The 63,350-nt window shown below is 32.5% G+C and overlaps 1 protein-coding gene across 1 annotated transcript; it reads right to left on the bottom strand.

The window, feature by feature from the left end:
* Nucleotides 1-7,466: 7,466 nt before the first annotated feature.
* Nucleotides 7,467-36,797, bottom strand: LOC114324258 (angiopoietin-related protein 7-like). Its single transcript, XM_050657180.1, has 7 exons — nucleotides 36,640-36,797; nucleotides 24,914-25,037; nucleotides 18,612-19,274; nucleotides 14,036-14,055; nucleotides 11,773-11,974; nucleotides 8,684-8,917; nucleotides 7,467-8,630 (listed from the first exon to the last, which is right to left on the bottom strand). Exons 1-7 carry the CDS (start codon nucleotides 36,703-36,705, stop codon nucleotides 8,458-8,460), a joined length of 1,482 nt encoding a protein of 493 aa, XP_050513137.1. The 5' UTR covers nucleotides 36,706-36,797; the 3' UTR covers nucleotides 7,467-8,457.
* Nucleotides 36,798-63,350: the final 26,553 nt, after the last annotated feature.

The following is a 63,350-nucleotide window of genomic DNA, read 5'->3' as shown; positions in this document are numbered from 1 at the left end:
CAGAATCAACGATACTGATCTGGCTGCTATGAAGAGGTAGGGGTTGAAGAGCTCCTTTATAGGATAATGCTACTAACTTATCTACGTTAAAAGAGAGTAAATTAGAATCGGACCAGGATTTTATTGTGACTAGATCAGAAGTTATACTAGCATGAAGACTTGCGATATTTGAGTTGGTCCAAGTGATACTGATATCATCAGCAAGAAAGAAAAACTTTTCCATCGATTTTTAAACTAGTGATGTCATTAGTAAAAATAAGTAAAAGTAGAGGAGCCAACACTGGACCTTGTGGTACCCCACTTACGACATTTTTGAGAAAAAATCCTGCCTAAACGATGAGTTTTCGAGGAGGGCTTGCTGAAGACGTTAAACTTCAAGCGCAGACATCACGGGGTGAGAAATTTGAGACAATATAATCAATTATGATAGATGAAGTTTTTGTAATCCTTGTAGGAGAATCAATGTGCATTGTTAGACCATACGATTCAAATATGTTGACCACGGATATATTGGAAGCTACACCTTCCAATATAGTTAGTAAAGATTTAAATTAATGTGGATGGTTTACCAATGACGAAATTATCTCTTCTGACTACTACGATGGATGTACGGCAATGGAACTGCTGCAGAAATATTTTTGTTCGTGCAAGGAAAAAATCATGTGTGAGAACCTGATATCTGTCCCTGCGTAGAATGTAAGTTAGAATGATGTGATATCTGTAATTGTAATACTTCGTGCCATAACAAACTTTAAACACAAGAGAGAAGTGACAAACGATGTAGAAGTAGAAGTTGAAAAATAAAACGTTTGTATGTATAATTTTTTGTTATACATATACCATTTAATTCAATATTTATAGTTTATATACAGAGTGTCCCGAAAAGATTGGTCATAAATTATACCACAGATTCTGGGGTCAAAAATATGTTGATTGAACCTAACTTACCTTAGTACAAATGTGCACATAAAAAAAGTTATAGCCCTTTGAAGTTACAAAATGAAAATCAATTTTATCCAATATTTCGAAAACTATTAGAGATTTTTTATTGAAAATAGACATGTGGCATTCTTATGGCAGGAACATCTTAACAAAGAATTATAGTGAAATTTGTGCACCCCGTAAAAATTTTATGGGGGTTTTGTTCTCTTAATAAACCTCCTTAAACTGTTGTGTATGTTCCTATTAAATTATTGTTATAGTAACTATCACTTAACCTTCGGAGTACGAAGACTGGGTCAAGCGTGACCCGAAATTCACTTATTTCTTAATATTTTATGAAATAATTTTTTTACAAATCCGATTGATCGTAAGTTCTCCTTATTTGTTTCAGTCTATTTTTTCGTATATAATTCGTGAACATGCAAATTACAGTTTTTCCTCTACGTAACATCTATGATGCCGAGTCAGTCCTGACCCGGTCTTCGGATTTCGAAAAATATTTTTAATATGTTTGTAGGTACACGTAAATCGCAGCCGTCTCTGTTTACGGGTATACGTATTCAAATATATGGCCGGAGCGAATGTACCTATGCCCGTTTTCTGTTAGGTATTAAAATCTGGCCGCCGGAGCGAACTAGTGTATACCCATGGGAAACCATCATAAAAAATTTAAATACAATAATTTAGGATTATAATGGTTATGTTTGTTTGTTTTTTGTTGAATTAAAGATACTGTTTATTAATACTGACTATTTAAAACATCCTTATAAATAAAATGAGAATGGGTCACGCTTGACCCATCTTCGTAATCTAAGTAAGTCAAATAATCTCCGTACTCCGAAGGTTAAACACAGTATTTTTAAAACTTTTTTTTGCCTCTTAGTACTTTCTCGAAAAGCCAGTTTTTATCGAGATATTTTGAATATTTGTCAAATCCACCACATATTTGTATATGGTTAAGTACGGTTATAGAGACCTGGTAATAATATGAAAAATTTATAATTGGCATTTTTATAATAATATGAAAAAATACTAAGAGGAAAAACGTTTTAAAAACACTGTGTTTAGCTAATGGTACCCAATAGAAGTTTAATTGAAACGTATACAAACATTTGTGAGTTTAAAGGAACGAAACCCCCATAAAATTTTTATGTAAACATATTAAAAAGAAACCGCATCTCGATAAAAACTGGCTTATCGAAAAAATATTGAGAGGCGAAAAAGTTTTAAAAATATTGTGTCTAAATATTGGTACCACAATCATAATTTAATTGGAACGTACACAAAAGTTTGGGGAGGTTTAAGGGAACAAAATCCCATAAAACTTTTATGGGGTGCATAAATTTCACTATAATTTTTTATTAAGATGCTCGTGCCGTAATAATGCCACATGTCTATTTTTAATAAAAGATCTCTAATAGTTTTCGAAATATTGGAAAAAAAAGGATTTTCATTTTGTAACTTCAAAGGGCTATACCTTTTTTATGTGGACATTTGTACTAAGGTAAGTTAGGTTCGGTTCAATAAACATATTTTTGACCCCAGAAGCTGTGGTTGAATGTATGACCAATCTTTTCGGGACACGCTGTTTATTCATTAATACACCGACATTTCTGATATTTTTCAATAAATATATTTTTTATAAGTGCGTATATTTTTTAAAAAGTATAAAAAAAGTTTTAAAAATAGCATAATATTCGTATCTGCTATTATATAGAATATAGAATAATACATAGGTAGCTCTATTATGAGTTTTGATTTGCCGCCTTACCGTGTGTGTTTTGCACGCCATGTGGGCGGGCGAGGCCGATTTTGAAAGTTATATAACATTTTTACTATTGCATTGATACAGTAAAATTTTCAAAGGGAAATATTTACAGCAACCAAAAATACAACGGATTATATTTTAAAAATCATTTAAATTTATTTTTTGCATTTTTGCATAAAACTTGATTTTTGAACATGTTCCACCAATTCTAGAAAAAAAAAGGTTCATATTCGGATTCCGCGACCTGTAAAACACAAAGAATTACCAAAATTGGCCAGTCATCTAAAAGTTGATTTTCGTGGTCGGTATAACGTGATTTTAGGGGTTGCTGCCGCTCGCCTATCTATATATATAAAATTCTTATTCGCATGCTTTGTTACCGTACTCCTCCGAAACCACTTCACCGATTTTCATGAAATTTGGCAGGTGGGCTCGACCGAACATGGAGTAGGTTGTTATCTATATTCCATGTCCATACGTCATAAGGGGGCTTTGCCCCCCCTAATATTTTTTTTTTTATTTTTCGACAAACCGATTTTTCTTAATTCTATATGATTCAGAAGCAAAAGATACATACAATCCTAAATTTTCACTTTTCTATCTTTAACCGTTATTTTTTTAAAAAATTTCGTAGTTTAACATCTATATATATAAAATTCTTTTTCGCAGGCTTTGTTGCCAAACTCCTCTGAAACCACTTGACCGATTTTCATGAAAGGCTATAGCGGGATAAGATGGTCAAAAATGCCCCCGCACCGATCAGCCCCGCTGCTTATTTTTTCGATAAAGGATATAAAATTATGCCCTCATGCAAATTTTTAGCTTCCCAAATGTCCTAGAACCTCTTAAATCGAGAAAAGAAGAATTTTTAGGTTTTATTTTTTTGTGAGCGCAATTTTAACTGAAAAAATTTGGAAAAATTCATGATGATGTATATTTTGAATATAAAACAGCCTCATTTTTTTCAGATTTTTGTAATAAAAAATGAGCTCAGGAAAAATTTTTGAAATTTTCAAAAAAATTTTAGGTTATGTAAATATCATTTGGCCAACTTTTAAATAGTACCTTATTATGTGTTTTTTGTCTTTCTTTCGAATGGCAGAGGCAGAATTTTTAATATATGAGCGGAAAGAATGAAAAAATTGAAAAAACCGTTTTTGCTGTCTCGAGATGCATCTCGGGACAGCCAATTTTAGGGTTTGGGATCCTGACTACAACAACTTAAAAAAACACTAAAAGTGTGAATTGTGTCATAAGATTTGGTATGTGGGCTTATAATAATATTTAGAACAGCTTTTCCAAATAATTTTTTTTGATATCTCTAACGCGAAGGAAACCCAATCGCATATCGAAAATTCACTCAGTTTGTGGATTCGCAGTAGACCGCGTTTAAAATTTAAATTTCAGTTGACTATTTTAAAAATTGTGAACCATCAACCTGTATGACTGTGTCAAATTTCAAATCTGAATATATTTTGATAGCCGAAATATTAGGGGTGTCTTTATTTTAAATGCGATACACTGTATATTATTAATTTGATAATTTTTTGCAACTGATATAGTCGTATTTTTTATACCTAGATTCAAAATATACATTCAAAATACTGACTAATTCACTAATTTTATCATAAAACGTTCAAATTGATTGCATTGAAGTATTGAACCAATTAATGTGTAATAATATAATATACAGAGTGAGGTTTATGTACGGAAACCCTCAAATATCTCGGAAACGGTTAGCACAATTTTTATAAATTTTGGTGGGTAGGGGTTTTCTAATGCGACCGATATTATAGTGATAATTATATTGTTGTCAGATCTCCCGTTTTTTCTAAAAATCTAATTTTTTTACTTCAATTGGAATACACTTTCTATTTTTTGCTTTTTTAAGTCCTTAAGAAATATTAATTATTTTTCATGGTATATTCCCTATACCTAAAGATCATAGGTTCGGAGTTATTGCTACATTTATTTAAAAAAAAATTAAACAAATTATAAAAATCAATTTTTTCGGCCCGGGTAGACATTATTTTACGTTCTTTGGACTATTGGGAACAAAAAAAGTTCTTTTGTAATTTTTCTTTAAAGCTAAACGACTTCGAGTTATAAACAATTTAAAACTGAAAAAAATCAAATAATGACGATTTTCAACGTTCAAAAACACAAATCAAAAATATTATCTTTGAAACTGTCCAACACACAAATTCAAGTTCAATCCTTATTTTATTAGTTACCAATAAGTAATTTAAGCTTGTTTCATTTTAAAATATTGTTTTTTGATTGTTAATGCAGCCCAATCGCCCGTCCTCTCATATGCGCTTCACTAACAATTTTATTAAAAACCAATGTTTTAGAATAAAACGGGCCAAAAAATTTTATAGCTAGCCCCTAGAAGAAGGGCTTAGCTTGAATTTGACTACTCAGCAGATTCAAAAATAATATTTTTTATTTGTGTTTTTGAACCTTGAAAATCGTCATTATTCAATTTTTTCAGTTTTAAATTGTTTGGAGCTCGAAAACCATTAACTTTAGAGAAAAATTACAAAAGACCTTTTTTTTTCCAATGATCCAAAAATGTAACTACACGGGCCGAAAAAATTGATTTTTATAATTTGTTTAATTTTTTTTTTTAATACATGTAGCAATAACTCCGAAACTATGGCATTTAGGTATAGAGAATATAACATGAAAAATAATCAGTATTTCTTAAGGACTTCAAAACGCAAAAAAAATAATAAAGTTCATTAGATTTCCAGAAAAACGGAAGATCTGACAACAATGTAATTATCACTATAATATCGGCTGCATTAAAAAAACCCTACCCACCAAAACCTATAAAAATTATGCAAGATGTTTCCGAGATAATTGAGGGTTTCTAACTCACTCTGTATATTATAATTATTATTATAATAATATTTATATTAATACGCATTAATTGGTAATACTTCAATGCAATCAATTTGACTTTTTATGATAAAATTAGTAAATTAGTCAGTATTTTGAATTTATATTTTGAATCTAGGAATAAAAATACGACTATATTAGTTGCAATGAATTATCAAATTGATAATATACAGTGTGTCGCATTTAAGATGAAGAAACCACTACATTTCGGCAAACAAAATATATACAGATTTGAAATTTGGCACAGTCATACAGGTTAATGGTTCACAATTTTTAAAATGGTCAACTGAAATTTAAATTTTAAACGCGGTCTACTGCGAATCCACGAACCGGGTGAATTTTCGATATGCGATTCGATTTGCTTCGCGTTAGAGATATCGAAAAAAGTTATATGGAAAAGCTGTTCCAAATATTATTATAAGCCCACATACCAAATTTTATGACAAAATTCACACTTTTAGTGCTTTTTTTAGTTGTTGTAGTCAGGATCCTAAATCCTAAAATTGGCTGTCCCGAGATGCATCTCGAGACAGCCAAAAACGGTTTTTTCAATTTTTTCGTTCTTTCCACTCAGATATTAAAAATTTTGCCTCTGCCATTCAAAATAACGATAAAAGATACATAAAAAAATACTATTTAAAACTTGGCCAAGTTATATTTACATAACCTAAAATTTTTTTAAAAATTTCGAAAAATTTTTCTGGCCTCATTTTTTATTACAAAAATCTGAAAAAAAATCAGGCTGTTTTGTATACAAAATATACATCATCTCGAATTTTTTCAGATTTTTCAAGATAAAATTGCGCTCACAAAAAAATAAAACCTAAAAATTCTTCTTTTTTCGATTTAAGAGGTTCTAGGACCTTTGGGAAGCTAAAAATTTGCATTAGGACATAACTTTATATCCTTTATCGAAAAAATAGGTAGCGGGGCTGATCGGTGCGGGGGCATTTTTGACCATCTTATCCCACTATAGCCTTTGGCAGGTGGGCTCCCTCCTGAATTCCGAACAAAACGGTGCTATTTTTACTTCTCTAGCGGAGTCCATTTCCGAACTGCGTTATGCCGTCCGTTAGCGCGAACCGTAAGTCATAGAAAAATTCTGAGCACAGAAGAAGAAAGAACGGGAAATTTCATAAAAGAAAAGTGCAGCAGATTAACTTTTGGACTTAAATCGGATAAAATATGAATTTTTTAATTTTACGAAATTTTCAAAAAAACTTGCTTTCGCCTGAGCAAACCATCCAGTTTATTTATGTTAACTAGATGAACAAACGAAAAATATCGTGTGCGCTATTGCATGTATTAAATGATCGATAATATTTTTTGTTATTGTCATAATTAATTAATATTAATAATGTTGATATATGAATTTAAAAAATTAAGTTTATTTTACACTTAATGTTTGATAGTGGCGAGTTAAAAGTGCACTGAATCTTATTTTAATTGATTAAGCACGTTTTTGAAAGTTACATTTTCCACCATCTCACAGTGGTGGTAAATACTGAAAACATGATCATGAGGTAAAAAGTCCATATCTAGAGATTTTTATGTTTTACAGTTGTTTTGAAATATTATCGAATGGTCGTATTACGCAGGTTTAAAAATCATGCCGGATGTAAAATGATGAGTAACCGGTGAATTGCTCGAACGCAATTATTCGAAGTCAATTGCTCGAAAACGAATTGCTCGAATAAAAAGAAAATTGTATAAATATCTAAAATATTTATTCACAATAATACAAAATATAGACATAAAGATATTTTAAATTGGACAAATTATATGATATTCCACGTATATAATCGTATATTAATTTATGCTGAAAAAATATTTATTACAAATCTAAAATATGTTTAAACTTTGGAATGAATAAGAAAATTAACGGCAGAAATTTATTTCCGCTCTAAAACAAGAACAAAGTTTAAATTAACTAAAAATTGAACAGTACATAGGTGGCAAACAACCTAAAAATGGTCATAGACGATATAGAGATAATATTGATAGATTATTGCGTTTAATAAATAATAATTATGAACCACAAATTAATATCTGTGATTATACAGCACGTAAATCGTTCAACTGGACATAGGGAATATACATACATTGAGAGAATTGTGGCAACTGCGCCACAGTTGGCGCAGTTATAATGACCATTATATAGCCCAGAACAGATTTAAATCCGATTATAGCATTTATATGGCACGTAAAAAAATCAAATTCGGAAAAGAAATCCTATTCCTGTGATACTGCAACACCATAAATTTCATTTCACATGCATATGCAATATTTTTGTCCGTGAGTAAATCATTTGTCATATCAAGGGTCGGTACTTTATGTCCCGATTAAAAAAGACAGAAAATTACCTCTTAGGGTCTCTTGCGTTGTAATAAATGCTATTATAATTTATTATATAATTACTCATGATGATAATAATAAGTATAATTGCGTTTATGTCTATGTTATGCATATATTTCTGTCCCGATTAAACCCCGGTGAGCTAACCGAGGTTTAACCGGGACATTAAGTACCGGCCCTTAATGTACATTTCTTATATACCTACAGATTTAGCACTATTGTGAATAAATATTTGGACATATAATTTTTTTTATTAGAGCAATTCGTATTTTGATCAATTTTAATGTCGATCAATTCATTTTCGAGCAGTTGATTTCGAAAAGTTGATCTCTAGCAATTGCGTTCAAGCAACTGATCTAGAATCAAAATTATGACACATTATCTAATTATGACACACTATCTAAGGTGCAACGAAGTTCACCGGGTCATCTAGTAATATAATACAATTTTACCAAAAATTTAATTTATTGCTTTTTCCGGATTTTTTTTTATTCTCCGACTGGTCGGATTTTCATCCTTGACCCTGCGAAATTAGCACGCGATTTGGAATCCCAGTTTAGTCCATGATCTAAATATGCGTCAGGAAGCTCTAGAGTCATAAATTTTCCATTTAGATTGCTCCAATGACAATCGTCGGTGGCTTTGTACCACCAAGCTCCCTCTGAAATATATAAAAAATTAGTTTTGGCAATAATTATTAAAATTATTTTTTACCCGACAGTTGAGCACACTTTTTATCATTTCCATCCAGATCCACATCCAGAGTTGAAAATTTTGAATTGAGATGATATTGTAGTAGAGAATCCCCCGCGTTACCTGAATACTGTCCAATATTATCTAATACGTAGCCATCTTTTTCGTTGCCTATTGAGAACGATGTATATTGGGCATAATAGTTATTTTTGTCTGTATCAGTTAATTCTACGAGGAGTTCGCTTGTTTCAAAAGCTAAAATGAAATAGAACCTTGTAAGTTGATGAACGATTACTTTACATGCACTAATAAAATAAGTATAAATATCATAACAACCATATTATTATCTGGGATGAAATTTGGACATGCTTGCTATCCGGCACATTTATACAAAATAAAAATAATTGATAACAATCTTTGTGATATTTGCAATGAAACGGCGAACTTGGATCATATATTTTTTAATTGTAAATTGTAAGAAGTACACACATCAGTCGGACATTCTTACAAAAAATTTAAGAAGTTTAAACGTTTAATGTATCTTTTGGCACTGAGTGATAAACGTATTTTTGATTTTATTTTGGCTTTCCTATATGACTGTAAAATTAAGTTATAGAATGACTAGATTAGGCTTGTAACCTTAAATATCTTTCCTTTTGATTGCCTACATGCCTGCCTTACCGTGTCGGGTGGGTATACAGGTAATCAATAATTATTAAGAAAAAAGAAAAACCTTGAATGAGAAAAGTGTGACCCTTGTCCTTATCCCAAAATTTTTATTAAGAATAATTTAGCAAAAATTCACTTTGAAAATAAAATTTTTATTATATCTATTCTTAACAAAAAGGTCGGTCAGACTAGAGTTGCACAAGTTTGACTTGAATGTTTGAACTTGACTTGAGTTTGACTTAATTTCAAGTCAAACTCAAGTCAATCCTTCTGACAAATATTTCAAGTCAAGTCAAACTGGTCAATCGTACAGGTTTGAAAATTCAAACTGTTTGTCAAACTAGTTTGAAAGAGTTTGAATAATAATTTATTTAGTAGATATACTTTTTTGTCGAGATAGACATGTTAGTTGCCAATTAAGATAAGAAAATTAATAACACAATGAGAGTCACATAAAAGTCAAAATTTTCAATGTGTTTTAAATTAAAACTTTTATATGTAGATATTTATTTTTTTCGAATCCTGAGAAAATAAAGTATTTTTGAAAAATTTAAACGCAGAATGAAAGATTGCGTTATTACCGAGGGCCGAAAGTCTCTTAGAATAAATAAAAAGTTTGTTTTGAATGAAATATTTGCAATTAATAACAACACTAAATTTTCCTTTTTATGTTCACCCCCTCTAACTTAATAAAATAAACAGTATAGAAATTTTCAGGGATGTTCGTCTCTCAGAAATAATGTAATCTTTCATGCTGCGTTTATTTTTTTTTAAATTCTTATTAGTTTTCTTAGGATTTGAAAAAAATTAATACATTTAAAACACATTGAACATTTTGATAAGCGACATGTTACGCCTATGACCTCAAGGGTTACAATAAAATAAGACTATTTGGTTTTTCAATGGACAGCTCAAAATAAACTTACATATTTGGAATTTTTATGACTTTCTTTTATTAAAAAAGGTATTTAAGGGCCAGTTCGAAAAAACATGTGGTACCAAGCTGCTAGTTCACTCGAAAATATGTACCACAATACAAAAGTTAGTATTGCCAGAGAACAGTGGTCGTTGTTCTCTGGTATTGCTGTATATTTGTTGGTATTTCTTTAAAATTCAAAACTAACCACAGGATTATTAGACCTGGATCCCGCGTACCAAAAAAAGTTGATTAATAGCAAGCTGAAAATTTGTTAACAGCTTAACGGTGTCTAGTCGGACAAACTTTGATGTACGGGAACACTGGAACAGAGAAGTTTTAATTGTGGAACAGTTTAAAAATTTGCGATTAGGTACGAAAATGTCCCATGTATTTTGTCGGTCAGAACATCCAATTGATTTGTTACCCTTTCATTAAACTCTCATGCAAAAATCAGACTGCTATTACTAACCAACATGATTCCCGTCATTTGAAATGTTCTTCATGTTCCACTCATTAAAATGTCCAGTTGGTGATAAACACCAGTCTGATTTTTGAATGAGAGTTTAATGAAATGGTAATAAATCAATTGGAAGTTCTGTCCAACAAAATACATGGGACGTTTACGTAGTCTGACGTTCCAAATTTTTAACCTGTTTCACAATTAAAACTTCTTCTGTTCCAGTGTTCCCATACATCAAAGTTTGTCTAACTAGACACCGTTAAGCTATTAACGAATTTTCAGCTTGCTATTAATCAACTTTTTTTTGGTACGCGGGATCCAGGTCTATATGGTTTTATATCTACAATTTAAATTTTTTTCGGATACAGGCTACAAATGTTGGGTTTATATTAAAAAAAATTAATGTATAAATATGCATTAAACTTTCTTAATAATTATCCTAACTGGCGCGTTTATTGGGTTTTATTTGTCTGTCTGCGGTTTAAATATCGTATCAGCCAATACATTTCTATGTTTATAGAAATTTGTCAAAAAAATTTTTGGACCTTGATGGGAGGGGGGAATTTCCCCTACCCCTCCCCCGTTCATCCGCCAGTAAACAAATAAAGGCGTAGGCGGTCTCATTTAAAATTGAAAATAAACACGTTGCGTAATATTAAAACTTTTCAAACTGTTTGAAGATGTTTGAATTCATAAAGATATCGAAATCAAGTAAAGTCAAACCTTTTTTATACAAAAAGTTTGATTTTCAAGTCAAGTCAAGTTTGTTGAGTAAAATCAAACTAGTTTGACTTGATGCATCTCTAGGTCAGACTTAGATAACCTTAACTTAGATTACTAATTAGATAGTTTAGATAAGATATTATGTTTATGTATGTACTATTTACTTTGTTTCTGGCCGCATGGTCTAACCCTAAAGCCAATAAAAAAAAATTATAAATATATGTAGTTTTATTTCCAGATTCTGCGAGGCGTCAGACAAGGATGTATACTTTCACCTATATTATTTAACTTATAATTATTACTATATTTTAACAATTACTTAATTTAGTATTGTATTACCTGTCATGTGGTGAATATTTTCCAATCCAATCCAAAATTCACCCCTAAGATCACCAAAACCGAATTTATAGTCTCTCCAAGGTAGGTAGAAATCTTGAGATCCATCAAATCTCTTCTGAATATGAGTCCAGCCACCTCCTTTAGTTTCCATATCGCACAAAACAGCAAACGGCTTGGTACTTGTTTTAGGTTTGATTATATATAGTCTAAGAGCTGGGAGCGGATTTTGTGCGTGATAAGTAATATGGAAAAACTATACGGAGATCTGTTGAATTAGTTGTGGACATGACTTTCACCAACGGCCGGAAACCAGAGTTGGGGCCGAGGGTAGTTATAAGGGGTCAAAGTCGCGGATTTTATTATTTTTTTTATGACGCTCATGATCGAGATAGTGCACCAAAATTTGGGAATAAGTAGGTCATGACGTACCTAAGTAAAATCTCTAGGGGCTCAACGCTGCGTGGCCGACAAAGGGGTGGGGGTAGGGGTGAATATAAAAAATATAACGGGTTTTTCGCGACGTTCATGATTGAGATAGTGCACCAAAATTTGGGTATAAGTAGATCATGACATAAATAATTAAAATTCCCAGAGCCGGAAACTAGAGTGGGGAAGGAAGGTAGTTATAAGGGGTCAAAGTTCCGTTTTTTATTATTTTTTTTGTGACGCTCATGATCGAGATAGCGCGCCAAAATTTGGGAATAAGTAGGTCATGACGTAACTAAGTAAAATCTCCAGGAGTGGAACGCTGCGGGGTCGACAAAGGGGTGTGGCAGGGGTGAATATAAAAAAATGTAAGGGATTTTTTGCGACGTTCGTGATTGAGATAGTGCACCAAAATTTGGAAATAAGTAGACCATTACATAACTAAGTAATATCTCCAAAGGCGGAAACCAGGGTGGCGGACGAGGGTAGTTATAAGGGGTAAAAGTCGCGCTTTTTATTATTTTTTTTGTGGCGCTCATGATGAAGATATTGCACCAAAATTTGGGAGTGTGTAGGTTATGACGTAACTAAGTAAAATCTTCAGGGACGGAACGCTGCTTGGGGTACAAAGGGGCGGTAGGCAGGGGTGAGTATAAAAATATATGGGGTTTTTTTTGCCGTTCGTGATCGAGATAGTGCACCAAAATTTGGGAATAAGTAGATCATTACATTACTAAGTAAAATCTCCAGGGGCGGAACGCTGCGTGGGGGACAAATGTTGTGCCGGGTCACAAAAAAATAATACACACTGAGAATTTGACCCCTTAAAACTACCCTCATCCCCAACTCTGGTTTCCGGCTCTTGGGATTTTACTTAGCTAAGTCATGGTCTACTTATTCCCAAATTTTGGTGCACTATCTCAATCTAGCACGTCGCAAAAAACTTCTTATATTTTTTATATTCACACCTACCCCTACCCCTTTATCGGCAACGCAGCGTTCCACCCCTAAAGATTGTACTTAGTTATCTCATGACCTACTTATTCCCAAATTTTTGTGCACTATCTCGATCATGAGCGTCACAAAAAAAATAATAAAAACGGCGAATTTGACCCCTTATAACTACCCTCATGCCCAACTCTGGTTTCCGGCTCTGAGGATTTTACTTATTTATGTCATGGTCTACTCATATCCAAATTTTGGTGCACTCTGTCAATCACGAACGTAGCAAAAAACCCCTTATATTTTTTGTATTCACCCCTGCCCCACCCCTTTGTCGGCCACGCAGAGTGCTACCCCTGGAGATTTTACTTAGTTACGTCATGACCTACTTATTCCCAAATTTTGGTGCACTCTCTCGATCATGAGCGTCACAAAAAAAATAATGAAAACGGCGACTTTGACCCCTTATAACTACCCTCATCCCCAACTCTGGTTTCCGGCTCTGGGGATTTTACTTAGTAATGTCATGATCTACTTATTCCCAAATTTTGGTCCACTATCTCAATCACGAACGTCGCAAAAAACCCTTTATATTTTTTATATTCACCCCTACCCCCACCCCTTTGTCGGCCACGCAGCGTTCCGCCCTTAGAGATTTTACTTAGTTACGTCATGACCTACTTATTCCCAAATTTTGGTGAACTGTCTCGATCATGAGCGTCATAAAAAAAATAATAAAATCCGCGACTTTGACCCCTTATAACTACCCTCGGCCCCAACTCTGGTTTCCGGCCGTTGGTGAAAGTCATGTACACAACTAATTCAACATATCCCCGTATAGTTTTTTCATATTACTTATCACGCACAAAATCCGCTTCTATCTCTCCGACTAATACACATCTGACTTATTTTTGCCTGAAATAGTAATAATAAAATGAACGTTTAAATTTGTTATCACTTCCTTTAGTCAGCTATTACTAATACTAATAACTAATAGGTATAACTAAAAAATATAACACTCGTTTAGGTAAAATTTTATCTAATTTACCAACATAATTTCTATTGTCACTCACTTCCATAGAAAAGTGATAAGTACTTTTGGTAGCATCATCTTCGTTTGCCATAAAAAATATTTTACAAATAAATATTGAAACCCATATAATAGACTTATGGTAACCCATTTTGGGAGTGGACTAAAATTGAGCTAAACCTAAAAGAAATATAGCAATATAGAAATATAGCATTCCAAAACAAAGTACTCAGAAACATTATAGATGCTACTTGACGCGTGACAAACAGGGACCTCCATAAGAACCTAATAATGGCAACTGCGACTACAATAATCAATAAGATGGCAGGAAGCTACGAGCAACGATTTCATAGGAACTATCATATTAAGGCAATCCAGATTCTTGACAGTACTGGTAGGGGAGTGCATTTAGATTTTCACTTCGGAAAAAATCAAACAAGATAAAACTTTTTGTAATTTCATTAAGAAATTTTTAATAAACAACATATCAAAAAGTTCTACTCGAGAAGTGGGTGCTTCATTTTTTATTAAACAAATGAACAGCGAAGTTAGATGTTTTTTTAAATAACTCCGAAAATATAATTTTTAGAAAAAAAACTGACTTGACCATTGAAAAATTCAGAAAATTTTACAAAAAAAATTTATATAAAGATTTTTCTAAAATTAAATCTCTAGTTTCTGTAATTTTTTATTTATAACGCTAAAGTCACCCTTCTCACACACATTGGCGCAATGTAAACTAGCGTTGGAAGAAGTGCACGGTTGAGATTTTTTAATGTAATTCTTTAACTAATGGATCAAAAGAAATTTTACAAATTGGACATGAAAGAAGATAAAATAAGCCATCTTATGGTTCTAATAAAAAGAAATAAAATTTATGGACATAAGTACGGTGTGGGCGGAAAGTGAGACTTACATGAATTTTGTTTAAAAATGATTTAAAAATGTGTAACTAATACAATTTTACTTACAAAGCTCTCAAATTTGCACAACTTACCTCTCAATCATCTTACTAAACGATGTTTCATTCAAAAAAAATCTCAAAAATTTAATTCAAATAATGTAATGTAATGTCTCAAAAAATGTAATTTTTGAAAACTTCGTAGTTCTACAGAATTCCCACCACTTTAAGACGGTATTACTCAAGTTTGAATAAATCTAATACAAGTTTTTTAATATTTTTTTAAAGCCTAGGATGTAATCTTTAAAAAACACTGAATTATTTTAGATTAAAAATGAAATAAACAATTTCTTTTTGAGAAAACTAAGAAAGATAACAAAAATGTAATACAAAAACCGAAAATTACCAGCTGAAAAAATGTATATACAGAGTGATCAAAACTTTTTTCTGTAAAACTTACCTAAAATTAATTTAATAATAAGCTTCAAAAATAATAAATGTTCAACAAAAAAATTTTTTTTTAGCTCTTATACAGTATGTCTGCGTAACTTGGAACCTATTGATAACTTTTTTAATATCAGTTTTACGAAAAAAAGTTATTCTTTATAAAATACTCTGCATCGTATATAACATAAGATGCAACCATCAAATATCAAATTTTGTTAATTCTGTACGAGGTATGTCAAAAAATATGAATTTCACTCAAGAGTAAAGTACCTTTATATTTCACAATATCGAAAATTTTTATAAAGAAAAGTTGTTTGGAATTAAAAACTATGTTCCAATATGTAATTATATACTTCTAATCCAAAATTTGTTTTTTTTTAATATTGTTTCAAATTAATTATACCAAACATCATTAAATTTTCACTTATTATTTATGATAACTGATTTATTATTAATTTTATGAAGAAAGTTATTCGTCATAAATAGTTGTGCAGGGTCTAACACTTAATATGCAAATACAAAATATTATATTTTATCAATATTATACGAGGTATTATGTAAAAAAATTGCATAAAAGTGTAATTGCATATTGACACATCGTTTTTAATTCTGAACAACTTTCCATAATAACAATTTTCAGCTAACTGAAATTTTTATTTATTGACATATCTTGTACAAAATTGATAAAAATTGATATTTTATGATTGCATTTAAAGTTTTAGAATATGCAGAGCTTTTTACTAAGAATAACTTTTTATTTATGATTCCATTGCAATAATTTTTTGAATATTGAAGAGATAGATTTTGAATAATTGGTTCTTTCTTTCTAATACATTTTAATTTTTAATATTTTTGTGAAAATTATTTGTTTATCTTTTTTTTTTAAGAATGAAATTCCATATTTGTTTGATCGGATTCTACTTGTTTTTCATTTAAATATCCGCCATTTTGGATCCGCCATTTTGAAATTTAAATTTTTAATCTTTAATTCAGATTCAACAACCTGTTAAAAATAAGACAATAAATGTTTTAGAAAAATGTTCTTTTTTATGTTCTTTTTAGAAAATCCGCATTTTGGATCCGCCATTTTATAGTTTATAATGTTAACATTTAAGTTAGGTTTATCAAAGCTCTCAAAAATAAATATATGTAGAAATAAATACATTTTGTAAAGAAATTATGATTTTACAACTATTTTTTAAGTTATCCGCCATTTTGGATCTGCCATTTTAAAATTTAAATTATCAAAATTTGATTCAGGTTCAGAACCTCTCAAAAATATCCACAAATATGTAAACAAACACGTTTTATAAAAAAAATTCGGATTTTACAACTGCTTTTTAAGGAATTTTAGGAAAAAATCCGCCATTTTGAATCCGCCATTTTGAATTTGCAAATTGTAATATCAGATTCGGGTTCACCATAATCAAAACTAAAATAAAAACATTTTTTATCAAAATAAAATGTTGAATTCACCCATATTCTTAACATTATTTATACAAAATAATTGTTATTGTTTAAACAATTAATAAACAATTAGCGGCGAAATTTGTGAGTAGAACTTTTTACTTTAACATATTTATAAACTAACAAAAAAAGTTTTAGAAAAATATAATCTTGTTTGATTTTTTCCGAAACATTGTATCTTCTCGTTCTAATTGCACTCCCCTATGGGCTGACTAGATGATTGAAGCCCGTTGAATTAATTTAAGTGATGGTGAAAATGTGAATACAAGAATATTAAATTATCTCGTTAGTTTACAGAAGGTATCGCTATTTCGATATAACTCTTATAGGTTTTAATTTAAAAGAACAATGATACGTTTGATTATATTAAAATTATATCATAAGATCTACAGACATATTTAAAAATAAAGAATGTCCGAAAGACATACAAATACAAAGAAATAAACATCGCAAATGTCAAAAAGCTAGACGGCAAGCTCAAAAAGTAAGTGTTCGTTGCAGGTATTTGTATTGTTTCTAAATGGCAAGTTAGTTAGTTTGAGTCAACTGCAAACTTTATCACCAGAAAATGAAGCTATAGTAAGAAGATTTAAAAAAATAATGCTAGAAAATATGGTGATAGATCCTTCTCAGAGGAAGGAGTATCAATGTGCATTACTGCAGAAAGAACAACGAAGATAACGAAAATAGAGTACTCAAAGGACGTAACGAAATCAATGTATATGGAGAAACAAGAAAAAAAAAAGCAATTGAAGATAAACTTGAATTACCGAAAACTGAAGACAGAAAGAAATAGTGTGGGGGCCGGTAGCATACTTAATAGTAACAGTACTCTAGATTACTCTAAAAGCAAAGAAACTAGAAAAAATAAAGTACGACACACACTGTCAGAGGCTAACGGAATAAAAAACCAAGCTAGGCTTAAAATGCTGATAAACGGTACGGAAGCAGCCAAAGAGGAATATATTGCAAGTAGACGACAATTAACAAAAAAATCTAACATTAAAAAGAGGAAACAAAGTAAAGTAAAGCTTGAAAAGCTAGAATAACATGGACAGAAATGATATAAAGCAATAATTCTAGAAGGAAATAAATTTTGAGAAAAAAGATTTCCAACCAAGAACAAAATTATGCAACGACAAACATGGTGAGGTAATAATAGACAAAATGGGAAAGAAAAACAAAGGCACGAAAAACATAGTCAACTATGATCAAGGAAACAAGACATACAAGACGCCGAAATGATCTCAAAAAAGACAAAATACGAAGTAATTCTTTTAGATATACAGTTAGAATTTTCAAGGTGTTATGAGTGTGGTTGGTCTTAAACACCATGTAAAACTTTGTAGGCAAAACCATGTAGAAATCCCAAAGTGCAACCATAGACCTCGATGGGCTGCCGGCGTCACGGATGATGATGGATACATGAACATGGAGTCCACTTGGAGTACAATATTGAAAATTATATAATAGAAAAAAGTGATGTAAATCTAGGCTATAAAAATTGCCAGTAAATGAAAATTGCATCTCAGTAGAGTTTGTTATAGATAACCGAAAAATGATATTTTATGGTAAAGCAGTAAACCTATATAATATGTTAAACTATAAATAATTTTATTTTCTCACCGCTTTTCAAAATTTCTTTGCAACTAGTTGGGTAAGCGTGTTCAGCTTCGGAAAATATTTGTACTGGATTTAACCGACATAATGGTATTTGACTTTTACCAACCAGATATTTGCATTGATTCAATAAATTTTTTAAAGTGTTTTCATGTTCCTGTAAACTATTTAATTTATCGAAGACTGGTTTTAAAGTGTTTTCGTATTCCTGTAAACTGTTTACTAACGTATTTTTTAAAGTGTTTTCGTATTCCTTTAAACTGTTTACTAACGTATTTTTTAAAGTGTTTTCATATTCCTGTAAACTATTTAACTTATCAGACACATTTTTTAAAGTGTTCTCGTAGTCCTTTAAACTGTTTACTAACGTATTTTTTAAAGTGTTTTCATATTCCTGTAAACTATTTAACTTATCGGACACATTTTTAAAAGAGTTTTCATATTCCTGTAAATTATTTAACTTATCGGACACATTTTTTAAAGTGTTTTCATATTCCTGTAAACTATTTAACTTATCGGACACATTTTTTAAAGAGTTTTCATATTCCTGTAAGCTATTTAACTTATCGGACACATTTTTTAAAGTGTTTTCATATTCCTGTAAACTATTTAATTTATCGACTACAGATGAAGACATCGTAGAAACCTTTTCGTTGTATTTTGGGGTACCTAAAAAAATGAGATAAAATTAAATTACTTTAACACTAACACATTAAATGTGTCACACACTATAAATTTTATATTGTCACGATACACTAACACCGGTATGCTCGATAACCCATCAAAAACTGGTCTGTTTACATATAGTCTAAGAGCTAGTGAACCCTCCAACTAACGGTCTTCCTGTAAAGCTAGAAATTTGTCTAGTGATAATTCATAGCACACCAAGGCTAAAAACCATGACCTGTCAGGCATCAGCCGTGCACGTGTATCTACCGGGTGAATCGAAAAGTGCAAATTTAGGGGGTAAAATAAACTTTCTCCTGTAAATTTAAGTATGTGTTTAAGTAAGTCATTTAGAAGAAATGTGTACAATGACAGGCGATTCTGAAGAGCATAAGACCTTGCCAGGCGACGGGAAAGATTAGGGGATTTTCCTAAAATTATCTTTTTTGCATTGAACAAAGTTTTTTTTAGGCTTTTTGAATCATTAAAAACAGAAAAAGTCTTTAGTAGAGACCGACCGATTAATCGGCTTCGGCATCGGCTTCGGCCACCTTCGGCCAATATTTAAACCTTCGGCCAAAATTCGGCTTCGGCCAAAACGAAGCCGAAGGTTTCGCCGAAGGTGGAATAATAAAATGCTCTGTCAGTATACTATACTATACCTATGTATAAATAATGTCTAAACAATATGCTTCGGCGAGTCTTTGATAATTTGAATAATATTTACACTTACACTAGGGTGACCAAATCAAAAACTTGAAAAAAACGGGACACATCCAAGGAGCAGTGGCGCACCTAGAATTTTTCTCTGGGGGGAGAGGGTTGGTTGGCGTCGAATTTTTTTTGTATTGTTTGTGAAAGACATGTTGTATTTTCCTACGATTTTTTGTATATTTTTAATATGCCCTGGAGGATTTAACCCCCAAAACCCCGCTGGGTGCGCCACTGCCAAGGAGTGTTTGGAGCGATACCCAAACAGGTAGGGGAAATTAAAACATGGTCTTTTAGCTAATTTGGGACCTATAAATACTTTTCAATTTACTTTTGAATGTGTAATTTACGTACGATCAAGACTGCGAAACAGAAAACTATAAAACTCCGCCAGAATCGCATGGATCAACAACCCGTCAGAACAAAACAGGGAAGAATACAAAATATCGAAGAAACAAGGCCAACTCAACAAATAAAAAGAAGAAAAATGACTGGTTTCGCTGGAGGATATTGAAAAAGACAGAGAAAACTATCAAATACAACAATAATTTTACAAAAAAGTCAAAGCAGCAAAAATATACGCCCAGCATTAAAACAAGAGGACTAAAAAAGCAAAAAAAAGAAAAACCTTGTTTGAGGATAGACAGTTCAGCAAAATATGGGAAGAATATTACGAAAAAATGGTATTCACTGTGAAGGAAATACACTGCGATAAAGAAGTAAGGCCGTACAAGATAACGACGAAGAAAACATTTTCACAAAAGATGAAATAACTGTGGAATAAAATACGGAGGAAGAGAATTAAATAAAGGAATAAACCAGCTAATACAACAAATATGAACAAAACAGACTACCAGCCGATTGGAACGCAGGTATTATAGTAGGTACCTATATACAAAAAAGTAGATCTAGACGAGTGCGAGAATTACAGAGCAATAACTTTATTAAACAACACATATTATAACATTCTAGAAAATATACTAAACATAAGACTTAAATCATGCACTGAACGAATATTAGGAAAATACCAGAACAGGTTCAGACCGGGGGAGGTCGATGATTATTTCCATACATACAGTGGAGCAAATAATTCAAAAATCGAGAGAATACAACAAAGAAATGCATATTCATGGATTTCAAAAGCGCTTTTGATACAACTAATCGGACAAAAATAATGGAGCAGCTAGAGAATGTTGGAATCTCAGAAAAATTAAGACGTATGCTAACAGTGAGCCTAAAGAACACCAGAGCAAGGATCAGTTTCAACGGAACGACTTCTAAGGAGATTAATGTACACAAAGGTGTGAAACAAGGTGACTCTATCTCTCCGACAGTATTTAATCTGATATTGACAATATCAGATATTCACATAATCTTTAATCATGAGAATGACAAACTTGCAAACAAAAACATTATTACAGATCAACTTCAAATAGTAACATATGCAGATGATTCAGTCATCACAGCGAAGACGAAGATAACACTTGCAGTTGGAAAATTACATAAGGAAGCGAAGAGAATAATAGGACTAGAGATAAACTAGCTCACAGCAAAATACATGGCGATAGGGAAAGATGACCCCTCTCAGAAATATCTAATAACACAGAACCATAAATTTGAAACTGTATCCACCTTTAGCTACTTAGGAGTAAAAATAGGGTAAACCGGAAAAGAGAGAACAGGGGAAAGAATTCTGAAGGACAGAAAAACATCTACGCGGTAGAAATATGCTGAGAAGCAAGACTCTAAGTATAATATGAACCTATATAAGACCTTAATAAGACTTGGTGTTACATATGGGATGGAAACAACGGCGATTAACAAGAAAGAGGAAGATAGCCTTCTGAAATTTAAAAGAAAAATAATGAGAACAATACTGGGGCACAATGTAACAAAAGAGGGAGAAATAAGAATGAAAACAAATGCAGAAATTGAAGAAAAATTAAAGAGAGAAAATATAGTCAGATAAAAAAACTCAACCCAACGCAAATACGGGACATTTAGGCGTCCCGAGATACTTTTTCGGGACTCCGGGACAAATCGTTAAAAAACGGGACAATCCCCCGTTTTTACGGGACGTTTGGTCACCCTAACTTACACCCTATTTTATACCATAAACTAAAATGTTTTACAAACTTTCAGGTAGTAGGTAGGATATAAATTTTAACAATAGGCCAAGATGTCTCAAAGATCTTCATTTGAATATTTCTCACGTAGTAAGATTCTCAGAAACTGTAATAATTTTATTGTACATATTTGTTAAAACTCCAGATTACTGGTATTTTGACTACCTAAATGTTAATGGTAAAACATCCACTGTCCCTACTATGAATGCAAATTTTGTATACCAGTTTAGAAGACCTAATTTGTTAGGAGAAAACGCTGACAAGCTTCTTTTTCTTACGTTTAGCGTTTAGTATGTTTGATTTCGAATATTAACAGATCCAGTAATCAGAAATACTTACTTTAATGTTTTTTAATGTTATTTATTTTTATTATCGCTTGTATTACCAAATAATATATAAATGTTTGATTTTTTTATCTTATAATTTCATATTTTTTTTTATCACTCATCAGTTAATAAAAATATAATGCACATTATTTAAATTATTAACATTTAATATAATTTTAGTCACCTTCGGCTTCGGCGTCGGCTTCGGCCGAAGGTATCCTACAGGCCGAACTTCGGCATCGGCTTCGGCTTCGGTCGGTCTCTAGTCTTTAGTGACTTTTCTCTTGGGTTAGTAGTTTTTGTTCTAATATAAGAATATAAGCGATTAAAAATTTTGAAAATTGCGAAATCGGCCATTTTTAACCCTAAATCGGACATTTAACTAAAAATTGCAATGTTGCCAAGGTAGGTAGATATTCTTTAAACATTGATTGATGAAATCCCGAAGAGTTTTTTGCAATACAGTATCGAAAACCCATTGGTTTTTTAATTGCTAATCAAGCGGGCGCGACACTGTAGTATAAATGAGGACGTTTGAGTTTGCATAAATTCATTATCTCGAGAATGGGCACATTTGAAGAGAAATCCTCAGACAGGTTGATTTTCATTTTTAAATTAGGACTTTTTGGCGTATATATAATACTAGTGACGTCATCCATCTGGGCGTGATGACGTAATCGATGATTTTTTTAAATGAGAGTAGGGGTTGTGTGATTGCTCATTTGAAAGGTTATTTAATTCTCTATTCAGTAATATAAACCTTAACATAATTATTTATACAGGGTGTACAAACATTTTTTTCTTCTTTTTGTCTAAGTTAATTTAATAAAACATTTTTTTGTACGCTGTATAAATAATTATTTTAATGTCTATATTACTGAATAGAAAATTAAATAACCTTTCAAATGAGCTATCACACAACCCCTACTCTCATTTAAAAAAATCATCGATTACTTCATCACGCCCGGACGGATGACGTCACTAGTATTATGTATATACCAAAAAGTCCTAATTTAAGAATAAAAATCGACCTGTCTGAGGATTTCTCTTTAAATTTGCCCTTTATCGAGATAATGAATTTATGCAAACTCAAACGTCCTCACTTATACTACAGTGTCGCGCCCGCTTGATTAGCAATTAAAAAACAAAGGGGTTTTCGATAATGTATTGCAAAAAACTCTTCGGGATTTCATCAATCAATGTTTAAAGAATATCTACCTACCTTGGCAACATTGCAATTTTTAGTTAAATGTCCGATTTAGGGTTAAAAATGGCCGATTTCGCAATTTTCAAAATTTTTAATCGCTTATATAACAAAAACTATTAATTTAAGAGAAAAATCACCAAAGACCTTTTCTGTTTGGAATGATTCAAAAAACCTGAAAAAAAACTTTGTTCGATGCAAAAAAATAATTTTAGGAAAAACCCATAATATTTCCCCTCGCCTGACAAGGTCTTATGCTCTTCAGAATCGCCTGTCATTGTACACATTTCTTCTAAATGACTTACTCAAACACATACTTAAATTTAAACCTTACAGGAGAAAGTTTATTTTACCCCCTAAATTTGCACTTTTCAATTCACCTGGTAGATACACGTGCACCACTGAGGCCTGCCAGGTCATGGTTTTTAGTCTTGGTGTGCTATGAATTATCACTAGACAAAGTTCTGGCCTTACAGGACGACCGTTAGTCGGAGGGTTCACTAGCACTTAGACTAATAGATTGTGATGTGATATTTGTGTTAATTCGTTAATATTTTTATTTACTGTGACATTGACAGCTTTAGGTGTATTATGCATTATATTTATGTTTTTCTTGGAAACTCATAACATACAGGAAATATTTAACACATTCATTACTTTCGGTAAATACAAATGCAATTTTTACAGATTTCACATGAGTTTAAACCAGTATTATTAATTTGTATTTACAATAATTAACATCTACGTTACAGTCCGTTTCAAATTCTTCTTCGCAATTGACGTCACACTTGGTATGCGCCTGCACATACCGGTGTTTAGTGTATCGTGGTGTCTGTTAAACAACGTTTTCCGTTGACTAATAAATATACAAGTTTATTTATCATGATGTCAGATATGTCAAATCAAAGAGCATACCTAAATGCATAAAATAACCAATTTTCAAAACTCTCGGGAAACTTTCCAGGTAACCCCCTTTTTTCGACCAAATGACTAAACTTTTCTAAAAATTTTTGATTTTGCGATATATAAAGGAACTATAAACTTGACCGACATTCATATTTTTTGATACACCTCGTATAAAATTTATAAAATTTGGTAAGTGATGTTTGCAGGTTTCAGAGGCCATCCAGTGGTTTTTACGAGGTATAACTTTTTTTCGTAAAATTAATAATAAAAAAGTTTCCCGTTGGTTCCAACTTACGCGGACACACTGTGTACGTACGCGATCAAAAATAATAGATTTCGGTTAAAATTAACTTTGAATAATAGTTTTACCTAGAACAAATGCCTCATTTTCCGGATAAAGAAATTTTGCCACATCATTTTTCCAGGAGTTGGCCCCACCCTCTGCCGTAAAATCTACGGTAAATTTTACGTTAACGGGATTTGCAGCTGGTACCTGAAAATAACACATATCTCTAAATTCAGAACGATTCTTATCTAATAAGGGATTAAATAAGCCAAAAACAGATTAGACAAAACAACAAGTTATTCAATAGTGCTTTTTATGAAAAACTATTGTAATAACTAACGTTATAATATTCTGTTCATTTGTTAAGTGAGCATTATCCTATGATACGTATCTTATATTAGTTTAGTATGTGTATTTTATATTAACTTCTTACGATGCACATTCGTTCCGTGTGTTCCGTACATAGTACATACAGTTGAGTCCCTGAATCTTTACCCGTGCGTCATCATTTAAAGCATACGAAATAAGTCGATGATAAGTCGGAAATTGAAATTTACTAAACGCAACAGCAAGTCACTTGCTCTTGCGTTTAATAAATTTCAATTTCCGACTTATCATCGACTTATTTCGTATGCTTTAAATGATGACGCACGGGTAAAGATTCAGGGACTTAACTATACTTGAAGATGGAACATTGATTAAATTATTTTTTGATGCAATGGCACTTGTCGTCACATTTTTTCAGAAGAGAGAAACTCTACTTGTACTCATCAAATAAAATTATATTTATAGGTTATTAGTATAAACTGTATTATATAAAATTGTAAATACAAGGCCTGTAGAGCATAATAAATAAGGTGAGATAACTGTTTATTATCTTTATTTTTATGGAGTCAATAATTTTATTTTTATTAAAGTCAATCCTTCTGACAAATAACCCAAGTCAAGTCAAACTGATCAATGGTTACAGATTTGAAAATTCTGTTTGACTGTTTGTGAAATTAGGTTCAAATAGTTAGAAAAATAATTTATTTAGTAGATTTATTTTTCAGATAATAATGTACCTAATAGATTTACCCTTTAAGCTATAAGATAAAAAAATTAAACATACAATGAGTCCCATATAAAAATGATTTGATATGGGAGTAAAAATTCAAGTAAAAATATCGAGTCTGTAATTTCCATCATTAAACAAGATTTGGCAACACTCACAACAAAATTCGCTAGAAAGCAGCTCAAACGTCTGTGTTGTACCACGATACACGCATATATGATATGCCGTCGAAGTCGTAAAACCGCTTGGGCGACATGGTTTCTAGGATGGGTCGCGGTAACGCCGCTGCTACGAAAATTTTAAGAGCGCCTGGTGTGTGTCACTGCATCGAAGTATAGTAAAGGGATGCGTCACTTTCGACATCTCAGCGGGGGTTCAGTCGACGTACGCCGCCCCGTCTGTGTTAGCGCTAATTCACCAATCTGTATAATTCATTGGACTTAAAACCTACTCTTAACGATATGACGATATGCTCAACAACCAGGCCTGGTCTCAGGGGTGTAAGAACTGGGCGGCAAATTTTTGGGGGCAGCAAATTATAAATTGCACTCAAATTTTGTGTACCAAGAGTCTACCAAGTAAGGAGTACCAAATCCCTAGGATCGTGCCTGTCAAGAACCTTGCAGAGAGTAAAGGAAGCCGAAGACCAAGTCTGAACAATCTTATACACAATACGAGTACATATAAAACACACAATACACAAACACACTCTTTCTAGAAGAATTTTACAAAACTTAATTTATACAACCACATATTTTATGTGATACTGATTTCACAAACAAATTACCTAATACAAAAGGACACAACAGCAGTAAGAATTTGATACCTCTATGGCAATAAATTCACAATCAAACGATTTTTTTTTCAACAACACACTTGTTTTTGACTATAAGACCTAAGCCAAATATGTCAAGTCTTCATGGCACATGAAGAAGAAGATGTGTGTGTATTTCAAAAGATGGCTGGGATGCAGGTCCGTTAGCCACATAATTTTATTTTAGTTTTATATCAAATACAAGTAAATAACAGATCTAGATTATACAATCTTCCCAGAATTTTCAGTACAACCTTATTTGAGAAACGTCAAACATTAGTTAATTATGTAACGAATAACCCATTGAATGACCATACAGTATATACTCTTTGTTTCGCAGACGGCCAAATACTAATAGCACAAAACTACGATAATATAATCTCTTACATGACAAGAAAGCTAATAGAGGAGCATTATAGGAAATGGGGACTAGGCATCAACTTAGAGAAAACCAAATATATGAATATCGGTGGGACGCAGCAGGATTTGATCCTACACTGAAAAAAATATTGTACATAGTACCAATGAACGCCAATCATTGACTTTTTTTACATTGACTCAATGAACATTTCGTTAATACTATAAACACGTAGTCATTAAGTAATGACCATATTCATTATTACAATGTAATTCTATTCATTAAAAAATAATAAATAGAATCATTAATCCAATGAATCTTTTTATCTATCCAATGACTTTTTTCATAATACTAATAATTTGTTCATTGTATATATGAAATTATACTTCAGGATTATCCGGTTAAATTAATGAATATAAAACGTTGCACTAATGTACAGTGCTCTTTAAATTACGAACTCGTTTATTGAATCAATGTTTTCGTAACATTAAATCAATGTTTTCGACTTTGATTAATAACTCGATACATTGTTTTGATGTAACGCAATCATTGTATTAATGTAATATACCTGAATCAATGATCAATTCATTGTAGCAATGATCTTGTACATTTCTTAAAAGTCTATAAGTGTTTTTATTGGTGTAAAAAAATCACGTGACAACAGTTGCAGCCTCCTAGCAGACAGTCACCCTGCAGACTCTGAGGAGCGGTGTTTGGCACTAGTGATTTGGTTAATTTTTCTAAGGTATGTATTTACATATATTTTTAACTGTATTTATAAATTATTTTGTTGGATTTCTATAAAAAAAGTTGTACTTCTATTTCCACTTTTGCAGATTGATATGGACTTTGGAGTGGCATTTGGAAATGGAAATGGACTTATTGATGGATGGGACAGCAATTTCGAAAGAATTATCTCCTTTCCTCAGTGTGAAAGTCATATCAAGGATAAAACAAATAAATTTTTACTTGAAAAGATTACCCTTGAAGACATTACGGAATGTAAGTACCTATTTCATTATTCAATCCTGCATATCCAGTATTAATTAATTTTTGTTCTCTGTAAATTTTTTCAAAAGCTAATTCGACACATAGGTAAAAGAAAATAGGAACCATTTGAAAATATTATAAATATAAAGATTAATAAACTACTCTTTACTTGATTAAACCGTAAATAATTGAAAAATATTATTAACTCTTGCAGTCGGTAGTATCTATCAACGTAAAAATAAACATCTCAACATCTAGCAATTTTTTTTCAAGATAAATTAAAATATTTCTATAAAAAAAGTGATACCCAAAAATACAACTATGTTCACTATTTAGATTTGTTTTTTTTTTTAATAATTATTATAATAAATTGTAGATGGCTAACATGCAGTTATTCTTTGGGTTCTAGATCGATATTCTGTACGAACTAATAAAATATACTATCAGAGATTTTCAGTAATCATTCTTACATCGGGAAGACCCAGCAAGAAGTCGAAGATCATATTAGATTTTTGAAATCAAAGAAAAATGCCATTCAACCATTTGTTTTGTGTATGGGTGGTGATAACTAATCCCAGAGAGATGTTGTATTTATGGAGATGTTATTGTAGATGTATTTATTTTCACGATATCAGGTATAAATTTTTTATATAATATAAATAGATATATATTTTTATATATTTTATAAGAAGAATCAATTTCTGTTATATTTAGTTATTCAGTTTTTTCCAAATTAATTATAAAAAGTTGTTTGTGTTATTTAAAAATATATGTTTTTTTTTCTTTAAACTTATAGATAATACTTACGGCAAAAAATCGTTGCGTCAACCTATATTTGAAATATTTATGTAGATATTAAGTCGTCATTTTGTTTACTTATTAACTATTTGTATGTTATATACAAATATACATGAAGGTGCCATTCACTGAACCAAAAAAGTACGTAAATATAATGAAAAAAACATTGATTCAAAAACAGGGAGCATTAATTTTCGTCCAGTGATCAGTATCGTTGGTCCAATGTAAGTAGATACATTAACTAATGCTCAAAAACATTAATTTTTATGAATTAGTACGTTGGTTTAATGTACTTTCTAGTTAAGAATTAATGTACCGATCCATTGATTCAATGTACCGATCCATTGATTCAATGTACCGATACATTGATTCAATCTACCGATACATTGATTCAATGTACCGATACATTGATTCTTAACTAGAAAGTACATTGAATGAACGTACTAATTCATAAAAATTAATTTTTTTGGGCATTAGTTAATGTATCGACTTACATTGGACCAATGATACTTAACTTTGGACGAAAATTAATGCTCCCCGTTTTTGAATCAATGTTTTTTTCATTATATTTACGTACTTTTTTGGTTCCGTGTAGATGGAGGAGAAACAATTAGTTCATGCAACGAATATAAATACCTGGGTATGAAAATCACGTATGACGGAACACTGGACGGAGCCATTAAAGATCGAAAGACCCATGGCTGAAAAGCAATTACGCTTCTAAACCCATTACTCTGGGACAAGTAGATAACCAATAAAAACAAGAAAAATATATCTATAATACCATAGTGAAAAAGCATCATAATATACAGCTGCGAAGTATAGGGATGGAAAAATCGAAACAAATGTTAAAGGTCATCGACATGGATTTTTGGAGAAAAGCTGCATTAAGATAAAGAAGAGAGCATGTCACCAATGAACGGATACGTGAAATAATTAAGGTAACACACACAATAAATGTCGAAATCAACGAAATACAACTAAGATGGTTTTATCACGTGCAAAGGATGCATGAGGACAGAATCTCAAAACAAATACAAAACTGTAAACCGCAAGGTAGAAGAAGAAGAGGTAGACCGAGGAAAAGTTGGCAGGCAGGAATAAACAAATATATAAATAAAAGATGTGGATGAAAGGGGTCTGCAAGTAGATCAATGTGCGGTCAGAGAGGAATGGCAAATGGGTATCGGAAGACGGAGAACGTTGTAAACCGATAATACATATACACTCACCGGCACAAAATTGCGCCACCAAAATTTTTTATTAAATTTGACAATTTTATAACTTTATTATTTGTACACCGATTTTCAAGATTCTTGCATCAGTTTGTAGGTACATGTATTGATGTCGTTTGTTATTATTCTGGTAACAAAAATTTTTTGCTTAGATGGCATTATACGGGGGTAAATAGAAGCGTTGTATTTTCTCCTAACTTTAAAAAATTCTGTGGAAAAAGTTGGAGGGATTATCTTATTACATATTCCTTTTGTGTTATCCTGGAGATATCTCCAGGAGTATCAATTTTCTGGAGGTCTAGGAGACGCCGAATAGCTATTTTTAATTTATCACATAAATTCTCATTAGGATTGAGCTCTGGGCAATCTCTATTAAAATATTATTATGTTTATGAGTCAATCAGTGTTTTTATTTACAAAAAATTGTACAGCTCTTACAAGAAAAGAGATACTCGGATAATTCAAAAAGCCATAGCTTAGGATTATCTCCAAAATAAAACAAAAGGGATATGTAACAAAATTAGCCCTCCAATTATTCCACAATTTTTTTTAAAGTAGGAGAAAATACAAGGTTGGTGGCAGCTTTAACGTTGAAGAATATTTTTATTTGTCAAATAAACATTTTTTTATTAAAAAATATGGAAAAAATCCTTTGTAAAAGGTATAAAATTTTTATTAAAATTCGTTTAAGGGCTACATCACAACAAAACGTTTTCAATTTTATAAAAAATCATCATCAGTGTTAGACAGATCGGATGCTAGCTGAGCCACCAAAGAAATATTCGAGTAAACACCCTTTAAATATAATATGGATGAATTAAAGGTGCATACTTAAATAAAATGCCTTAGGATGGTCATATGGCAACAAGGATAATACCCTTAGGTAAGGTATTGAATTTCCCAACACGAGTATGTTGATAGATTTAGTTACTTTGAGTGACTAAAATTAAAAATATTATAAAAACGTCAACTAAAAAGCAAAAAATAAAAAAAAATTAACTTAAATGATTCTTCAAAAAAAACTGTTAGACAGATTAAATATACAAAAATCTCACACATTCGTTAAAAATTGAAAAAACACATTCATCAAAGAAAGAAGCGTGAGGTGAAAACCGTTTATTCGATGATGACGAGCCCCACGCTTTTCTTTAACGAATGTGTTAGATTTTTCAAATTTTTAACGAATCTGTGAGATTTTTGTATATTTAATCTGTCTATCAGTTTTTTTCAAATAATCCTTTGAGTTTGATTTTTTTAATTTTTTGCTTTTTAGTTGCCTTTTTTATAATATTTTTACTTTTTAGTCTTACCTTTTTCAAACATTAAAATATACCGTCATGTTTCTAAAATATACTTATACTTCTTAGTCCTAAGCCTTTTTACCTTTAGGTCTAAGGCTGGTGGAGTTGAGTTTGGCATTGTAGTCTCCATGCTTTCCGATCATGCGTTAGGTTTCTTGCACTTTCCCTTCTTCTCGACTTCTTTCCTGATTTCATCTACCCACATAACTCTTGATCTCCCTCTTTTGTTTTTCCCCTGCACTCTCATTTCAAACACTCGTTTTGTTAGAGTCTCTTTCGACATTCTACACACGTGCCCCAACCATCTAAGTTGTCCCTCTACTATTTTTTCATTGATTGGTTCTAGTTTTAGGTTTTGTCTAATTGTTTCGTTTCGTATTTTGTATGTCCTCTTTCTGTTTGCTATTTTCCTCAGGAACCTCATTTCCATAGCATTGACTCTGGATTTTTGTCTCCTCGTCAATGTCCATGTCTCGCTGCTATACATGGTTGTTGGTCTAACTACTGATTTAACGACTGCCGTTTTTTACTTTCTCCGGTATCTCTTTTTTCCCCAAAAATGTTGTTTTCATAGTGTTAAATAAGCTTCCTGTTCGTCCCATTCTCTCGTTTCTTTCCATGTCTTGTTTACCATCTAGTTCGATTATTACTCCTAGGTATTTAAAATATTCCACTTGCTCTAGTTGTTTCCCGTCTAATTCTATTGCGTGTGTCTTCCTCGTAGTTGAAATTATCATTGTTTTTGTTTTCTCTATGTATTAATTTTCACATTTATGTTTGATAGTTCTTCTTCTAGGATTTCAAGATTGTTCTGTAAGTCGTCTCTGTTTTCTGCTATCAATATCATGTCATCTGCAAATAGTAGCTCCGATAGTTGAGTCTATTTCAGTTGCCAGAATCCTAATGTTAGTTTTCTCATTCTTCTCTAGGCTTTCTTTATCGCTTCATCCAGTACCACTGACAATAGCAATTTACTCAGCACGCATCCCTGTTTGACGCCTTGACTTGTAGTAAATTCTCTGGATTCCTCGTTATTGGTTTTTACTGTATTTGTATAATTTTTGTACATTTCCTTTATTACTTCTATTATGTGTCTGTCGACTCCCCTTTCTTTTAGTCTCTTCCATACGTCCTATCTTCGAATTCTGTCAAACGCCTTTTCCAGATCAATGAAGATACATATTATGTATCTCTCTATTCTTCTTGAATACCTCCTCACTTGCTTGTCCTAATGTGAATATTAGGTCTTGCATGCTTCTGTCCTTCCTGAATCCACACTGTGTGCCTTCCATAGTTGTTTCTATTTGGGTTTTTATTCTTGTCTCTATTATTCTTGCGAATACCTTTCCCATGAATTTCATCATTTCTGGGGTGATATGATCCTTACCTGCTGCTTTGCCCAATTTTACTCTTTCCATTGCTTTCTCTAATTCCTCTCTTGTAATGGATTCCACTTGTTGTTCTTCATTCCATTCTTGTATCTACCCTATGTTGTCCATGTCTGCATGAATTAGCTCTTTGAAATGTTCTATCCATCTTTCCATTATTTGTTTTTCTTCTGTTAGTACGTTTCCATTCGTGTCTTTTATATTCGGCATCGTGTGCTCTTTCTTTTGTCTGAGTTGTTTTAATACGCCGTAGAAGAGTTTTTGGTTTTCCCTATAATTTTTTGTCATTTTTTGCCCAAATCTCTCCCATGACCTTTAATTTCCTGCTTTCACCGCTATTTATAACCTCTTTCCTTTTTTCTGTATATGTACGATTTCAATAGTTATTTTGATTAATACATGTTCGTCCCCTAGATGGGGTTGTTTTCACCCTCAGGTCAAAAGCGCAGTTCGGCATAGGGTAGATTTAGACACAGGTTATAATTACTACCTAAATCCAAATTTTCAAGGAAATCAACCGTGGTTCTCAAAATTATACGGTTTTACAGTTTTTTACCGCTGATAAATGGTCTAAATAGTCCTGTTTCCGACTTGTTCAATTTTATTTATTGAAAGCAATTTAAATAAACAATGTTGGTGAAAATATTAAAATTCATTATTTACCAGCAGATACCTGATTCAAAGGAAGAATTAGTTGTGTCGTGCAGGGACGTATTTAGGGGTTGGCGAAAGAGGCGCCCGCCAAGGGCGCAAGAGTGAGGGAGCGCAAAATTAGCGGAAGAAAAACTTTTAGGAAATCCAAGATTTTAATTTTATAAACTAAGCATTTTCCCTACTTTCGATGAAAAAATATGATGCCGTATTCTAGCAAAATTAAAAAGATAAGAGAATACATAAATACCGGTACGGTGTCAGTAACATTATAAAAATAATTGTAATATATAAGGATTTTAAGTTTTGTTAACTGGATGGTTTGCAGCCTTGCAAGCTAATACTAATACGGCAGCGTAATACAGGTGGCACAAGAAGCGCAGTGCGTCGAGCGGCAGAAGCGGAGCTGCACACAACGTCAAGTGTCAGGTTCAGGCTATGAATCACGGCTCGTGAGTTGTGAAGAAGACGTAGACTGGCGACTGCTAGTTCTCTTGCTCGAAATATTTGTGAGATATTTAGAAGAAGTCGCTATTGTATTTGTACTCTATCTGTGCTATCTTTGACTGTAGGTATTCCAGACGTTTCGCATTCCGAACAAACGAGTCAAGTCATAAGATACATTGATTTCTCTAGTGGTCAGGCTCAAATCGTGGAGAGTTTTGTTGATTTTATTGTTAGCCACAAGAAAACTGGTAAAGGAATCTCAAATGAAATTCTAACAAAATTGAAAGAAGATGGATTGGACGTAAATGATTGTCGTGGCCAAGGCTTCGATAACGGATCGAACATGGCAGGAATTCAAACAGCGTACAAGCTCACATTGACAACATCAATGACTTAGCTAGATTTGTGCCATGTGCCGCGCACAGCTTGAATTTGGTTGGTGTTCATGCAGCAGAAGTATCCCCATCAATGATGATCACTGTTTTTGGTATTGTACAGAGTATATTATGTTATACCAGTGGTTCAACGACACGATGGAATGTTTTAACAAGTATTTGGGTAGCACTCTGAAGGTACACAGTTACACACGATGGTCTTCAAAAAAACAGGCCATCACTTCTATTGAGAAAAACATTAAGGGATTATACACTGCTCTAAAGGAGATGACCAACAATCATGAATGGAATAATGAAACTGTTTTTGCGGCTTCAAGCATAATTAAAAACATTGATTTTAAGTTTATCTGCCTGCTCTATTTGTGGTCTGAAATATTAATATCAATTGATTGTACAAACAAGTCATTACAAGCTAAAGACACGTCTCTTGACATTGCATCAAAACTGTTGAATGGTCTGTCCAAGAAGATTAAGAAACAGCGTGATGATGATGTGGATGATATAATTTCCAAAGCTGTATCAACATGTGATGAAATTGGCATTGAGAGTTCATTTCCAAATACACGAACTAAGAGAGTTAAAGCCTTATCATCAGAAATGGCCATGGATGAGAGCTGCCTCATACCTCAAAGACAAGAATTAGAACGAGAATGTTTTTTGGTTTATGACAAATTAATAACCGAAATGAGTAAAAGATCAGAGGCCTACACAAAAGTTTCAAATGATTTTGGATTCTTATCAGGGTCATCACTGCAAAAAACAACAGACTCTGATTTGGAAAACTGTGCAAAAGATTCTGGCCTCAAATACAGCAGATACGTGGACGCTGTTGAAATAGTAAGAGAAATTGGAAGTTTCAAATTCCATATGAACGAGCTGTTTGAACAGTTGGGCTCTCCACTTAAAAATTTTGCAGGCAATTCATAAGTACCAGCTAAGAGATGCTTACCCAAATATTGAAATTGCTTACAGAATTTACCTTACAATCCTCGTTAGCGTTGCATCGTGTGAAAGGACATTTAGTAAACTTAAACTTATTAAGAACTATTTACGGTCGAGAACTGGCCAAACACGCATGAGCAATCTGGCAATCTTATCAATTGAATACGAAACAGCTTCAAAACTTAAGAGGGCGGTAGCATTGAATTTCGCCAAGGGCGCAGGAATGGCAAGATACGTCCCTGGTGTCGTGAGAAGTACTACATAGTCGAAGTCACTGATACGGAACTGGGATGTGAAAATAAAGCAACAAGAGCATATTTGCTAGTATATTTTAGATCCTATAGAGCAGGGGTGGGCAAAAGCCGGCCCGCGGGCCGGATCCGGCCCTTTTGCTTATTTTATCCGGCGCATTGAGAAATCCCGCAAGCAATTTTTTTAAGAGCGTAATGCATTCTTTTTTTTTCGAATTCTGAGAAAACTAATAAGTATTTTTGAAAAATTTAAACACAGAATAAAATATTACATTATTACCGAGGGCCGAAAGTCCCTGAAAACTTCTATAATGTTTATCACAGAGGTGAAAAAAAATAGAAAATTTAGTGTGATTTTTAATTTCAAATTATGTCTTTCTCCTTTTAATGATGGTCAAAAGTTCTCTGTTCCTTTTCCATTCTGTGCAACACCATTTCGTTTGTAATATGATCGGTCCAAGGTATTTTCATAATTCCCCTAAAAAGCCACATCTAAAAAGCTGGCAGCCTTTTCATTAAGTCAGCATTAACAATCCAATAAAGAAGAAGAGATTGGACATAACATTTTTATTATTATCCCGGTTTTTTATAGCGTTATCCGTCTTCCAGTTGCCAGTTTCCAGCTTCGTCCGTCGTTGCATTAGTCAGGGTGAAGGTTTCTTTCCGACATTGCCTTCTGAATGCCCCCTTGTCAGGATTGTATCGGCTTTCCTCTCTTCCTTCTTTCCCTTGGCGTCCATTTTAAAATTTGTTTCGGCAGCCTGTCGTCGTCCATTGACGTCGTACATGACCATACCAGATCAGTTCTCTCCTTTGAATTTCGTCTATGATGGTTGACTTGACATAATATTTTACCATCCGATATGACAATTTTTTATTATTAACAGTCAAATGTCTTTGTCCAAATGCTTTAAAATGATACTTATAGTATTTTTGTCAAAAAAATTTTTTAGGCAGAGAAAAACCTCCACCAAAAACATTAGCGTACATCCTGGATATAGTCCTCCGGCCCGGGAGACATTTTGAAAATTTCATTTTGGTCCGCGCTTAAAAGTATTTGCCCACCCCTGCTATAGAGTTTATACTTGTAACCCGTTACCTAGATGCTCATAATTACACATATATTAAAAAAACCATTTCTTCTTTTATTAAAAAAAGCAATTCTTATTTGTTTGTACTACTTACCTCAGCCGGAGACAAAGAGACACCGCACTTGACACATATTAAGAGAAGAATCACAAACGAGATCATTGTGATTTATTAAAATAATATCAAACGGTTTGGCTATTTAAGCGTTTTATTATACAGGAAAAGAATAGTACAATTTGCAATAATTATTATCCAATAACACCCACCAACAAGTTTGTGGGTTTTTTATCTAGCAAAATGGCGGCAAATATTTTACAGAATGTTATTTTATCATTTTTGTTGTTATCTTCAGCGGTATTGTAGTTGATATCAAAAAATATTTATAACATTATCTCATTAGAATATGTATACAGGGTGTTTGGTAAAGAATGGGCCATTACTTAACCTTAGATTGCTGAGCTTAAAATACCTCGATTTAAGCTAACTTACTTTAGTGCGAATTGATAATAACTGAAATACAGGGTGTCAAAGTTAAACTTTTATTTTATTTATTCTTGAATATTTTCTGACAGGCATAAGTTAACTTGGTAAGCGGGGTTTTTTGGGACGAGAAATTTAAATTCGTCTACAAAAATGATTTATTAATACGTTAAATTCTTTTATCCCCCACTCTATATATTTTTGTATCAATATTTTTATTCTCTTAATATTTTTACTTAGGCGGTCCGCACATGGGGCGACGCTCGAACTACTCGACTCGATTCCAGTCACATAGGTCTCTCCCCGCCAGTAAAGTTCCTTCGTTGTGGCATGGACCTCCGTACACGGAGCGTTTAAGATTCCAAATCTCTTCGTCTTGTACGACTCTCGTCGCTTGCGATCCGTAGTGCACGAGAAAGTTCGAGTAAGACTCATGTTTACAGTCATATAGGTAGTTTATTTTATCTGTTTCCTTAGTTTTTTGTTGTTTTTTGCGCTGAATGATATTTTACATTTATTTAAAGATCTGTGCATGTTATGTTCGTTGATTGTAGCCTACTAACTTTGTGGAAATATATTGTTTGTAATATAAAATTCTGGAAACATTGAACTTGTTTCTAGGTGTTTAATATAAAATTCGTTGGGAAAATAGAACCCTCAATTGTATAATGCTCATTGCATAGGCGTAACCAGGGGGGGGTTTTGGGGGTTGTAACCCCCCCCCCCATTGGGATGTACTTTGAGCTCTATACGCTTAACACCATAGCCCTCAGAGACCTTCCAGTAGTTGTAACCCCCCCCCCCTTTCAGGTAGTTGTAACCCCCCCCTTAGGATCATCCTGGTTACGCCTATGGCTCATTGTATACAAATGATACTAAAAATGTAACAATACCGTACTTTCTACAGATCTAAATAGTCGTTTGGGTTGATAAATAAAAAATGCGTTCTTCTTGGTTGGAAGATGTGAGCAAACTGAATCGACTAGTGTGCGGAGAGCAATCGCCTGTGCCGCAGGGTTCGTACAAGACGAGCAAGACGCGCGAACTTCGAGACGGGTCTTCGATCGACCCATGTGCGGACGGCCTTAAAAAAGATATACTACTACAATCATCTCGCTAAACTTAACCGTTTTCGAAATAAACGCATTTTAAATCTGCGATGCAACATAGTTGTTTGCATAATATCATTGTAGTTACACCCAAAAAAAATAAACTAAAAATTTTCTTCTAATGGAATTTAGGATGCAATAACATAAATATGAGAACTTGCTCAATTATTATGGTTTTAAGTTTATTTTTCGGGTATAACTACAATGATATGCAAAAATTATGTTGCATCGCAGATTTAAAATGCGTCTATTTCTAAAACGGTTAATTTCAGCGAGATGAATGTGTCATATTTTTTTAAGTAAAAATATTAAGAGAATAAAAATGTTGATTCAAAAAGTATGTAGAGTGTATGATAAAAAAATTGAACGTATTAAATAAGCGCTGAAAGACGTATGTGGCGCCCTCTGAGTAATACATCATTATTGGTGGCAAAATTAGATTTCTCGTCACTAAAACCCCCGCTTACCAAAATTCGTGTTGCTAGCTCATGTCTGTCAGGAAATATTCAAGAATAAATGAAATAAAAGTTTAATTTTGACACCCTGTATTTCAGTTATTAGGTATCAACTTTTGTACTAAGGTAAGTTAGCTTAAATCGACCTATTTTAAGCTCCGGAATCTAAGGTATTATTTACCAAACACCCTATATATCCACTAAAAAACAAAAATATTAAAATATTCATAATTACATGTCTTTATACAGAAGGTTAAAAAATAATTTATAATTACAGTTCTATTTTTGTATAACTTTTATGATAAAGATACTAATGGAGGCCAAAAATTTCTAACATATTTCTTCTTTAAACCATTTTTAGTATGGTAAAAAAGCAGTAAATCCATGCATTTTTAACATTTTCCTATTTTTCTCTTTTGTGCTTATTTTCTTCATTTTATTCAGTTGCAATGCGAAGCCGAAACTGTCTTAATCAACGAAAACTTTTTGTTCATAAATTCGCAAAATCTGTGTGTTATTGCGTTGCCGCTCCTGCAAAGCTTAGAGCAGATTTATCGATGGATTTCTACGTAGTTTTGTCTTCTGAATCCAAATCTGAAAACGGCATTTCGATATCTCCAACCTTCTTCGAGATAATCGACCTCAAAATCTAAAATGTGACGTCACAATCCTTTTATTTTTTGCCGACACACTAAACGTCAGCTGAAATCGTTGCTAGTAAGTACGCTAGTTTTTTAATCTGAATTTGTTAAACAAAGCATAGGTTATTTACATTTGCAGTTGAGTTTGACACTTCGTAAATGTCAAACTAAATTTTAAATTAAGTACCTATGACATATATGACGAATAAAATATCAATGACATTTGATAGTGAATTTAGTTATTATATAAAATAAATAAGATGTTCAAAAATACAATTTGAGTATATTTTGAAAGCAATAATTTATTAATAACTTTAAAAATGTTTATACGAGTATACGGCCTCCCGTTTGATGGGAGTACCTAATGATAAACGGACTGTTCCATTTGTTATGAAATGAAAACTGTTATTATTAGTCAGTTAGTCGGTTCGCTAAACTCAGACACAACTGGCTAGTGATTTTAGTAGGTAATTTTTTTGTTTTTTGCCAATTTTGCCAAAATTACTAATTATTTAGTAATTATTAACTATTTAGTAATTTTTTTTGCCAAATTGGCAAAATTACTGACTAAAATCACTAGCCAGTTGTGTCTGAGTTTAGTGAACCGACTATATGAAATGTTGTTTGGCATAAAAAATTATGGTCTGATATGTGCAATTACATCCTTATAATGGAAAAAAATATTCGAAGATTTTTCTTAAATTATGGATACCAACAATATTTTCATTTATAACTCTTTTATTTTTAATTTGACGAAGAAAAGTTATTCTGCATAAAAAGCTCTTAATGGTCTAAGATTTATGATGCAACTATCATATATCAAATTTTATTAATTTTATACGAGGTATATGAAAAATATTAATTTCGATCAAGAGTAAAGTACCTTTATAGTTTACAACATTTAAATTAGAATGATATAATTGCATATTAAAACATAATTTTTCTACGAGCGTGCAAAAATGTCTACTTTCTCGCACGCGTTTTAGTTTAGAAAGTTGTACTTTTCCGCACGCGTGTTACTTTTCCGCACGCGTTTTACTTTTCCGCACGCGTTTTAATTTAGATATGTTAATATGGCCTTAAAATAATTATAATACTTGCAATAAACTGATATTTAGATATTATTTAGTAATTTATTTCAAATATATCTTATTGTGTTCATGTTTTAATGAAATTAACGCGAGAATTCGATGAAATAAAATAATTCTGACATAATATTCGAAAGTCAAATCAGTAGACAATAACAGTGGTTTTGAATCGTCGTCATGGAAACCAAGATCGTCGTCATGCTAACCAATTATGCTGAAAGTTTGGTTTTGACAACCTTGTCAAAGGATTAATTTGTGTATGTATTTTCATATTAATTAAATTAATAGATTAAGATTTGGTCATTTTTTAAAGACTCGTAGAAAAAATATTGTTCCTAACGCTTGCAGAAAGTCTCTTTTCCGCACTCGACTGCTTGCCGAACTACCGCTTCGTGTCGTTCGGCAAACTGCAGTCGCTTGCGGAAAAGTATGACTTTCTGCACTTGTTAGGAAAATAACTATTTTAATTTTAAACAACTTTCATACTAGCAATTTTCCATATTATGAATTAAAATACGTAAATAAACAAAATTTAGTTATGATAATGCTCGCATTTTCAGCTTGTTTGTACTTATTTTGCCCATATGCCTGGCAATTTTTGGCATTGAGATATTAATTTGGAGGATTTACATGGTTGTATTTCGACTTTACATTGTAGTATATGCTGTATACTATGCATTTTATTTATATCTTCGCTGTTGTCAAAAGTCACTATGAACATGTCAAGTGATTCCTTGGTACGCCACTTAATTTTATTAATAGCATTCACTGCTTTAAAACCTCTCCTTACCACTTCTTCAATAATGATGTCTGGTTTGCACGATTGCGGGAGATATTTGACTATTACCTTAATTGGTCGTGTTCTTTTATCTTCGTATGTGAACCAACTGTGTGGTGTTTGCTCTCGTAGTTATTTTTGTCACGCCACGATACATATCCTCGTCGTTGGCTTTAGTTTTAAAGTTCAATATTTACCATTTGGATTATAAATTTATTTATACCTATTTCCTTTGTGAGCAGTTCGATTTTATTATATTCTTTAATTCCTTCCACTATTTATTGGTAGTGGAGTTTGGACTTTTTTTTGTTTAGGTTCAAGCCGATTAGTTACTTCTTCTTTTTTTGTAACAATAGGTGGAGAAAATGAGGTATTCATTATTTTCCTTTTCTTTTGCCTGTTTCTTACCCTTACCCGTTACCCATTCTGTTCCTTTAGCCAGTTCCTCTTCATCAGTCTCGTATTCTTTTCTTGCCTGGGAGGAGGCGTCGCCTCAGTATTTTTAGCGTTATTATTTGATTGATTGCAAATCTGTTTGATTTGATTTTCTAGCATACTTATATGCAGGGCTGCCGCTACCATGTGTGCAAAGTGTGCATCGCACACGGGCGACCAATTATAGGGGCGGCCAAAAGCAGGCCACTGATGATAAGACTTTTTTAAAACGAAAATATATTCAAAAAATTAAATAGTAATGATTCAGATATTTCTATAAACTCTAATATTCCAAACAACCTAAACAAAAATAAATTCCAGAAAATGTTATTTATTATATGAACTGCCCTTTCGCAGCTGTAGTCATAAAGTAGTTCCGGGAATGCTTTTTAGTTCAAAGTGGCTGGCAGCTTTCGGACTTTTTTATCTACGTGGTTCATATGCGATTTTTTCAAATTCTGAAAATTTATGATTTGTTAAGAGAATACGATAGGACAATATGATACTTTCTGAGAATTTAGATAAGTTCTTGTTACGGTGCTCTCATTGAGTAATAAAAAAGTATTTTTTTATTACTCGATAGTTTAAAAAAAATCTTTTTTATTACTCGATGGTTGCTCTGTTATAACATTGTTGTTTTATGCTTATGTATGGTTATAGATGGCTTATAGTTCAGTCTAAGTTAAGAATTTGATGATTTTAGATACCCTTTTGATAAACGATTTTGTTTGGAATATATAGTAGTGTGCCCGTTTCTTTTGCACACTACTGGATTTCAAATAGGCTGGAATTCCGCGTACCAAAAAAGTTGATTAATAGCAGGCTGAAAATTTGTTAATAGCTTAACAGTGTCTAGTCGGGCAAACTTTGATGTACGGGAACACTGGAACAGGGGAGTTTTCATTGTGGAACAGTTTTATTATTTGGAACGTCAGATTACGAAAACATCCCATGTATTTTGTCGGACAGAACATCCAATTGATTTTTTTACCCTTTCATTAGACTCTCGTGTAAAAATCAGACTGCTATTACTAACCAACATGATTCCTGTCATTTGACATGTTCTTCGTGTTCCACTTATTAAAATTCCCGTTGGTGATAAACACCAGTCTGATTTTTGCATGAGAGTTAATGAAATGGTAACAAATCACTTGGAAGTTATGTACGACAAAATACATGGAACGTTTTCGTAGTCTGACGTTCCAAATTTTTAACTTATTCCACAATTAAAACTTCCCCTGTCCCAGTCTTCCCATACATCAAACTTTGTCCGACTAGAGAGAAATTCACACCGAGAGTGCAGTGCAGCTAAGATAGGGCAATACATTTCCAATTGGAAATAAACGCACAGGGTTGTCGGTCTTCACCAGTTGTTGATTGCTCTCTTAAGAGCGTCGACAGAAACTGTGGCAACACTGGATACGCATTCCTATCTTAACCGTACTGCACTCCCAGTGTGAATTTTAGATTAGACACCGTTACGCTATTAACAAATTTTCAGCTTGCTATTAATCAACATTTTTTTGGTACTCTGGTCCAGGTCTAAAAGTAACGTCGAGATAAGAGCAATTATTATTCATATACGCATTACGGTTACGATGTATCTCCTGCACATTTCTTTAAATACTAGTACCTATGTTGAAACGACTAAAGTGTTAAAAGGGGGCGGCAAATATTAAGTTGCACACGGGCGGCCAACACTTTAGCGGCAGCCCTGCTTATATGTGTTTGCATTTGCGTGATCATACTGTCTAGTTGATCTTTTTCATTACTGACTTTTACCCATTCTGTATATAATAATTGTTCGTTTTGGGAACGTTGGCAATTTTCTTGAAAAAGTTATTATTTTGTTACATTAAAAACGCTTCGTTTATTAATTGTAGTCGGTTGCATTCGTCCTGCAGCCATATTTATATTTTATTCTTTATCCAAACACGGTTTACCTGTATTTGTTTTGAATTTAACTTTAATCAATTATATTATTTAAAATAATCACTTACTGACCTGAACTGAGTGGTCCACAAAAAGAAGTTTCTGTCCAAGTACACTCAAAAAAATTTAGTTCGTAATATTTATTAACAGTGATTATTGAAGAGTATTTCGTTGTAACAACAATTTAATTTGTTGTTTCAACGAACTTTTAGACACTGACGAATGTATTTGGTTATTGTCACAATGATTGAATAATAATTGTGAAAACAACTAGAGTATATTAATCAATATCACTCAATTTATTCAGCCAATAACTCAGTTTCGTATATTTAATAAATAATGTTAATTGTGGCAGCAACTCACTTTCTTGATTTCGTACATGACAAGTAATTACCTTGGTTTATCATGACAACGTACAGATTTCATTAAAACAATGTACAAATGTTGTTAATATAGAGTAACATATGATTATTGTATAGATGTAAACTAATTGTTGTGACAACGAATGCAATAATCAATCTACTACTGCGTTTAATACCCACAATCAATGCGATCATTGTGACAGTAATCGTAGTTGTTGAGACAATAAATGTTTTGCTTGACCATTTGAAATGTAACGGCTTTTCCTTATCGTAATACCCCTAACTTCTCTGTTTTACCGAAGTGCCGAATAATAATTTGATTTCGTTTCCAAGTGTAGTCCGTAGTAGAAGGAAGTTTTCGTGTGTCTATTATCGTGAAATTTCGGCCGAATTCTTTTTAAATGTATTCATTTTTTTCGAATCCTGAGAAAACTAATTATTATTTTTGAGAATTTAAACGCAGAATAAAATATTACAGTATTATCGAGGGTCTGAAGTCCCTGAGAACTTCTATAATGATTATTGTAATAAGTCACAGGGGTGAAAAAGAGAAACTTTTTGTTTATTCTAAGGGACTTTTTGCCCTCGGTAATAATCTTCTATTAATCTTTTATTCTGCGTTTAAATTTTTCAAAAATACTTATTAGTTTTCTCAGGATTCCAAAAAAAATGAATGCGTTTAAAAAGAATTCGATCGAAATTTTGCACCTGCTCTCTCAAAAAGGATTAAAGTGTTATACATTTTTGAAATCTCTATTTCAAACGCTTTTAAATGAGCTGTCACATGACGTACTTTCCCATTTAAAGAAATCAAAGTTACGCCTGTCACCTGAAGAGGAATCGTGTAAAGTTCGAAACATTGACGTTATAATATACTTTGATTATTTTTAAAATCGACATGTCCGAGAGTTTAGCTTATGTGCTAAAAATAAATAAGTTAATAAGGGGGTGGAGGGAGTGTAACACTTATTCCAGTGCACTGTATAAGTGAAATCATATGAAAAATCACACAGTGTAAAGTCCATTAGGTTAAGGACAAAAAAGGGGGATTAAAAAATTATTATTAATCAATTAATATCATACATTGGGCTAATGCATTCAGTAATTATTAATATAAAATACGTTCATAGTAGGAATGACCAAAACTGATTGTAAGAATGAATAGAATTGCTTGTAAAAAAAACCGTATTTATTGTGGAAATGAACGGAATTAATTATAACAACAAACGGAAATAATTGTAGAAATAAACGAAATACATTAGGAGAAATAACACTGTGATTGACACAACGAATAATCTTCGTCGGTCAATTAACGACGTTGTTGTTTCAATAAATAGTGTTCGTTGACTCAGTGAACAGAGTTCGTAATACCAATAAAGTGATATTATGGTATACATAATGAATGTTCGTCCATTCAATAAACGTAATACATTGGCTCAACTAACGAAAATAATGAATTGATGAACATCGCTTTGTTGTTCCAATAAAACCAAGAATAGGACAAATTTTAAGTATTGTGTTTTTTGTCTGAATTAACATTTGTATTATATTACGTACCTTTTTCGTTGAGTGTAGTAGTTAAGCACTTAATGAGTTTTTAATTTACCGCACTTAAACTACAATAGTTTGTAAATTTCGCGTATGAACAAATTTTGCCCCATTCGACAGTTAGGAGGCGCAGATTTCTTCTTAACAAGACCATTATTTAGTTTGATATATCATAATTAATAACTTTAATTTAATGTCTAAATAACTGTTTCGTATCACAACAGATGTATTTTAACACTTCAATTACATTAAAGTATAATTAGGTATTAATGGGAAACTGACAACAGTAATTATTATTTTTAGCCAATAGCCAATGGTGCAATTGCGCGCACGTCTTTAAAAAGGTATGCTGTGATTGCGCGCCAAGTCGTAAATTATAGTAAACGGAAGTTTTATTTACTTCTTATTCGTTTTGAACGGAAATTTTGCTAATTTTAAAAAATTAAGATAATAACAAGTGAATACTACATTGAAATAGTTGTGATAAAAAAACTAAATAGTGTTTCTTTTATAATTAATATTTTTAATTTTTTTAAATGTAAGCTATTTAATTGCACATAATTAATTAAAAAATTAATATATTATATATTATATATTATACAATACAATTTTCAAAGGAGGAAGACCTAACCCTTCGGTCGAAACCTAACTTTCGGGTATTAGAGCTGCTGATATATACCGCTGCGCGCAATCACAATATACCGTTTTGTTTACCTGCCTTTTAAAAATATTTTTATTAAGATGAAAACTTTGACTTATATTTAGCTAATGCCGGCTAGGCACCTACTACCATCACGTCAGTTGCAATGCGAGGACTAGTAGAGTCGAAAATTTACACTTAGGGCAGAGATAGCAACCTATTCATTATCTGAAGAGCCACTAAAAAGTGGCCAAATCGTCGATAAGAGTGCTGGTTGCGCTCTCTGAACTAAGTAAAAATTAAGACAGTTTTGGCTTCGTATTGCAACTGAAAAAAAAAAATGGTATCCATTTTTATTTTATATTAGTATAATTCCTTTGAGTAACATAGGTCAATATTCCTTTGGAATTTACCACGGCGAGATGTTCAATATTCACCAAAGTATCGATACAATGTATCGATACGTATTGTTAGGTTCGTTATCGATACCCTTTGATATCGTAATCAAAAGTATCGATACTGCAAGTATAGATTCGATACAAAATATCGATATCTTTATTTTGACATATACGCATGCGCAGTATGGTCACCCGAAGCTCCAAAAATCCCTAGATCCGAAGAAGAAAATCCCTAGACATGGCAAGCCTTATTGGCTTATGGTATTCGGTAATGACAAGATTATTAAATTCAACGTTTTACTGTTTTCAATGATCTTATTTTAACTTTTTTCTATAATAGGATCTTATTACATGTAACAAATAGAAGTTTATTTATTTTATAGGTTATTTTTATATTTATTACAAAAATAATTAGTGTTATTGGTCAAAATAGATTCCTTCATTCCTTGTTTTTTTTTTTTGGTATTTTTTTCATAACATTTTCGATACGATATATAGATTCGGTGTATCGATACACAGTATCGATACCAACTAGTGTATCGATACAAAATATTGAATATCAAAATATAAAGTATCGATAAATCAATGTATCGATACGTATCGAACATCTCTACCACGCTGAACAGACGGGGTCGTGAATTGCAAATTTTAGAATTCCCTCTTGTCTTCTTCGCTTCAGCATCCATCTGGCTTGCAATTTCTAGAAACCATGAAGGTGTTACCTGGAAAATGGTCCAGTAAGTTTTCAATTAAATATCTTTTAAAAATATTTTTAAATATTTTTATTAGGATGAAAACTTTGACTTTTATTTAGAAGATGCCGCTAGGCACCAACTACCATCACGTCAGTTGCAATGCGAGGACTAATAGAGTTGAAAATTTAAACTTAGGGCAGACATAGCAACCTATGCATTCCCTGAAGATCCACTAAAAGTGGCGAAATCATCGATAAGAGGTTGTGCTCTTTGAACTAAGTAACAATTATGACAATTTTGGTTTCGCATTGCAACCGAATAAAAATTTTATACATTTTTATTTTATATTAATATTACTCCTTTGAGTAACATAGGTCCATTTTCCATTGGAATTTACCACGCTGAACAGACGGGGTCGTGAATTGCAAATTTTTAAAATTCTCTCTTGTCTTCTTCGCTTCAGCATTCATCTGGCTTGCAATTTTTAGAAGCCATGGAGGTGTTACCAGGAAAATGGACGAATAAGTTTTCAATTAAATATCTTTTAAAAATATTCGTTAGTCTGACAGTTGTACGTGTAACCCGTTATAATATGCACATAAGTATATAACAGGGGTGGGCAAAGTGCGGCCCGCGGGCCGCATGCGGCCCTTTAGACATTTTTTTGCGACCCGAGAAGAAAAAGTGAATTATTTTCACTTCAAGATTTTTTCTAATTATTGCTAATATTGATAATTAAATATAGATAGATAATGCAGCTATTAATATTATCACTTTCGCAGCGGGTGATTTTTCCGCAAATTTTCAATATAACGCCAGCAATGATTTGGGTTTTTGGCACAGAGGCTTATCGGCTCCCTCAATGATATCCATGAAATTTCAACAAATGAAAATGATATTTTCGAAGTAGTCAGGAACTGTGTGGAAAATTTTGAATTAACCCGTAACCACCTAGTAAAAACAACTGACGGAGCACCAAATTTAAGAGGAGCAAATATTGTAACGTTGAGAAAACTTAAAGATTACGTTCAACCGTTTCCAGAACATGATTTATTATTCTTCATTGCATAATCCATCATCAGATATTGTGCAAAAATGTTTTGCAAGTGCACAACGTCATTTCAGTTATCACTAATATTGTTAACTGTATTAGTTCAATAGGATTAAATCATCGTGAATTCAAAGCATTTTTGGAAAAGTTAGAGACAGAACATACTGATGTCTTATACCACAATCAACAATCATATTCGATAATTAAGTTTAGAAAAGGTTCTTAAAAGATGCTGTGAATTAAGGGAGGAAATTATTTAGAAACTAAACACTGCTACTTTGCTAAATTTATAAGTGTTCATCGCAAAATGAAACTTTTGTAATGAAATTCAAACTATTCATTGATCATATTTATAAAAAAGAAAGAATTAGTCCAATTATTTCCCAATAATTTTGTTTAGTCCGGATCTGTATTATTCTTGTGATTAGCAGTTGGGTGGTTTGGATTTTATATGAGAGATATCTATGTCAAATATCAAAAAATATACAAGGTGGTTTTAAAGTTATGCTTCCAGAAACACATGGACAAAATCGATAAAACACCCTGTAACTCAGTTATAAAAATCATTGAGGTAATAAATGTAGTATATCTAGAAATGCCTCAGTGACCTCTATTCACAATTTAAGTACTTATTTCCGTTTCTCAATGAAACACCCTGTATATTTACGACAAATACCTTGATTAAATAAGTGCGAATGTGGTATAGGAGGTAGGGATATGGTTTGATTTTGAAATTTTAGATTTTTTTTATTATTTTGTATGAAAATATATACTTTCAAAAATATTCTAAAAATTTCAGTTTGACTGTAGGAAAACTACCAGAAATACAGCATGTATTTCTGGTAGTTTTCCCTAGTAAATATCCCTACCTTCGACTCGCTTTGCAGCAGCTTGTTGAGCGTAGTGAGAAACGTTCAACAACTGTTTCATTTTCTTTTGTAAATTACTCTGCGATTTAAAAACATATTCCGATGTGCATCACTTTACGATTTGACAGACAGAAGAAATTGAAAATAGCGCTTGTTTTCATGTAGGCGGTTTGCCAGCGGTAGACGCCGCGGTTAGCCGACTTTTGCATCGTACACATGAGAACGATTGACTGGCGGTCTCATTTCTCCCCTAGTCTTAACTTACAACCGCCGCGATTTGACGACGGAGAGGTTGCATATGTACGATTCCATTTGTTTCTTGGCAACTTGAACCGCGGCGGTTGGGTTTTTCAGGTAAACCGCGGCGTCAAACGTTGGCAAACCGCCCTATCTGAACAAGGCCTAAAAGTTGTCAAAACTAAACGTGTTTTTCTCAAAACTGCTAAACTGCTTTTTATAAGCGGTGGACATTGTAACTCAAACGCTACTTGACAGATTCACCTGAAATTTTTCATAAATTTTCTTTAGATATTTCGTAAGGTATCAATAACAAATGTGTTGATTTTCACTATTTCGGTATTTCACTTATTCACTCTGAGTGATATATCAAAAACGCAAAAATCGTCAAAACTAAAAAACTCGGCAGTGTTATCTCGAGAAACTCATAAGCTAATAAAATATTTTTGAATTTTTTTTTCTAATGATCCAATAACGAGTTCTGATGTCTACTGAAAAATTCATTTTGTTAATCGGTGTCGGTAAAAATTTGCCACTGTTGGCTTATTTTTCAATAGTTTGTCTTGAAACATTTTGTTCGGATATTCTTTGAATTGTACTGAATATGTTTATTTAATTTAAAAATAAAATAATTCTACCATAGTTTCAAACAAATCAAAAAATAATTGCTTAACATCCCCCCCCCCCCAAATTAAATTTCGAAAACATTGCGGCCCTTGGTAATAGACCAAAAACCTTTTGTGGCCCTTATTAAAAAAGTTTGCCCACCCCTGGTATATAAGTATTAACAAAAGCATTTTTTTATACTTCTTCTTCATGTACCAAGTCCTTTCAGAACGTTGGTTACCATCATAGCTATCTTAATTTTATTCACTGCCACCCTAAATAGCATGCTTGTATCAACACCATACCAATCTCGCAAGTTCTTCAACCATGAGGTTCTTCTTCGTCCTGGACTGCGTTTGCCTGCTATTTTTCCTTGCATAATATTTTGTAGCAGCCTATATTTGGGACCTCTCATTACATGTCCGAAGTACTCCAGCTTTCACTGCTTGATGCTTTTTATGATCTCAGTAGTCTTGCTGAGACGTTCTAGTATTGTGGAGTTTTGAATCTTCTCCACCCAGGAATATTTTTTATACTGTACGAAGTAATTCTTCTTTGTTTGTACTACTTACCTCAGCCGGAGAAAAAGAGACAACAAACTTGACACAAATTAAAAGAAGAAACACACACGAGATCATCGTGATTTATTAAAATAATATCAAATGATTTTGCTATTAATTTATAAGTTTCATCGTACAGGAAAAGAATAGTAGATACAATTGTGTTGTCCTATAACATCCACTAACCAATTTGGAGTTTTCCTTATCGCAAATATTTGGAAATTTTCAACAAAATGTTATTATATCATTCTTATTGTTATCTTAAGCGGTATTAATTGATTACACGTTAAAAAGACCTCTAATATATTTGATACCAAATGTTTATTAAATTATCACATTAAAAAATTTGTATATCGACTGAAACAAAAGAATTTAAAATATATTTAATTCGATATCTTTATACACACTGTTAAAAAATTAGTTGTAATAGTGGTTTTTATTGTTTGTATCCTTTTTGATTTGGATAGTAATGGGGCTAATAGTTTCTAATCGTACAGATAACTATTTCTTTTTAAACCCTTGTTCAAATGTGAAAAGGTAATAAAACCAAATTTTTCTAGCATCTTCTAATGTTTCTCTTCTTTTTTCTTTATTTATTAAAGGTGAGTTACCATTTTAAAATTCTTCCAGCTGCATGCACGTTTCCATTGTCGCTCCAACTTTTTCGGGGTAGGTCTACAGTCTACACTTCTCCGTCCCGTTGGCGATTTGTCTCCTCCGATTCTGGCCCTTCTTTCTTCCATTCTGCTAATATATCTATTCCACTCTTTTCCAGTACTCAACCACTAATATATTCTACCCCACAAAGTTATTTCTTATGTTTTCAGCTGTCTAGCTAGACGGTAGGCAGTCCTCCTCTAGAGATTTCCTATTTATCTTCTGCGCCTCCGCTACCGAATTGGTCAAAATACTATTGAGGTAGTCAATCCATCCAAATAATAAAAAAAATACTTGTAGACTAAATAAACTCTATCAGCATTAGTGGTAGTTTTACACGCATTGTGGCGTTTTGATACAATATTTTTGTACTAACTTTGTAAACCGGTATTCTATTATACTACTGTACAGAGCAATTATAATGCTATCTAATTCCACAGTGTCGAAGGCTTTGTGAAAATCTAAGAAGATCAGTATCAGTGATCTGTTATATTCTATCAATTTTTCTATTAAGGTTTTTACTGTTTGTAGGTGATCGTTTGTTCCGAATTTTGAGCGGAAACCAGCTTGTTCACGGGGCTGGTAGAAATCTAACTTTTTTCTAGTCTTGTCGAAATTACTCGGGTAAACATTTTATAGATGTGGTTCAGTAGGCGTGTTGGTCTATAGTTTTCTAGGTGCGCCTTGTCTCCTTTCTCGTGTAGTAAAATTGTTACTGCATTGTTCCATGTTTCCGGTATGCAACAATCTGTTAGACAAAGGTTAAACAAAATTTTTATTTGGTTGAGAAGGGTACGTCCGCCCATCTTTATAGCTTCTATTACGACTCCATCTTCCCCTGGTGCTTTGCTTTATTGTTTTCCATCTTTTTCATTGCGTCCTGGATTTCGCTTAGTGTGATCTCTGGATTGAGCTCTGAACCATGGTTGATAATTTTGCGTGATGCGGCGGCTTTTAAATTCGTTTGGTCTTCTCTTTGACTTGTGTAGAGTTCTTGATAGAAGTCTTCAACTATGTGTAGTAGTTCTTCTCCATTTTATGTGGGGACTCCTTCTTTGTTCTTTAGTTTATGTGTTTCACATTTTCCATTGTTTAACCGTCTTCTCAGGACTTTCAGACGTTTATTCTATAGTTCGGTGTTCGGTGGACCTTTTCATTCTTTTTCCTTAAATCTTTCCTTATAGCTTTTGATACTTCTTTATTTATTTTTCCTTCCTAAACTTCCAGTTTTTCTTTGTCAATGCTTTCGTTTCCTTTGATTTTTCTTCTAGTTTCCATTAGTTGCTTTGTTTCAATTGTTATTTTTTCGTCTTGGTGTCTTTAAGGGCAGCATTTTACTTGAGTCTCTTGAATAGCTTCTACGATATTTTCGTTCAGGGTATTTACATTATTCATGCATTCATTTTGTAAAATCCTACAACAAAATTAAAAAAAAAAGGGAATAAGTAATTGGTAGTATTTCCAAGGCAACGAAGAAGATACGTAAGTAGTTGAGAAAAATTCACCTAATGTATGAGTAGGTATTTAAATAATTTTAGAAAATGATCTATCCAAACAACGAAAATCATATAAAGAGTAAATTCAGATTCCATCTACGAAATCCAATTTTAAATTTGATTTATTATAAATAGTTCCGCATAGATATATAATTTAAATTGCAATTCTCTTTTACTCTGAATTTATGCTAATAACTATATTTAGAGTATGTTGATAGAATATGTTGACAGCCATGTCGATTACCATGCATATATGGTAAAACATACACATATTCACATACACTCTAACGTTTCCATTTACAGCGATAAAATTGCCCTTATCGGTAGAGTCGCTAAAATAGGGGATAAGACAACTTTTTAACATTTTCAAAGATTTCAAAATAAATACGTTACGTACCTAATAGACACGTTAATCATCACACGGCTAAATTTGTCCACTGTCGGACATAGGCCTCCTCAAGATGTCTCCACCCTTCTCTGTCCTGCGCAGCTACAATCCAGTTTGTCGTTATTCTTTTAATGTCGTCCGTCCATCTGGTAGGTGGTCTTCCACGACTTCGCTTGTCTGCAATTGGCTGCCACTCTAAAATCTTCTTTGATTCTGTTGTCTCTCTGCCTTGCGACGTCTCCTGACTATTTCCACTTCAAATTTATAATGCGTTTTATGATGTATTCCACCATAGGCGTACCGATAGATCAGCGGGCCCTGGTTCCAGTTGGGAAGCGGGTCCGCTCGCCCAATAAAATCAAACATAGTATATCAAAAGTTTTTAATAAACATTAAACATAAATCAATACATCATAAAATATATCATATACATATTTATAAAAACTCAAGCTAATTTATAGTCCATTTACTCTCGGCTTTTGATGTAATTTAAAAAAAAAACTGCTTGGATTTCACATGAAATTTGGCATACATAACTAACATGTCAAAGAAAAAAAGTGATATTTTACCGATGTGTACTTGTGCCCTGGGGGTGACTTTCACCCCTTCTCGGGGTTGAAAAAACATACGTTCAAGATTAGTCCGGAATTGAATAAACTGACTAATTTTAAGCAACTTTAGTTCTATAGAGTTTGTTCACTAAGTCAATACTTTTAGAGTTATTTTTCAACAAAAAAAACCAATTTTCAGATGCTTTTTCTCAAATAATTCAAAAAGTAAATATTTTATCGAAAAAAAAATATTTCTAGTGGAAATATAGCTTATAAAAAAGTAAAAAATTGTATATTGTTATATTCCTAATTGATATAAGAAATAAAAGTTTATAATTATAAATTAAAGTCAAATTAAAATAAAGGTTTTCATTTTTCTCGACCACGGGCATGTAAATTTGGAACACCCTGTATAAAACAAACTATGTATAGGTAGCTTTTAAGAGAGTGATTCGGAGAAGTGTTTACGAACCGCGGGAACAATACGACTCAAGTAAACAATTAGAGTGATGTGTACAAAGAAAGTGTTCGCGGAAGGATTTGTCATTAACCACCGCTAACTAATGCTCTAGTGAATAAGATAATAGGTCATTAAATTTGTAAATGTTGTATTAATGTAGAAAGTAAAATTGAAATGGGGAATATTATTTTTTCTTGAAATCCATTAAGATATTTAGAAAAAGGAAAGTTGTGTTGATAAATACGGATAATTGAAAGTTGCTTGGGATTGGTTGATTTTTGAATGCTGGAAGGGGTAATTTGGAAGTAGGAGACCGGATGAGAGATATGTGGCAGAATGTTTTGAGCGATCGAAAGGCGAAGTCCAGTGTTCGAGAGGAGTGTACAAAAACGTGAAACGCCGGTATAGTTAGTTTGTTGTTGAAATTTAAAAAGTAAGATATCGTGGAACGAGTGTTAGGCCGAGTCGAGATAAGATATAACTCCTTGAGTCTAGAGTATCCCGGTTTTTGTTGAAGTGTTTGAAAAAGGTAGAACACGGCATCAGGAGAAGGCAGGAACGAGGGCGGTACGAGGCGTAGTTTTCAGAAAGGAGCAGAGGATTTACTGGGAAGCTGGTACGAGTCGTTTGATCGCAACCCAAGATAGGAGGAAACGTGTTTTGTGTGAAGACATTGTCAAATCATCAGTAAAGGTCAGTCTATTTTGTTATGACATGAATGTATGGTTTATGTATTAAATACCACATTGAAAATTGAGGCACACAATCATTATTAAAAATTTTTTTATCAAACCTAAATCAATTTATCACTGATAAATCATAATAGTTCATTTCAAATAAAATACCTTTGGAGACAAAAAGAAATAAGATTCCCATGTTTGTAAATGTTATATTAAATAAAGATAGAAAGATAAGATATAAGAAATATTAAGCATTGAATGCCATTTAGATAAAATAAACGATTTTATAATTTCTAATTGAAATTCATATGTGTGTATTATTTTACTCTCTTTTATCTATCCCGATTAGGAACCCACTGAGAAATACTTTGAAGCCACGAAAGTAAGTAATTGATATTATAATTTAGCCCTGAGATTGACACTATATTGGTATTTGATCTGTTTGATTAATGAGATAATCATTAATTAATTAAGTAAAATAAATTACATCTGAGAACAGCATCAGATTTAAAAAATAAGATCACAACAATATATACGAAGTTTGTAGACCCAGCAGGAGCAGAGTTAAAGTAGACCCAGTAAGAGCATAATGAAAAGCAGGTTCTTATTCGTCACATTTAAAATCGAATATTTCTACGTCAAATAAACAAAAAATTAAGCACTTTTCGGGAAAAACTCATCGCAACTTTTTGAAAGTGCATTATTACTTTTTGTTTTTTGTTTAAGTTTCTATCATAAAAATTAAGTAGATATGTAACGCTCAAAATAAAGTTGGTCCCATTTAAGTTATTGGTACTACCAAAAATCTCAAGCAGTAAAAGAATATAGATGAGTAATTTGGACTTTTTGTTTTCCTGAAGACATAAATTGGTTAAGATATGGCATCTTTGAACATGTCCATACCATGTTATCTGTTTTCTCTCTACGCAGTCAATCACAGTTTCTTTTAGACCCATTTCTTCCTTTATTGTGTTGTTTCAAACCCTATCAAGTTTCGTGTTTCTAGTTGCTCTTCTTAATGCATTTATTTCTCTGGCTTCTATTATCCTTTAATTATAAACAATACATTAGTAAAGTAATTTATAAAGCAGTAACGATTATTTTCATTTCGGATGCTAATTTGGGGTGATTTTCACGATTTTTTTTAAGAACAAAAAAGTGGACCAACATTCTTTTGATCGTAACTTACTTACTTTTGATGTTAGAAACTAAAAAAAAAACAAGAATAAAGCTTTTTTATACACTATAAAAAAGTTGAGTTTTCCCGGAAAAATGCTTGATTTTTTGGTTATTTCAGGATGAAATATTCGATTTGGAATTTGACTAGGAAAGACCCACTTTTTATTAGATACAACTCTGCTTCTACTGGGTCCACAGACTTTATATATTATACACCATTTTTTTCAATTTTTTATAAGCTATATTTTTGCTAATAATATTTTTTTTGATAAAATACTTAATTTTTGAGATATTTACGAAAAACCGCCTGAAACGTGGGTTTTTTGTTGAAAAAATACACATTTTCACTCGCAAAGAACTCGAAAAGTATTGACTTAACAAAAAAAAACGGTATACAAAAGAAAACTTGCTTAGAATTATGTAGTTAGTTCATTTCAGGACTTATCCAATTTCCTGTGTTTCTTAAATTGTCTTTTCAATTTTTTTATGAATAGGTATTTTTCGTTTTTATTTATAAGTACATACTATACAAAAATTAAAATTTATTATCCAGTTACATTTCCTGATGTGTACTTGTGTTGTTCAAAATGTCCCCATCAAATTAGAAACAAAAAAAGAAAAAAAGCGCGTATGAGCAGCCCCGCAGGGTCCCCCCGGAACCATGCTCAGTACGCCACTGTATTCCACTCCAGTTTGTCGCCGTAACTCATCATTTTGTATTCTTTCTCTCAAAGTTAGGCCAAGCATGGATATTCCTAGTTTTCGTGGTGCTATTTGTAATTTTCTTATTGATGCTTTAGTCAATGTCAGTGTTTGAGCTCCATAAGTGAGCACCGGAAGTACGCACTGGTTAAATGCTTTTCATTTTAGCTCTATTGGGATGATTTCCTTAAACATGTCAATTAGTTTGCCATACGCTGCTCATTCTAAGGCTGTGGTCTCCAATAAGTGCCTTAGGTTGCGTAGAACGTCATGCTAGAAAAATTTGGCCGGTATGATGAAAGATGAACGAAATCATATTATACGGGAGCTAGGACTACGCAGAGTGCCAAAAGCTAGAGAAAGACAGCAAGAAAAAAGATCCGGAGATCCAAAATACCAACATTAAATTTTAATGCTGCAGATTATAATGACTTAATTTCTATTTCTGGATTCAAAGTTACGGCTCCTCCTTTGCTAAAACATATTTACAATGAAGATGTAAGGGATATGATGGATTCTGTTAATTACAACAACATAAAGGTCTTAAACTGCCCTTGTCATACAAAATCCGTGGAAAGAACTGGTAATTAATTAAATTAACTGAATCTTTAACGCGAGAATTTTACAGATCACATGCTATGATATTTTTTGTGACGGCTATTCTTGAGTTGGGATTGATTTCATGTAATCGAATGAACTATCTTTTAGTAAAGTCGTCCCAGGAACGCAACTCATAAATATTGACGATATGATTTTATAGTCTTCTACTTTAAAATGTATAATATACGTCTGAATTGCCAATATAAATGAGTCAGATTAAATAAATTATTAGAAGAATTTTGTTACTTAGCAACAACATTTTTGTTTATTTTAATAGTATTTTGTATTTTGACAACGAAACCCGATTTGGGCTTCGAAACGTTAATAAAATCTTTTTTTGGTAAAATTGTGGCTTATTTCCCATTATAAATAGTTGATTATAAAAATACCACAAGGAAATAGCTTCAGAACAACATTAAGAATTAAGTTAGTAACTGAAGCATCAGCTGCTGTTTGTGGACCAGAATCAAGGGATGGTTTTATTCGTTCAAGGTTGCAGTGTAGAAATATTGTGCCGTTTTTTAACACAAAATCAGACTACCAATCTTAAAATGTATATTTTAATTGTATTATAAAACAATTATTTGGATTCAAAGAACTGATAAAAAAATGAATTTTTAAAATTTTATTTTTTTTTTGTTATTCCCAAAAATTTAAATTTAATATGGAACCTGAAGATAGGGTCCAATACAAAAAAGATTTCTTACAGTTTTATTATACATCAAAACACAACTTTTTCGCACTAGCCCCATAAAAAGTAATGATTTCGAATTTTTCATTCCACTCTAATATACAGGGTGTTTGGTAAAGAATGGGCCATAGCTTAACCGTAGATTCCTGAGCTTAAAATAGGTCGATTTTAGCTAACTTACCTTAGTACAAAAGTTGAAAATAACCGAAATACAGGGTGTCAAAGTTAAACCATGTTAAACTTTTATTTTATTTATTCTTGAATATTTCCTAACAGGCATGGGATAATAGCACGAAATTTAGTAAGCAGGGATTTTTTTAGGACGAGAAATCTAAATTCTGCCCCACAAATGGTGCATTACCCAGAGGGCGCAACATACGCCTTTCAACGCTCATTTAATAGGTTATTTTTTTTATTACACACTCTATATATGTAGGTACTTTATGAATCAAAACTTTTATTCTCTTAATGTTTCTACTTAGAAAAGGTATACTACATTCATCTCGCTAGACTCAACCGTTTTCGAGATAAACGCATTTTAAATCTGCGAGGCAACATAATTTTTTGCATAATATCACTGTAGTTACACGAAAAATAAACTTAAAACCATAAAACTTTACAAAAATATATCTCAAATTGCTTTAAATCAAACTTGCAATGACATAAATATGAGAACTGGCACAATAATTATTATGGTTTCAACTTTATTTTTCGGGTCTAACTACAATGATATTAAGCAAAAAATTATGTTGTATCGCAGATTTTAAATGCGTTTACCTCGAAAACTGTTGAGTTTAGCGAGATAAATGTAGTTACCTTTTTTAAGTAAAAGTATTAGGTGAATAAAAAATTTAATTCAAAACGTATCTAGAGTGGGGTATAAAAACAATTTAACGTATTAAATGAGCGCCGAAAGACGTATGTGACGCCCTCTGTCTGGGTAATACATCATTTTTGGTGGCGAATATAGATTTTTCATCCCAAAAAAACCCCGCTTACGTGGGAAAATTTCGTGTTATCTACTGCCTGTCATGAAATATTCAAGAATAAATCAAATAAAAGTTTAATTTTGACACCCTGTATTTCGGATACTATCAACTTTCGTACTAACGTAAGTTAGCTTAAATCACTATTTTAAGCTCAGTAATCTAAGGTTAAGCTATGGCCCATTCTTTACCAAACACCCTGTATATTTTGGTACCCTACTTAGTCCTTCCTGATCTTAGACTACCTACGTCGTTTCGTCATCTCTAATATTTGTTTTTATTATCCACTCATTCTTGGTAGTTGGTTTATTATGAAGGAGAAAACTGTTGTTCCAAACCTTAAATAACTTTTTGTGGTGGTCCATGTTTTTCAGCATCATCCACTCTTACGATATTAGAGAACCATTTGTTTATTCCTTCTGTATCTGTTCTGTTGTATTTATTTTAACTCGTTGATCTAACCTAATCGCTATTTTTAAGTTTTTCTAATGTTTCCAATACAAAAAATACATATAATGCAGAAAAATACTGGGACTACTAAGAACTACTGGGCTAAATACCGATTTCAATATCAAGTGATGAGAATATAAAATTTGTGATGTACAAAATTTAAAACTAATAACTGGTGTTGAGATTTTGAAAACTTTGTTTGATTTGTTCTATTTATGGTTTAGTAGTAGTAATAAACAAAGATTTTGGGCTCTTTCCAACACTTCTTAAAATATATTTGGAGCAAGCCCTGAAAAATTGGAAATGGAAATGCAAGAACATGGGCTCCCATTGAATGACCATACACTATACATACCAGTGGCGGCCGGTCAGGGTCGGCAGGGTCGGCAGTGCCGACCCACACATTTATAGATATAGATTTTTTAAATATTTGTATCTCTGAAATAAAAAAAAATCTATCAGATAATACAGACTAAATTTTATTCATGGTTTTTAAAAGAATTTGATCAATCCGAGCGTTAAGTGATCCCTGCGCATAACAGACTTCTCAAAAAACCAATGATCCGAGCCATTTATCTGACTTTTCGGCTAGACGTCCCTAACATCCGTAGCTTGACAATTTACACGTAAAACTCAACGACGACGTAACAAGTCGATGAGCAAGCGAACATTACTTTTCTCCGTGGGCAATAGAAGATACGGCATAGCAGGTTACGCGCCAAGTACGGCACATTTCGATCTGCCGGTCGGTGTTTCATTTGGAAGCATGCATCGGTAGAAATTGTCAAAAATAATCACGCCGTTTTACGTCGTTTAATTGATATTGTAATTTTTTTAAGTTGTCAGGAATTATCATTTAGTGGACATGATGGATCGAAGCATTTGTTAAAAATCAAAGTAATTATAGAGAATTAATAAAATTGTTTTAGAAATACCTATTTACTTTCTGATTCGAAGTGTATTCGTAATACAGAATGAACTACATAATACATATTATAATCAAATAGTTAAATTTTGAATAACGTTGTTGAATCTGAGATTTAGAAAACCATTTGCTTTTCACTGAAAGTAGATGAAACTTCTGATTATCATGTCATTCACAATTATTATCAATTATTTTGTTCGATACACGTTACGTGGTAATATTTATGAGAGGTTTTTAGGTTTTAGAGATGAGAGTAAAAGCAATAAGGCAGAATATATTTTTGGTGTTTTAAAGAACAGATTCAAATTTTTTTATACCAAAAATAAATTGGTAGGGCAAACTGGGGCAATCTTATGACGGCGTTGCTGTGATGTTTTTTTTGAATGATGATGAATTTAGTTTTACATGATACGTGTAAAAAAATAAAGAATATCGACTTTTCTTGCCAGTTTAGCTCACCTAAACGGATTACTGCTTTAGAACAAATTTGTTTCGAAAAAAAAAGCGAACAGTTTGTCAGACGCGATGAAATTTTAAATCTCGGTTAGTTTTATCTAAACAGATTATCTCTTATAGTTTTAGTATCTGTAGCAGATTTTCGTGAACAGCTTTTGGAAGTTTTTGATTTTACTATCGAAGGCGATGATTTTGAAATTGGCGATACCTCGATCCGTGAAGCAATCGGTTTGAGAACTTTATTAAATACTAATGACTCTTTCAATATTTTCTTAAATATTTTTAAGACAGAGTTTGCCCAAGATATTCCTTGTTGTTCAAAATCAGTCAACTGACATTATTTATTCTAAAAATAGAATACGAAAGCTGGTGCAAAATCTCAGAGATTTTCGTAATGATAGTAGTTTCCAATATATACGCAGTGACGTTTTGGATTCGCTTGATATTTCCGAACCACCCCAAAAAAGACAACGACATGATACATATCTCGAAAAACGAGTAAGTATATCCTGAAATTTTGGATACCTACTATTATATGCAAATAGATACTCGTTTTTCGAATTTTGAAGATTTGCAAATTTTTGACCTCTTTGATGATTTAAAATTTAAAAGTTACGTTCGCCAAAGAATTTCCAAGATATTTATTATTACAAGTTAGGTACTTAAAAATTATGCTGGTCCAAATATTTTCAGAAAGTGGGATAAGTTGCACAATATGTATGTATAATTCTATGTAGTAAGTACTGCAATTCATTACAACAAACTGTTTATCAATTTTCTTATTACCACCAATTTCTGCCATAAAAAAAAACGGGATTTACCTTGTCTCAAAAGAATCAACACGTATTGTCGAAACACCATGAAACAAGATAGAATGTCAAGTACATCAAATAAAAAAAAAGCAAAAAACAACAAAATCTCCTATGATGAATTAAGCCTTTTAGTTTGATGGTATACCTATATGAGGAGACAAAAAAACCTTGCCGACCCTGTCTCCAAGGCCACGAGCCGCCACTGATACATACATATACTCTTTGTTTCGCAGTCGACCAAATACTAATAGCAAAAGACTGGGATGATATCTGTTACATGACACGAAAGCTAATATAGGAATATAGGAAATTGGGACTAGAGATCAACATAGGAAAAACCAAATATATGAATATCGGTGGGACGCAAGGACTTGATCCTAGACGAAGGAGAAAAAATCAGAAAATATAACGAATATAATTACTTGGGTATGAAAATCATGAATGACGGAGCACTGGACGGAGCCATTAAAGAATAAAATATTCAGGGCCGTAAAGCAATTACGCTTCTAAATTCAGGTAGAAGAAGGAAAGGTAGACCGAGAAAATGTTGGCAGGCAAAATAAACAAAGCAATCGATGAAAGAGGTCTGTAAGTAGATCAATGTGCGGACAGAGAGGAATGGCGAATGGGTATCAGAAGACGGAGAATGTTGTAAACCGTTATATACAGTGCGAGCCAAAGAAAACAGTCCACCTCGATATTTAGTAGTATTTATTAGATTTTAAGGAAATGACGAAACGGGTCGATTTTTGATCTAAGGGGACATATTTTTACGGTAAATACATCTGTAATTTTTCAGCCCCCTCCCTTCCACTTCTTCCTCCCTTATTTTTAAATAGGGAATAGGGGTCGGGTGCTATCTCATTTGAAAGGTTATTCAATTCTCTATTCAGTAATATAAACATTAACATAATTATTTATACAGGGTGTTCAAGAAAAAAAAATTAATTTAATTAATTGACTAACATTAGAATGTATTTTGAGTTAAATAAATTACATAGATTCTTCTTTACTTTGTGTCAATTAAGTGAATGTAAAATAATTTTTCTTAGACACCCTGTATAAATAATTAGGTCAATGTTAATATTACTGAATAGACAATTGAGTAACCTTTCAAATGAGCTAGCACACGACCCCTATTCCCATGTTTAAAAATAAAAGGGGGGAGTGGAAGTAAGAAGGTTGACAAATGACAAGTGTATGTACCGTAAAAATGTGTCCCACTTAGATAATAAATACTGCCAAACATCGAGGTGGACTGTTTTCTTTGGCCCACTCTGTATGTGTTATATACTATCGGTTTACAACGTTTTCCGTCTTCTGATACCCATTCGCCATTCCTTTCTGTCCGCACATTGATCTACGTGCAGACCTCTTTCATCCATACTACTAAATCATATATTATATGACGTCGATATTGTAGCATTAGAGATTAGAAATTTCTAAGAGTGGACAGATTTCCAGAAATTCACTTCCAGTGGACAGAGAGAAAGCAGAATTTGCTGAATAACCTTCAAGCTATAATTCCAGCCAGCAGGAGAAATAAAATTTGGTTATAAAAAATCTTTTTCTATCTGAGATTTTTAATAAAATCCTAAGCTAAACCGTCCTATCTATCAAAACTCATGTAAGTTTTAAACTAATAATTACTTCCTAAATTCGATAAACACGAATCAACTTCATTCAATATCTCAGCGTGATATCATTAATATTACGGATGACGCAGAGTTAATTGAATATTTCTCAAAATAGCACAATTGGTTGATAGAACCTTTCAGCTTAGCAGGGCAGTGTAGTCGTAACCTTCCTCTTCATAGACCTTTCTATAAACGTATTGCTGAAAAAGATGAATGCGAAGCTGTTTTACCATAAAATATAGCGAGAATGATG

The sequence above is a fragment of the Diabrotica virgifera genome, chromosome 7, assembly GCF_917563875.1.
Source record: "Diabrotica virgifera virgifera chromosome 7, PGI_DIABVI_V3a".
In the NCBI taxonomy this organism is placed as follows: Eukaryota; Metazoa; Arthropoda; class Insecta; order Coleoptera; family Chrysomelidae; genus Diabrotica; species Diabrotica virgifera.
This window is presented reverse-complemented; position numbering and strand designations above follow the sequence as displayed.

What these genes read in the sequence shown, in the direction of transcription:
- LOC114324258 (XM_050657180.1), bottom strand. Translation starts at nt 36,705, where the DNA reads ATGATCTCGTTTGTGATTCTTCTCTTAATATGTGTCAAGTGCGGTGTC. An exon ending in AAATGAGGCATTTGTTCTAG is followed by an intron (nt 19,275 to 24,913) that starts GTAAAACTATTA and finishes TCATTTTTTTAG; the next exon opens with GTACCCCAAAATACAACGAA. An exon ending in AAATATTCACCACATGACAG is followed by an intron (nt 8,918 to 11,772) that starts GTAATACAATAC and finishes ATTTCATTTTAG; the next exon opens with CTTTTGAAACAAGCGAACTC.